Below are 72089 nucleotides of genomic sequence, written 5' to 3' on the forward strand. Positions count from 1 at the left end.
CCTCCATGTCGTGTAATGCACAGCCCATCGCCCTCCATGTCGTATAATGGCCACCGGGTACTCACTGATTAAAAAAAAAAAATAATGCACCTTTGGTCTGCGGCACTTCATCATCTTCTGAAGCCAGCAGCGTACAAGAACTGGAATGCAAGACGTCAATGCCATGCGCCCTCAGTCACGTGCACGTCAATGTCAGCTGCTGGCCTCTGATTGACCAATGGGTCTGTGTGCGGCCATACACTTCAGCTGAATGTGCGTCCGAGGACGCACATCCAGCTGCAGCATTTGCTGGCGTCATGGAGAATGATGGGGCTTACCCTTTACAATTTATCCCTCTACGGAGAGGTCAATCCCAGCCACCCATGGCTGCAAAGTGACATTTAAATGAATTGATGAATTGGGCTGGCGGCAATTCTTTGAAAATGTTGCCGTGCAGCAAAAAATAAAAAAAATGTTATGGGCACAGAGCTTCAGATTCACAGGCTCATTGGGGATTCTAGGAGATTGGACCCACAGCGATCAGTACGTAATGTCAAAACACAGTGATATGCCATCAATTGCTACAATGGTAATAATATACCCTTAAAGGGGCAGTCCAGTGAAGATAAGTGCTCATCTATCCACATGATAGGTGATAATTTGCTGATTGGTGGGTGTCCTATTGCTGAGACCTGGACTGATCAGAAGATTAGGGAATTTTATGTTACAAAATGGCAAGGCAGGTCGGACGCCTAACACCACTCCATTCATTCATTCTCCAAAGGGCTGCTAGAGAAAGCCAAGCATCGTGCATAGGGAGTGAATGGAGCAGCTGGTTGACAACCACTTTAACAAAGGATGAAAATCAAGAAACATGGCATCAGAACATGATGACGCAGACAAAGAAGAACGCCAATTAACCAGATAAGGTCAGAAATGAAGACAAATTGATTTTAAGAGTTATTTATTCTCACAATTAGGTTGATCATATAAAAGCCCTAGAATAAGCCGGGTCACGTTTATTTTAGAAAACAAGATTGCAATTTATAACATATTCCTAACATGATCAGAATTACCGCATCCAATCCACATTTGCGCCATTATATCCATCATGAAGGATTCCCAGCCTTCCAACAGAAAAAAACTGCTCATGTAAAGAAATCATTTCTATCATATCATGTACCATAAATAACTGCAGTCTGAAAAAATATAGACACTGTACAAACACAAAGAAAAAACCTGGAGATCGGAGATATAAAACATATGGCTTAGGAAAATTGCTAGTCTAGAAACACTGAGGACGTCAAATGAATAAAATTAATGTAGTTTCCGTCCAACTACGAAAGGAAGTAAAAACCCAAACCCCTTTTACACCGTCTGCCCCACCGCTATAAATATATACAGATTGGTGGTTACTTTTTGGGGGCTGCGATAGAAGAACCAATCAGACGCCTTCTCTCATTTCTCAGAGGCCATTTGGAATGCAAACCATGCATCATGATTAGTTGCTATGGAGAAGTCCTCCACTTACGCTAGTTTTTACATAACCCACAGGGCAACCCACCGAAAAGCAGAGATATGTCAGGTCGTCACCAAAAAAAAACCTATATCATATTTACTAACTTAAAGAGGTTATTCCATAAGCATTCATTACTTATCCACAGGGTAGATGATAAATGTGCGATTGCTGGGGTCTGGCTGGGGAGACCCTCACTTATCCTGAGAGCAAGGGTCTCAAAGTTACCTGTGTGAATGGAGCAGAAGTGAGAATGTGCGACAATCACTCAGATAGTGAAAGGAGCAGTGGTCGCACATGGTCACTATCATACACGAGACCCCCTTCTCGTGATTGGTGGTCTTCACAGTGGTCACATACTGATCACATATTCCGGGTGGTCATCTGATCACAATTATATGGTTTGCATAATCTGAGAGAAGCGATGGAGACTCTAAGCGGCATGTGACCGCACGTATGCAGCTCACATACTAAAGTTCATGCTTCCATCCATTCGCACTAACAATACTGCGAAATCGTGAGTGTGCACTGCGCACAACCTGCAGTCACACACAGTGACTGCAGACAATTGTCTACAGCCCGGAAAACCCCTTTAATGGAGCATAAAACCCCAGGAAGTCGTGCAATGCGCGGTGTCAGGTTCACCAGTACCGTGTGAGTATCGTCATCCTATATAGTGTTTCTGCCGTCCACATACTCAATGTGTTCAGCTCTGTTTGCTGCGCTTTGGCTTCTTCAAGGGGCTATTATGGACGTATTACATATAATCTGACAGACAACCACTTACAAGACCACCCAAATGGTATCAGGAATTGATAAGTTCTGGAAACTACTAAGAAACAGTCAGAGCTTGGCTGAAACAGCCGCCTAGTCCAGACATGAATGTCAACGATCAGCGTTAGGCCTTATTCAGATGTCCAGTTTTTGTTTTGCATAAAAGAAAAAAAACTGAACATTTTATCAGTGTGCTGGATCCGATTTGTCTCGGTACGTTTTTACCATCATTGTGGCGTCAGTTTTTGTGGAATGGGTGAAAAAAAAATTCCAAACTTCATTAAACAGTAAAAATGGCTGTGCAGTTTACAGACCCATAGACTTGTACGGGTGGTTTTGAACCATCACTCAGGTCAACAATGGTCATGTCAACAGCCCCAAAGAATATAAATAGTGTGTGTTCTATGAATGAAAACCATGGACAGAACACGTATGAGGAAAACGGAGCGAGCGCACAGCGAAGCATTGTGCAATGCGCTTATTTTATTCCGGCCACCAGCAATTCTTACCATTTTTTCCTCTAGAAGTGCTACCAGCAAAAATGTCACCCCCTAATCTCTTGTAAGTAGGTATATGATGTAGTGTAGGTGCAGTCTTCCCAGGACTCTAGCACCGCTCCTCTTTTGGATCACATGAGCCCGAATACTCAGGGACTGTTGAGTTTGGTGGAGCGATTCCACCACTGTAAGTCTATGGAGACTCAGAGTAAGGGGCCATAGACTTGTGGGGGCGACTTCCAGTCCACACATAAACCCACGTGTGATCCCAAGAGTCTGGTTTGAAGTCACGTGAACCAGAAGACATGGCAACACTGGAAACCTGGGAAGACGACGATTGGTAAGTATTTTAATGCACCTACACTATATCACGTACAGATTTAGAGGGTGTAAGGGGATGAAATCTTTGCTCGGAGTGCACCTTAGGCCACGTTCACACATTCAGTATTTGTAAGCCCAAATCAGAAGAGGAACAGTATAATAGAAACACGTCACCACTTCTGTATTTTTCATCCACTCCTGGTTTTGGCTTACAAATACTGATGTAGAATGCTGACCGAATACTGAACATGTGAACGTGGTCTTACAGTGTATAAAGCATTTATTAGTTCCTCGAGCAGCATACATGGCTGAAGCATTCTAGTATATGAAGGGCAGAGGATCCTATTCCTTTACTACAGACACCACTCCCATATACTGTATACCTTACCATCACCAGGGGTAAGCAGGGAAACTGTGCGCCACCCGAAAGTGGTCAAGCCTCACATAGAAGAGGCTACATATAATTTATGTCAGTTTCTACAGCGCTGCATCCAATCAGTGTGCTCAGCGGTGCTGCTCTATTAGATGGCCCAAGCCACTCAGTCGCTTAGCTTAGTGACTGGCTGCAGCGCTGTTTACATGAAGTCAATGCTGCAGACAATAACAGATAACAGATGCCGGGAGCAATGGAGGAAGATCAACACTGGACCTGGGGAGGGCGAGTAAAGCACAGTTTGTAGATTTTATTGTTAAGCAAGTTGCACCTAGGGATGGGTTTCTGAAAATAGAAAACCCCTTAAATATTAAGATGAAGGATTTTCTTTTTACATGTACAGACATGCTGGGTCCCACAGTGCAGAGACGCTTATTGTAGCCGCCCTCCATACTGGCTAATAGTCCTTATTGGGAGGCTCAGGTCTTTTTTTTTTTTTGACCATTTCTCAAAGGGGCATTTATTGGCTTCACAAACCAGACAAATCGCTTTTACAGTTTTAACCGTGGCAAAGGCAATAAAGCTACATGTATGCACTTGGTCATATGTATAGGCCAGGAGAAGCTCCGGTGTATACTTCAGTGCTCTCAGAGGCCGCCATTCACCAGGCAGAGGCCAAAAGTGTGTCCTACGGGACTAAGTCTGGCACGTATGTGTCTGCATACCGTGTATGTGACTGTATAGGAAGACGCAGCAGACGGCATCCAGCCTGACTGTGGCCACTGTCCGTATAGTAAATGCCATCTGTGTGCCAGACCCGACGTATACCAAGCTTCTCGGAGACTGTAGTAGAAGTGAAACAATAAATCACTGAACTAATCTAATCCCGACCCCACACACTGTGAAGTCTATACAGACAACTGTAATGGTGTATACGACCAGCATTGGACTGGCCCACCACAGGACCGGAGGATCCTCTGGTGGGCCCTGGCAGGCACCGCATTGCAGCAGTTCACTTACTGTTTACACAAAATTATATGCTGAAGAGAATGAGGATTTTACAGCAAGTCATTGCACCAGACAAATGATCGTTTTGCTGATTTCTCAGCTAATTACTGGATTTTTTGGATAGTTGGGAACACTAATTCCTATGAATGCCCAGTCCCTGATTATCAGCTTGACAAGATGGGAGCTAAAGATAAGAGCAGACTCTGCTGTTAGTACCACTTATGCATGGTGGGCCCCAAGAATGATTTTCTCTGGTGGGCCCAAACTACTCCAAGCCGACGCTGGATACGACATGTAGCAATAGTGGTCCTCCAACACCTAAACCATTCTGGTACTTTGTGGGAGAACTCTGCAGCCAAGATCTCCTGAGAGGAACAGATCTATAACCTCAGAGCCCTGTATACCTCAGCTATAGCTTCTTGTGCTTACATGAAATATAAGAAGCCAGCAGACGTCATACAGATGAAACATGATGGGGGTCGCAAGAGGTTAACAGCTACACGACTTTATTCTAGAAAAAAAATAAAAACGTTCTGGACTGTCAATGTGATAAAATGGGAATAATTAGTGGCATACTGTACACAGGTAGCGACGGCGATTCTCTAATGTGAACAGGACATTAGTTACACTACTTATATAGCCCTTACACTGCTATAAATAATATAGCATCACTCTCCTACATGTTGTATTCACTGCAGGTTCTAGGGCAGTGTTCCCCAACTCCAGTCCTCAAGGCCCACCAACAGGTCATGTTTTCAGGATTTCCTTAGTATTGCACAGGTGATGGAATTATTGCCTGTGTGTGATGTAATTATCACCTGTGTAATACTAAGGAAATCCTGAAAACATGACCTGTTGGTGGGCCTTGAGGACTGGAGTTGGGGAACCCTGCTCTAGAGTATTTTTTATTTTTTTTTTTTAAAAGAAAAAAAAATCAACCAACCTCTTAAATGGAAGCGGTCAGTAGGTCTGACTCTGCAAAACTTCAGGCAGTGCTTAATAGGTGATGAGGGAGTCATATTGAACATATCTTTTTGGGGACAATATTTTTTTTAAATAAATACATCCATTTTGGGCTAAAAATTATATTTCCAAATCAGATTTTATTAAAATTTCACACCGTTTGCCTTTTCCCGCCTCATGCCTTGCGCTGTCTATTGCTGGCTGCAAAATAAGTTAACTGAGAATCCATCAGTGAGCTCTTTCTGACGGGAGAGTTTGAAATCGCTTTATCTGTTCATGACCACATCAGAGTGGTTGAATTTGCAGGGAAAGAAAGAGCCCAAAAAAGGTGGACAATCCTTTTAAGGCTTCCAAAGAAAACACATGTAAAAAGACAAAAAAAAATAACTAAATCTTAGAGCAAAATGGGCCAACGTAAAAACACAAGACAGGGTAAGAAAAATGAAAAGGTAAAAAATGCACTGTTTGTGCTGCAGTTATTTCTGCAAAACAATGAGGTGTTTTTCTATTACACAGAGCAATGCCAAGTGTCTGCGGGACGTTCACCAGTGAAGTTTCCGGGGGTCACCGCTGTGGGCTCTCCCTTCCCCTGTGCTTTCCAATGACATCTATAGCGGTCTCCTGGATGGGCGCCACAGCCGTCACGCAGCAGCAGAGGAGGAATTCGGGAGCTTTTTCTGCAGACGACCCAGCACACTTGCTCAGCAGACACTTGGCATGCAGCTCGTGACAAATTAAAAAAAATGTCTTGGTCATGTTCCTACAAAGACCTAAACTGGTGTTTCCCTGTAACCTATGAAGCACTTTCAGCAGTTTTGTGGGGTCAAAACCATTGACAGATCCCCTTTAATGATTGGGTTGCTTCCGCTGACCCCATTGTGACTGTGCAGCTTCGGAACTTTTTTTTTTTTTAAACTTTTGACAGTAAAAAGAGCATAGTGACTTCCGCTGGTGTATTATTCCAGAAGGCATCATCCTCAGTTAACAGGGAGGTAGCTGCTTCTCAATAAATTGCTTGATGTCGGTCATTTCCTAACGACAAAAGAACAAAAACAATATATGTATTAGCACAAAATGTTACAACAGGTAAGATAGAGGATTGCTTACATGTAGTAGTGTGTGTAATATATATATATATATATATATATATATATATATATATATATATATATATATATATATATATATATATATATATTTTATATTAAAAAAAAAAATCAATAAGTTACTAAAGATTTGGAAATCCCGACAACATGACATGAGACTATTTTTAAGGCCATGTGCACACATTCAGTATTTGGTCAGTATTTTACATCAGTATTTGTAAGCCAAAACCAGGAGTGGAACAAATACTGATGTAAAATATGGAACATGTGAACGTGGCCTAATGCAACAAATAGGAACGAGGGGCTTTCCGCTACCGCTCAGTCTTGCCTTTGGTAGGTGAACCATTTCGATGACTTTGCGTCTGCACCATCTGCCAGGACCTGTGGACGTGCCCTACTGTAATGAATAGGACAGGTGTGAACTGTGCACACACCTGAGAGGTATATCCAGAGATATCATCAGCACCGTTCACCTCCCGCTGTGGAAGAGAGCAATGACCCCCTCAACGAAGAAGTCAGCACTTCAGCTTCTTTACAAACACCATTTAAAAAAGTATAGACACCTTGGGGGGAACCTTTTACTTAAGTACATGTATTTGTGGCTGAAAAACATTTGTCCAATAGGAACCTATTAAAGTTTTATTAAAAGTGTTGATCCTTAGGCTTCTGCGAATTCTGTGTATTTTAGTTCTGTGGTAGATTAGCTCACTCAGCTGCACATAGAGGTAGACACAGGAACACTGTCTCTTTAAAACTTCCGCTGGTTTATTAAATGAACATCATAAACCACAGCAATGTTAGCAAAACAAACACGACCTTCCCGGCCTTAAAGGAAAAACAAAACAAAGTATAGCACAGTCCTTGTTGCTAAGGGTAACCGCCCGCTTCAGGAACAAACAACCCAAGGTTTAGCTTTCCTTCACATGACAATACAGCTCCTCCCACGCTACAGATGCTCAATCATCCTAGCAGTAAATATGGCTGATTAACCCCTCTCAGCACTTCGTGTGCTGGATCATTTTTCCTAAGTTTATATTACTGAAGCAAACAACCTCAGTACTACACATCTCCCCTCCAGTACTTTGTCACAGTACGTAACCAGCTGCAGAATGCCATTAACAGTACAATCCCTGGAGCAGAGAGAACATGGATAGGTCAGTCACCAGCTGGGTGTCTAGACAGTTACATTCACTTTATTCAGTTTTGTGCAGTCTTGAGAACGCCTGTATTGTGTGAACAGTCTGTATGTAGGCTGTCTGCTCCACACCTCCTTTCACCTATGTATCTATATGCACCAATTAAAGTGAATTTAAAGGCAGACTCCAGGGATTTTTTCCCCTTTATTAGGTATCATGTATGTAAGTGTTATGAAGTTGATTTATAACGTTTGATTTGGTGATAAAGCAGATTACATCTTACAGTAAAGGGGGCCTGATTAAAAACGGGAGATTCTCATTGTACCAATCCAAAATTGGGAGGAATAAGAGTGATTCAGCATCCAGAAATCTTCATTTAAAAGTCCATTTTTATTGTAAATCCATAGGACATACAAAAACACAATATAAAACCATTTTACAAAATACAAGCAGATGCGTTTCAATCAGAAGATCCTTAATCATTGCTCTGTTCTTATAAAAGAGTGTCGGTAGTGTTGTTATCTGAAATTGGAGTTTTTCAAAGTCCTTACTTTTCAATTAATGCCACACGTATCTAGGCAGGAAAATTTTGCTTTTTTTTATTTTTCTTAAAGGCAGGTAGGGGTATTGCAAATTTTGTGATATGCTGAGCACTTGCTCTAGTCAGTTAACTAGAGAGGTAGTAAAGGGGTAGGGAGGGCTTGCAGGATGTGGGTAACAGTGGGTACTACATTCTCACCAAATTATGGCTCTGCTGCTTTAAGTAGCAACAGCCAGAGCTTCTTACCAGCTGTTGTAACTTGAACTACACTACTCTGTAGGGACAGACTGAAGGGTGAGTGGGTAGAGAAGCTCAGACAAACTGTCCTCTGCTCTCCACAGCTCCTTCTCCACTGCTGGGGTTGTCAACTTCTTGGACTGCAGGGTGGCCGGTAAACTAGGCAACGAGATGTACATTACAACATTAAATATCCTTCCGTTCTTGAGAACAGAGACAATTTTTAAGAAGGGGTAATTTGCAAAGTTGCTTGTTTTATAAGCACTTTACAATTTTACCCATTTACAAACTTCAGAAAACTTCTTTAAATAGTTTACTTTTATGGTTATCCCTGCATTACCACTTCTAAAAACTATACATATATAAAAATTAGTAAACTTAACTTAAAAAGGGATTGTTCAGCTGATATTTTAATATTTTTTTAAAAAGGTTAGAATGGCGTTAAATAAATATTATAACCAAAAGAACTGATACTTACTTCACTGGATCACTTTGTTTTTTTTCCCCAAAAAAGACTTGGAATGAGATTCAAAATAATAATAATAATAATAATAATAATAATAATAATAATAATAATAAAATCGGCTAAACAACCCCAAATTATAAATCAATGAAATGTTTTAGTTACATTATTTAGAAAGTGAAGTGCTTATTCACCTGGTTACACGAGCTGTGCGCCAACCCTGGGTAGGTCTTGAAACTGACATTTGCTGGGTTCATTATAGATTTCAGCTTCTCTGAAGTCATAGAACCAAACATAATAGGAACCAGTGGATCACTTTCCCCGTGGCACTGGAGGACAGACACTTCTTTGTTGGCACTAATAGCAGCAGCCTGGAAAGTGAGCAGATGAGAACCAGCATTAGTTACTGCACAAAGGAAAACATGTCAAACTGGTGGGAACTTGAAATAAAGCTATCTGGTACATTGCAAGATAAATAGCTGAAAAAGGAAGTAGCCGGCGGGCATCTATAAGTTCAGACCATCAATTTCCAGAAAGAAGGGGCTGCACTTCTGTTGCATGATCCAGAAACCCTTTGGCACAGATTTTAGATACTTGGAAGTTGCAGAAAAACTAGGAATTAGGGATTCTAAGAGACGTCTGAGTCACCTCTGGGGGTTAGAGTACCCTATATGATTGACAGATGTCAAAGCTAATGATCGATGTGATCACATATGTCTTTTTGACATAACAGATGAAGTTTAGATCAATTTCATGTCTAATCCTTTTGTAGCACAAGGTCCACTTCTCCAATTAAAGCACCACTCCAGCGGGTTTTTTTCAGTGCTGGAGTCATGCTTCTAATGCAAGATCCCTGCCCCAGGTCTTATACTCTCCTTCTGGCGTCTTCACCTTTTTTCGGTGCCATCTTGTGACCGCAACTTCTGACTGGCTGGAAGTCAGAAGTTACGTCACAAGCGCTCAAAGCAAGTCTACGAGAGCCAGAACGAGGCTTTCATAGACTTGCATTGAAAAATGACCTCCGGCTCGCTCCATGAAACACTGCTGGCAAGTCACCTACTGCCAATGACCAACGGGAGCGGTGACAAAGAAGGGGAAGACGGCAGCTGGTAAGTATGAGACTCAGGGTAGGGACCTTAGATTAAAAGCACCACTCCAACGCTGCAATAAAATATTATATAAAAAAAAAAAAAATTATATTAAATATATATATATACAGTACAGACCAAAAGTTTGGACACACCTTCTCATTTAAAGAAATTTCTGTATTTTCAGGACTATGAAAATTGTACATTCACACTGAAGGCATCAAAACTATGAATTACCACATGTGGAATTATATACTTAACCAAAAAGTGTGAAACAACTGAAAATATGTGTCTTATATTCTAGGTTCTTCAAAGTAGCCACCTTTTGCTTTGATGACTGCTTTGCACACTCTTGGCATTCTCTTGATGAGATTCAAGAGGTAGTCACCGGAAATGGTTTTCACTTCACAGGTGTGCCCTGTCAGGTTTAATAAGTGGGATTTCTTGCCTTATAAATGGGGTTGGGACCATCAGTTGTGTTGTGCAGAAGTCAGGTGGATACACAGCTGATAGTCCTACTGAATAGAATAGAATTTGTATTATGGCAAGAAAAAAGCAGCTAAGTAAAGAAAAACGAGTGGCCATCATTACTTTAAGAAATGAAGGTCAGTCAGTCCGAAAAATTGGGAAACTTTGAAAGTGTCCCCAAGTGCAGTTGCAAAAACCATCAAGCGCTACAAAGAAACTGGCTCACATGAGGACCGTCCCAGGAAAGGAAGACCAAGAGTCACCTCTGCTTCTGAGGATAAGTTTATCCGAGTCACCAGCCTCAGAAATCGCAGGTTAACAGCAGCTCAGATTAGAGACCAGGTCAATGCCACACAGAGTTCTAGCAGCAGACACATCTCTACAACAACTGTTAAGAGGAGACTTTGTGCAGCTGGCCTTCATGGTAAAATAGCTGCAAGGAAATCATTGCAAGGACAGGCAACAAGCAGAAGAGACTTGTTTGGGCTAAAGAACACAAGGAATGGACATTAGACCAGTGGAAATCTGTGCTTTGGTCTGATGAGTCCAAATTTGAGATCTTTGGTTCCAACCACCGTGTCTTTGTGAGACGCAGAAAAGGTGAATGGATGGACTCTACATGCCTGGTTCCCACCATGAAGCATGGAGGAGGAGGTGTGATGGTGTGGGGGTGCTTTACTGGTGACACTGTTGGGGATTTATTCAAAATTGAAGGCATACTGAACCAGCATGGCTACCACAGCATCTTGCAGCGCATGCTATTCCATCCGGTTTGCGTTTAGTTGGACCATCATTTATTTTTCAACAGGACAATGACCCCAAACACACCTCCAGGCTGTGTAAGGGCTATATGATCAAGAAGGAGAGTGATGGGGTGCTACGCCAGATGACCTGGCCTCCACAGTCACCAGACCTGAACCCAATCGAGATGGTTTGGGGTGAGCTGGACCGCAGAGTGAAGGCAAAAGGGCCAACAAGTGCTAAGCATCTCTGGGAACTCCTTCAAGATTGTTGGAAGACCATTTCCGGTGACTACCTCTTGAAGCTCATCAAGAGAATGCCAAGAGCAGTCATCAAAGCAAAAGGTGGCTACTTTGAAGAACCTAGAATATAAGACATATTTTCAGTTGTTTCACACTTTTTTGTTAACTATATAATTCCACATGTGTTAATTCATAGTTTTGATGCCTTCAGTGTGAATGTACAATTTTCATAGTCATGAAAATACAGAAAAATCTTTAAATGAGAAGGTGTGTCCAAACTTTTGGTCTGTACTGTATAGATAGATATTCTAAAAAAATAATAACAAAAAAACAACAACAGGAGTGGAGCATGTCCTATTTTGGTCCAATTGACACATTAAAGCCACCCATCTAAGTGAATGAGTCTGCAAAAAAAAGTTCCATCTGTGATCCTATTTTTTTTCTTGAATATGAGATATACAGATAACAGACAGATAATAAAAATGGACCCACAGATCAAACCAGATGAAAATCTGATCCAGCACACTGATGTAAATTGGTCGGTTTTGGGGGGGGGGGGGGGGTTAGAAGGATAATGGACGTGTGGCTTCTAGAAATTGTTGGCATATCTCCAATCACTGAAGTATGATCCTAATATTCAGACGCCTGCTTTATTTACATTTATAGTGTTAGGTTACTGGGCTGTAACCTGCCGCCTGGCATCTACCAACTGCATTTTGTCTTTGGTGTGCTGCCTCATCTTTTGTTTTCCATCTATCTATGTACAGTTGAAACCAGAAGTTTACATACACTAGATAAAAAGACACATATGCATGTTTTTCATGTACATAGATAGATGGAAAACAAAAGATGAGGCATATTATATATATACACACACACACATCTATAGATATCGATATATAGATATAGATAGATATAATATAAGTAAATACAATATTACCTCTCCTCGCTCCCCACTGCTCCGGACTGTGTAGCGAGTCTCAGCAGCTCCACTGCTGGCATAGCGTGGCAACGTCATCGCGCCCGCTGCGTCAGAGGCAGAATGATGGGAGAGGGAGAGTCACATGATGCTCCCTCCTCCATCATTGCTGTCAACTGTATCGGCATGTATGATGTGGAATGTGCGATGCGATGCTGGTGCCGGGCCCCCTTGACTCATGGGCCCCATAACAGCCCCTGGGTGAGTGGGGGCCCCAGGCAGATGCTTCGTCTGCCTGCCCTGGCTACAGCAACCCACCGGCACCCAATGATGCCAGAAATCAACAGCGGCATTTAAGCAATTAAACATCAGTGAATCAGTTATTAGAACTCTGCATTGTGCGGATCCTCTGTTGCTCCTCCAGGAAATATATGAATAATTAAACAATTGGTTATTCCTCCTAAGTGAGTGCAGATTGGACAATTTTTAAAGTTGCACTTGGTGAACAGACAGAAAGAAATGAGCAGTCTCTTATGGTAAATGACCAACAGCTCAGTGTTCGTAATTAAGAAAATGCTCAGCGTTTCAGTACAAGGTTATGTTCACACGTTGTGTTTCTGCAGCGTTTTTTTCTTCACCAAAAACCAGAGTGATGGCAGGAAAAACACTGCATACAATGCACATTTTTTTGTCATGTTTATACTTTTTTAATCCATTGATTTAAATGGCTGAAAAATGCTGCAAAAACACTGAAAGAATTGACATATGATGGGTCTTGACAAAAACGCAGAGAAGCTCAAAATTCACGTGGGAAAAAATCCAACGTGTCCATAAGATTACGAAGATCGGAATACGCTTGTACTGTAAAACGCTGTGTATTTTGCGCACCAAATACACCATGTGTGAACATACACAAGGAATTAACTGTGGTTTGATGAATTGTACACACAATATGGCTGCCGTGAGAATACCTGAGGGAAAGAGGTCCTTAGCGGCAGCCAACAGCTTAGAGCAAGAATCCCCGCAAGCTTCTGGGTGGATGTAAGAGCCGTGTACAGCGACAGCGCTCCTCCCTGCAGGACACACGGACACAGGTTATTATGGACGGCAGCAAACATGATAACGCTACACTAGGAAATCATCATCATCATCATCATCAGAGACATTACAGGAAACACACAAACACCGTGCGCCGGAAGATACAGATCAGCCAAGTATACAACACACTAATGTATAGAAGAAATCTTCAAAAGTCAGAATGGAAAAATGGCCACGTGTTATTAGATCAGGCGCTACAGCAGTCACTGTTATCGGCATTGTTCTGTTTCATTGTGGCAGCCATATATGCAGAACAGGCAATACCACCATAATGGTTGTCACCTTGGAATTGGCTTCTCCGTATATTGTCACTTTCTTACTGACATAAGGATAGCCGATCATCAGCTTCTGAGATGCTAATTCAAAGATGGCAGCACTCAGGGCCTGTGCAAACATTGAAGATTTGTCATGTTTTTTTTTTTTTAGCACAGATTTGTCACAAAACCTGAAAGGTTTCCTGATGCCAACAAAGTGAATGAGAATCCTGAAGTCTCGTGCACATGTTGCTTATTTGTGACTTGCAGATGTTAGGCTGTGCACCCACGATGCAGAAATGCTCCGATTTTTCCTGAGCGTTTTTTCATCTCCCTGGTAGAAAAAACACATGTGGATTTCACATAAGCTTGTCCCTGGCAGAAAAAGCGCATGTCCCACGTTTTTCACATGTGATTTCGCATGCGGGTTGTCAAGTGCTTTTCCAAGCGATTTTAGCATCACTTGGAAAGTGCTTGACAACTTGGTCACACTATATAAATCCATGCAACCGGCATGAATTTATATGGTGTGACCAAGCAATAGTTAAAAAGAATGGTAAAAAATAAACATTACACTTAGCTTCTGATGGCCCCCCCGATCTCCTTCTCCGGTGCGTCCGGTGTGTTGGGCGGCTCGCGATGGTCTAAAAGGACCTTCCATGATGTCATTTAGTCATGTGACAGGTCATGCGACCGCTGACGTCAGCGGTCAAGTGAGCAGGCCACATAACTAAATAACGTCATGGAAGGTCCTTTTAGACCATCGCGAGCCGCCCAACACACCGGAGAAGGAGATCGGGGAGGCCATTAGAAGGTAAGTATAATGTTTATTTTATTTTGTTTTATTTATTTCATTCATTATTTTTTTTTTATACAGGTACTATGGTACCCAGGTCTGGAGGAAAGTCTCCTCTTCTCCAGACCTGGGTACCATCTGCACGTTAAATCACTTAATATCCGCATGTGCACATGTAGTGATGCGAATATTATGCGATTCAATGGCGGCAAAAACGTCACGATTACGTAAAATTAATGGTAGTGCTGCAGATTTTTCCGCAATGATAATCCGCAGGGGAGATTTCCGCAGCATGTGCACAGCACATGCGGATTATCATTGGGGAACATTGCAGACCTTCTACCAAGCGTTGCTTCAGCGTTTCCGCGGCGGAATTGCCACTGCGGAAACGCTTAAAAAACGCATAGTGGGCACACAGCCTTACTCTGCACCAGGTCTATTCTTTCAGCGTTTCTGCAGCAGATTATACATATGGGGGAAAAATTTGTGGGGAACAATTTGCAACAAAAGTGCATATAAAAAGTACAGCAAAAACACACCGATTTTATGTTGTGCTTTTCCTGCCAAAAGATGCTGACATGGTGCAGGAATTCCTGTGCACATACCCATACAGAGTAACCGTCGTATTAATTTTTATTTCAGAAGTCAAGACTATACATGAAAATAAGAAACTTTGCAATATATCTTATTAGAGAAATCTGCTTTTTCCATCTAGACTGATCACTCATCAAAATTCTCAATTCACAGGTAAAATCTGTGTTCAGTGAAGACAGATTTTTACATCAAGGACATAGGAGCTGCTACTGATAAGCTTTTATGATAATGGGATGGGGAGGAGGGAGGCGCTCTCTCTCTAGCTTCTCCTCCTATCTCCGTGATGTAAACATTGGTCTTCGGTGAAGATAGATTTTACCTGAGAATTTTAAGAATGAATGATCAGTCCTGGCGGAGAAAGAAGCAGATTTCTCTGATAAGATATATTACAAAGTTGATAATTTTTGTTTCATAAATGAATAGTACACATGAAAATAAAAACAACGGTTACACTGTAAGTCAATCATGTCACCTGTTTTGTGTGAGTGGAGTTCTTACAGGCTCATGAGCAAACTGCAAGCCGTCCATAACCAGAAAATAGCATGTCAGCATGTTGTGGACAGATCCAACAGGTCCAAGACCAGGGCTCTCGATTTCCATCTAGGATTATACCTTTTTGGGCTCAAGCCACCTACATTGAGATCAGCGCCAAGTACAGTGATTGGCTACAGTGGTCACATGCTGTAATTGCGTGTAAGGGTATGTGCAGACGGTCAGGTGCCGCTGCGGGTTTGACGCTGTGTGTTATGCCGCATTAATCCCGCAGCGTCCAGCTGTTACAGCATAACGGATGGGATTTCTAGAAATCCCATGTCCACTATGTGTCTCCGTGCTCCTGCGGATCACCCGCAGACACGGATATGGGGCGCGTCTTTACAGACTGCAACATGCCAATTTTTCTTGCGGAGTCACAAGTCTCCGCAAGCGAAATTAGATCACTACAATGTATTAAATGTGGTGATTCACCTGCGTGCAGCGCTTTGGACGCAGCATAAAATATACTGCATTCAAAGAGCTGCCAATACTGACCATGTGCACATACCCTAACTGTAACATCACCGCTGCAGCCTGTCACACACCGGGGACAATGGTGGAAAGCGCGAGTTCGATTCGTTTTGGTATTTTTAAGCAAGTCAATGAACTAAAACAAGATATTCATGGAAAACATTTTAACCCCTTAAATGACCAGGCCAAATTTTTAAAATCAGACCAGTGTCACTTTATATAGTAATAACTCTGGAATGCTTCAACATATTCCACTGACTTTGAGACTGTTTTTTCGTGACACATTATACTTTATGATAATGGTAAATGTAGGTTGATATGTTTTGTGTTTATTTATATAAGAATCAGAAATGTAACAAAAATGTCAAAAAATTTGCAATTTTTCATACTTCGAATGATTATCTCTTTAATCCAGCTAGTCATACCACACAAAAACATTCATGAATAACCTTTCCCTCATGTCTACATCAGCACAATTTGTAAAATGCTGTTTTATTTTGTTTGCATTCTAGAAGGTTTAAAAAAGTAGCAGCAATTTTTCAATTTTTACCCCCAAAAAAATTACAAAAACCTTTTTTTTCTTTTTTTTGGGGAACAGGAATGAAAAAACGTATTTTTGCCACCTAAAATGATTCTAACTTCTGAACAGGCCGCTATAGCCGGAAGACTCTAAGGCCGTTATTTGGCTATGAATTGCCATGGCAAACATCAGGACCACACGATCAAGATCTCAGGCTGCCGATGTGGTTATAGAGGGAGCCCCCACCCATCTAGATGCTGCAGTCACAACTGACAGGAGTATTTGAGGGGTTAAACAGCCATGGTCGCTGCCAACACGGATTGTGGCTGATGCAACAAGTTGTCAGCTATAGTGTACAGCTGAAAGGTGCTGGATTGTGACTCGTCAGAGGATGATCGTCTCTTATATCGCAGGTCAGTTTTAAGTCGTATTGGTTGTCATTAAGGGGGGAGAAAAATCTGTCACTAGATGTTTTTTACTGGTGGGAATAACAGAAACAAGCCCCTGTTGAAAGCCTGAGTCCTAGCACTATGGAAGAACAGCTAGACCACAATGCTGTAGGTTACAGGAATCGAGCAGCATCTGGTGCATGAGCATTGAAGCCAACAGTGCCAGCCGCAGATCTGCGCTCGCTCCAGATGCCGGTGGACTCTTGTCAAGTAATTTACATACATTGGCCCCGACTCATCAAAGCCATTATGCCAGAATTATGGTGTGAATCGTTTAAAAAGTCACACGATTTTTGCACAACATGGAGTTGGTCAAAAATGTTGCGACTTTTGCTGTTTTCAGGCTTATTTAGTAGGCAAAGCTAAGACGGGACAGAGGCGCAATGTCACAGCCCATCTAATTCCTGAGGAGCAGTGGCACAACTTACGCCAGAAAGGTTACTCCAGTCCCTGACTGTAGTAAGATTCCTCACAAAGAGCACGTCACTTATCAGATGCTCCTGATTCACTACGAGGGGTGCACCTCTTAATGAAGCGGGAGCATCTGACTTCAACATGCCCCCTCATCAAGACTGGCGTTGTTCAAGTCAGTCTTGATGAATCTGGTCTATTGTATTATAAACATTTTAGAACTAAATGTGTCATCAGAAAAATGACATTGTTTAAATCAGGCTTTATGTTAATTTTATTTTTCAATTTTACATATTACGCTGTGTATAAAAAAGTAGTTAAAAAAAAATCGTGCAATTTTCACACTGGTTGCTAGGTCTAATAAAAGGTTCCTGCTAGGCACATGAACATTAGCAGCAATACAGCCTGAGTAAGATCTAATCTTGGGAAAAATCATTGTGAAGGGAGGGGGAGGAGGTGATGTGTGACATCAATTGCTGTGATTGATGGGTCCTGCGTTTTCTACAGTATATAAAGGCGTTACCTTTGTATACCTGTCTGTGATGATAATGAGACTGCCGAAAAGTCTTCTATACAGAACAGGGAGGGCTAGTATAATGCCTAGTGGCCAGCTGGTACATTTCTGTTTTTTTCTATAGGAATACATTTATCATTAAAACCGGATTTAAACTACAGGTCATTTTCTGATGCTATAGTAGACACTTTTGATGGGCAAGTGTAAAGTGCTAAGATGTTTAACATATGCTGGTGGTTAAGTGTTCAAACACAATATTGACTGGTTCACGTTACACGAGGCTACTAGTAAAGGAAACCATGTCTGATAAAAGCACTAAAATTAGGAAATTCATAAAGTTTCCATTATTTGAAGCAGCACCAAAACTACAGATTTACTTTAACAGAGTTATCCTAAACTTGTGAACATCGTGCACAACTACACTGCTCTTACCTGAGAGAATCCTCCCAAGATGATCCTGTTTGAGGGTATCCCATTTTTCACTTCTTGATCTATTAGCGCTTTAACTGTTGGAAAATAGAAACACTGTTGGTTATAACCGAGAAGATTCTGGTATTGAAGGTGGATGATAATTCAACACTGATCATAGTAAATATCAGAGGCATTGCATCCATTCTACACAGTGCACAAGCCAATGTAAGTGTGCACTGCCAGCAATATCTGCTCACGTTCTCAGCACTGTGCGAGGTCACGTCACGCTGTAAGACTCTGCACAGCTGATTCTCAGAAGTAATCTGTAGGCAGAATGAATATGGAGACGGGAGAACTACATAGGGCGAGTGGTTTGACAAGCATTGCTAAATCTCAAGGCTTGCTCAGCAATAGTCTAACACGCAGGCGGCAGAATGTGGTAACATGTAGGATCAGAATCTGCAAAATGTTCAAAAGTATGAAAAAAATTACATCCGGAATAGAAGACTTCAGAAGGAATACATTTGTAAAGAAATTGCTAAAATAAATATCTAAATAAAAAAAAATAAAAAAAAGAGATGATAATAAAAGGGTTGTGAAAGTAAATGTTACGGTTTTGGTCCTTAGTCTTCTATATATACAGTTATATGAAAAAGTTTGGGCACCCCTATTAATCTTAAGCTTAATGTTTTATAAAAATTGGTGTTTTTGCAACAGCTATTTCAGTTTGATATATGTAATAACTGTTGGACACAGTAATGTTTCTGCCTTGAAATGAGGTTTATTGTACTAACAGAAAATGTGCAATCTGCATTCAAACAAAATTTGACAGGTGCATAAGTATCGGCACCCTTATCATTTTCTTGTTTTAAATACTCCTACCTACTTTTTACTGACTTACTAAAGCACTTTTTTTGGTTTTGTAACCTCATTGAGCTTTGAACTTCATAGCCAGGTGTATGCAATCATGAGAAAAGCTACTTAAAGTGGCCACTTGCAAGTTGTTCTCCTGTTTGAATCTCCTCTGAAGAGTGGCATCATGGGCTCCTCAAAACCACTGACAAATGATCTGAAAACAAAGATTATTCAACATAGTTGTTCAGGGGAAGGATACAAAAAGCTGTCTCAGAGATTTAACCTGTCAGTTTCCACTGTGAGGAACATAGTAAGAACACAGGGAAGAACACAGGGACAGTTCTTGTTAAGGCCAGAAGTGGCAGGCCAAGAAAAACATCAGAAAAGCAGAGGAGAAGAATGGTGAGATCAGTCAAGGACAATCCTCAGACCACCTCCAGAGAGCTGCAGCATCAACTTGCTGCAGATGGTGTCACTGTGCATCGGTCAACTATACAACGCACTTTGCACAAGGAGAAGCTGTATGGGAGAGTGATGCGAAAGAAGCCGTTTCTGCAAGCACGCCACAAACAGAGTCGGCTGAGGTATGCAAAAGCACATTTGGAGAAGCCAATTTCTTTTTGGAAGAAGGTCCTGTGGACTGATGAAACTAAGTGAGTTGTTTGGTCATACAAAAAGGCATTATGCATGGCGGCAAAAAAACACAGCATTCCAAGAAAAACACTTGCTACCCACAGTAAAAATTTGGTGGAGGTTCCATCATGCTTTGGGGCTGTGTGGCCAATGCCGGCACAGGGAATCTTGTTAAAGTTGAGGGACGCATGGATTCCACTCAGTATCAGCAGATTCTTGACAATGTTTAAGAATCAGTGATAAAGTTGAAGTTACGCAGGGGATGGATCTTTCAGCAAGACAATGATCCAAAACACCGCTCCAAATCTACTCAGGCATTCATGCAGAGGAACAATTACAATGTTCTGGAATGGCCATCCCAGTCCCCAGACCTGAATATCATTGAACATCTGTGGGATCATTTGAAGAGGGCTGTCCATGCTCGGTGACCATCAAACTTAACTGAACTGGAATTGTTTTGTAAAGAGGAATGGTCAAAAATACCTTCATCCAGGATCCAGGAAATCATTAAAAGCTACAGGAAGCGACTAGAGGCTGTTATTTTTGCAAAAGGAGGATCTACTAAATATTAATGTCTCTTTTCTGGTGAGGTGCCCATACTTATGCACCTGTCAAATTTTTTTGAATGCAGATTGCACATTTTCTGTTAGTACAATAAACCTCATTTCAAGGCAGAAACATTACTGTGTCCAACAGTTATTACATATATCAAACTGAAATAGCTGTTGCAAAAACACCAATTTTTATAAAACATTAAGCTTAAGATTAATAGGGGTGCCCAAACTTTTTCATATAACTGTACCATATTTTTTGGACTATAAGAAACACTTTTTTCCCTCCAAAATTTTGGAGGAAAGTGGGGGGTGCGTCTTATAGTAAGGCAGTTGTGGCTGTGGTTGGGGGCGGGAGGGGGGCGTCAGCGGCGGAGGAGGGGGGTACAGAAGGCAGGAGCCGCCTTCTGCAGCTAACTCTGTGCCCGCTGTTAAAGAAAATGAATATTCACTGCTCCCCTCTATGCACTGAAGCCCGCACTGAGAGGTGAGGGGACTATGGGCGTGGGGAGCAGTGAAAATTCATTCTCTTTAACAGCAGGCACACATGATCGCCCAGCAGCTTCAGGAAGCCGGCGGCTGCGGCTAACAGTGAGCCCAGCGTGTGAGGGTGCATGTCAGTGATGTCACACGCTGAGATCAGCTGTTGGCAGCAGAACAGGACGCAGCACTGGAGCACAGGAATGGTGAGTAGAATCCTTTGGTTTTTTTTTTTTTATGTGTGCAGCGTGATGGGAGCCATATTATATATATATATATTATATATACACATATATATATATATATATACACACACATATACACACACATATATATATATATATATATATATATATATCAGGATGGGAAAGGGGGGGGGGGGGGAAGCCAGCACACCAGGATGGGGATGAGAGGGCCATGCATACCAGGATTAGGATGGGGATCATATACACACATCAGGATATTAGTATACAATTGGGGGACATTACCCCTATAACAGTGTCAGCAGCAGAGCCCCCATAACAGTGCATCATGACCACATTTTTTTGCTTTTTTTTTTTTAATTTTCCTCCTATAAAACCTAGCTGCGTCTTCTAGTCTGAAAAATATGGTATATATAAAGGTCCTCATCATCAGTAAATATCCGTCACTAATATTTTCTCCTGTCCAGCTAATATATTGCAGGGGTTATTCTCATCTTTTACAATCTACACTGCGCAGTTGTGTAACTCCCACAGACCTCTATTGTATTCCATGGAGAGGGCGAGCATTGTGAAATGGAGACTGAGGGGCACAAGACCCCTTTTCTCTTAATAGAAAAAGGATGTCAGAGATCTGACCCAGATCACACATCCATGGTGAATCATGCGAGCAGGAAATAAACATTCATGATAGGAATAACCCTTTAACTAAACGTTATATCCAGCAATTTCTTAGGTTTTCTTATTAATAATCATCAGAAAATAAAATACCATATTCACTTATTGACTTAGAAGAAGTTACTATTAGGGCATGTTATATGGTTCCTATCTAACGGCACAAGTGTAATATGTCATACCAAGCTCGCTCTGACATTTCCTTATATCCCCATGATGGCAATGTACTGCTCGCTCCACTGACTTACTTCTGGGTTGGAGGTGGGAATAAAGCTGCCCCCACACGAAAGCGATGTCACACACCTCTGTTTATCTCCTGCAACATCATCGGTCAGGGGAAAGCCGAGCAGCGCTAACACATTAGACTGTCAGCTGACTTTAAACTAACATGTATGGGGGCCTTTAGTCTTTCAGTCATTGAGCCAAGATCTCAATCTGCACATGTGCCACCATTATGTTACTGAAGCCTGCCGGGAGGCTAAACTGAGCATGCGCCGACCCTAGCACCATTGTACTGAAGCCTGCAGGGAGGCTAACGTGAGCATGCGCCGACACTGGCACCATTTTACTGAAGCCTGCCAGGAGGCTAACGTGAGCATGCGCCGACACTGGCACCATTTTACTGAAGCCTGCCGGGAGGCTAACGTGAGCATGCGCCGACACTGGCACCATTTTACTGAAGCCTGCCGGGAGGCTAACGTGAGCATGCGCCGACACTGGCACCATGTTATGGAAGCCTGCCGGGAGGCTAACGTGAGCATGCGCCGACACTGGCACCATTCTAGTGAAGCCTGCCGGGAGGCTAAAGTGAGCACGCGCCGACACTGGCACCATTTTACTGAAGCCTGCCGGGAGGCTAACGTGAGCATGCGCTGATCCTAGCACCATCCTACTGAAGCCAGCCGGGAGGCTAAAGTGAGCACGCGCCGACACTGGCACCATTTTACTGAAGCCTGCTGGGAGGCTAAAGTAAGCATGCGCCGACACTGGCACCATTTTACTGAAGCCTGCCGGGAGGCTAACGTGAGCATGCGCTGATCCTAGCACCATCCTACTGAAGCCTGCCGGGAGGCTAACAAGAGCATGCGCCGACACTGGCACCATTTTACTGAAGCCTGCCGGGAGGCTAACGTGAGCATGCGCTGATCCTAGCACCATCCTACTGAAGCCTGCCGGGAGGCTAACAAGAGCATGCGCCGACACTGGCACCATTTTACTGAAGCCTGCAACTAAATGGATCTGCACAAACACCACCTGCAGCTAGGATGGCGCGGGCGCAGAATTTTAAACAGTACGTAGCTCCTTACACCAGAGGCAGCTGAGGGGCCGTGGCAGAGATGAAGACCCTACCCACAGGCCTGCCCCGATGCATGAACAGCATATTGCACCAAAACTTGTTTTGGTGAATAAAGAATAACTAGGCTGCATATTTCTACAGTGAAGGTACCTATTAAAATCAGCAGAACGGCGCCTTTATGCCCATATGTTTAGTTTATCATGCCTTATCGGGATGACAGGTTCTCTTTAGTAGCTAGGTTTTGGCTATTAAGCATGTAGCTTCATCCAATCCAAGTCAATGTTTCTGCTGCTCCATTGTCAGCTAATAAGATGGGCGGCCATCGCTGATGGAGAGAGGGTATCATAATGGCCTCTGTAGGGTGGCCCAGACAAGGTCCTAGGACTCATAGTAAATCCATCTGGCTCACTAGTGTGACAGGGAATTCTAGGTCTTGGACGTGGCTTCATAGATACCTACTGCACCTTATTTATGAGCATTTCAGAGCTGCAGCTTTGCTGTGTACATCGTGCATTGCCTTTTTCCCATATTAATAGCCCATGTGTTGTGTCACCATGGACAATAGCAGATGCCAGCATGCTCCGTTTTCAGTCGGGTCTTCTGTACGGGCAGAAAGTACAATATCCAGTATACCCACTTACTAGTCTCCGCAGCCTGCTTGATGCCGGTGTCATCTTCCTGGGCGTCCGGAGATAATCCAATTATGTCAAACCTAAAAGAACAAAGCATTAAAACACAGGTCATTAAGTAAAAGGCAGCAGGTATCCATTGTATTTAGAGAGAGGGCGCCGTACAACTGCAAATGCAGCATTAATATCCTGTGGAGCAGAGCTTCTCCGAGAGCCTTAAGGACCATTACGTTTCTGTCATGTTGTTTCCAGACAACGCTAAGCCGGCTTTGCCCTGTGGACGCTGAATTTTTAATTATATTGTCATTTAAAAATTAATTAGAAGGAAGCGGAGATGGTTAACGTCCCCTGACGGAGATGCAGCAGGAGACTGCTACTACCTGTAATAGTAAGGAGAAGATCTACGGGCTGCAATTCCAGACAAATACATATATGGCATTAATGCAAGAGCAGTAGATTGTAAAGGAAGGAGGAATATTAACCAGCACGGCCCCCATCGCATGCAGCGGCCACAATAAGGGCACAGGAGCTCATTCTCCAGACTCCACTAATCTGTAGCAGTCGACATTTCCGATCCATCTAATCTATTTACAATGTCCTCATTCAATTTATTATACTGCAAAGTCCAGAGCCGAGGGACGTCACTGACAATGGTGATTGTACTATAAAATAAGGGAACATTTCCTTATCCTCTCTACGTAGGGGGATATACATATCTGGATAGTTATACTTCTTTATAAGGCTTTCCAAGCTCTGCCAAATCTGCAGCAGAGACTGCTGACTTGTGAATCCTCACATCGTGCGCTGTCAGGATTATCTCTTGCCAGGAGTATGGGATATGCATACTTCCAGTCACCATCCAACTAGACGTGCGCAGCCTCACTCAATTCACTTGCATTGAGCGAGGCCACACACGTCTAGTCGGAAGGCGGCCGGGAGTAAGCATATTGCATACTTACAGTTACAAGACTGGCTGCCCTGACACCAGAGAATCCTGACATTGCACGGTGCTTGCGATGTGAGGATTCACAAGTCTGCAGCCACATAGAGAAAACCTGGACAACCCCTTAAAGCTTTATTTGATATTTCCTTCAGCTAACCCCCTTCATGCAGATGTTATTGTATATTGTGATGTAAAAACATTACTTTAAATGTCAGAAATTTTTTCAATCAGGGAGCAATAAATTATATAATTAGGAGGTATGTATGGCATTGTCTGTCAGAGAGCAACTCGACCATATAAACAGCTTTGGGTCCGTATTGTTCTCACAGATTCCCCTTTAAGGCCGTCTCTGTACAGCGCTGTGGAATATGTTGGCGGTATGTGAAGGAATAGAAATGAAGTGCTTGTCAGTGATGGATGAGGGACATGATGGACATTGCGGCTGATCTCACAAGTAGTTATTGTCCCTTTTGGACAATCCTTTTTATTAGCAGGAAGATTAAAACTGAATAAAGCCAAATTACAAGTTCTGGTTCCCTCAGGATAATAATGTGACATGCCTGGTGTTGTATATTCGAGAGTGTTACACACCACAAAGGCCATGATGAAAGGAGACGAGACTCCAGAGTAAGAGCCAATCTAATACAGTGGCATATGGCAACACCTGCTAAGCTAGCCAAAAGAAAGGATCACTAATACTTGGCCTACATTTGGATAGGAAAGCTGAAAAACAAAGCTGCAGTCATCGCGCTGTAAACTACATCCACACAGTCCACCGTCACACCAGAAGATGCTAAATGAACGGAGATGGATCTCAAATAGTGTTGAGGGAGTATGTATCATTAACTTTTTCGGCAAGCACGCTTGGGTGCTCGCCGAGTATTTTGGCGTGCTTGGTGTTTCATTCTCTGTCGCCGTGCCTGCAAGTGTCACGGATGTTAGACAGTCGTGACATATGCAGAGATTTCCTTAATCTTTGCCGACATGTGCTCTTCTACAATTTCGAAATTAGAAAACATCACCCCGTAGATGATTCCAACAGAAATGATAAAAACAAGGATTTTCACAGTATTCAATTACCAGGGTGTAACTGGGAACCTGAGATTGACATGGAGCATCTACATTTAGTGAGCTGAGGCAGACTATAGGCCATCCACAACGTTGGGCTATCAACAGATGACCGTGTATTGTCTCATGTGGGCAGAGTGTGGGCAGAGAGTGAGCAGAGTGTGAGCAGAGAGTGAGCAGAGAGTGAGCAGAGAGTGAGCAGAGAGTGAGCAGAGAGTGAGCAGAGAGTGAGCAGAGAGTGAGCAGAGAGTGAGCAGAGAGTGAGCAGAGAGTGAGCAGAGAGTGAGCAGAGTGTGAGCAGAGTGTGAGCAGAGAGTGAGCAGAGAGTGAGCAGAGAGTGAGCAGAGAGTGAGCAGAGAGTGAGCAGAGTGTGAGCAGAGTGTGAGCAGAGAGTGAGCAGAGAGTGAGCAGAGAGTGAGCAGAGAGTGAGCAGAGAGTGAGCAGAGAGTGAGCAGAGAGTGAGCTAAAACAGCTGGGAACGACATTTACATCCACCACACCTTCTACCTAGATTTACATTTGTGCACATCTAATAAGAAATTAGGAGCAGTCACGGGCTCAGCATGTAATTACTCACCAGGATGGCATCGCCATGTTCATATTCAGTGACACTGGCATGATGGGCCTGAAATTAAAAAAAAAAATAAATCTGTAGTTATACAAGGATTGAAAAACAATGACGTTTCAATGTCTATAGTGTAGGTTATAAGAAATGAACCCTAAAATGCTTTAGGCTACGCCTGAACGCTAGCATTATAGCACAAGCATGTATGTAATTGTGAGATCCTGGCGGATAAGCTGGAGACGAGAGGCCAAGATATATTTCCCAGGGACGCCGCAGCAGAGAATAAAGAGGTAATAGAAATGTCAGGCCTGGCTGCACAACATCACGGCTGCAGGGACGATGTTCTGGTTTAGGAACACACAAAGTTACATCTAGATAATACAATAGTTTATCTTTTGTATTCCAACATATTACACTTACGCGTGTGGACAGATATACTTCACATGAGGAGTTCTGATGGTTGCCATTGCTTCTGCCCAGCCATGCCTGGAGGGAAGAGACGACATTATATACATATATACCGTAGTCTATTAAAGCTCAATAAGGGGCCCTGCACGCCCCCAGTACATTGCGGGCGATATAATGTCATATTCTCACTTTAAGCAGAGATTACTATAATAATCCGGCTCTTACTTAGCTCCCGGCGTGCACGTTCACCCAGCACGCACGTGCCAGCCTGTGTAACTGCATGCCAAGAGCTTCAGACACCCATCTGCTGGCACCCAAATGTGGCAGCAGCCTCACCAGTCCTCCGAGCCAATACGGCTATGCTAACGTAAAGGCAAATTGCAGGTGACAAGTCTACACTCAGACTAATATTACACTTCTGTGTGCACTGAATAGCCTGCTAGAGAAGCCATTCAATTCTCCAACTAAGGCCTCGTTCAGAAATCCAATGGTACAAGTATCAGCAGTGCTTTGGGTCAGAGTTTTATCTGTGGTGTGCGCCACACCAGAAATGCTACCGCCGACATTCCTGACATTTTTAATGAATTTTTGCACAATTCTGCATTGCGCAATATAAACTGCGACTTTTCAAGGCTAAGAGCTTTGATGAATCGGCCTAATAAAAAATAGCGAGAAGCAGCACGTGTGCAGTAATAGGGTGAAGCATTCACAGCGGGGGGCACTCAGATGACATATGGGCATTTAGTAAAACGCACCCACGAATGCAGGGCAGAAATAGAAGTGCCGGGTGCCACTAGGGACGGCACAAACACACATTTAATGAAAGGTATCCCTGGGATTTTGTACAAAATGCAATTTGTAAGTGATAACAAGATCTCTTATGGGAAAGGATAATTGTAAAACCCCATTATAATAAATATTCTGTGCACAAAATATCAAAACCAAGTCTACCTTGTAAAACACAGGGGTAGAAACTTGCAGGGAGGTCTGACAATTCTCCAGCCCCCATACTAACAACCTGGTCTTACCCCAGGGTACAATGGTAAAACCACATTCCTGTGTGACTCCACGAGGAGGAGTCCGCAGACTATATCCGTGTGTAGGACAGGTGGAGAACGTACATTATACATACCCAGTATCTCCTAAGCCGTGCAGGAATATGACCTACGGAAAAGAAAAGCACGGGGTTAACACAGAACCTCTTACATAGTACAATGCAACTAATATGGCCCAAGTCTTGTGCTCTAGCAGTAAATGTGACCACCGCAGTCCACAACTGTCACTTGTATCGCCTCCGGGGTCTTGTGACACGACTGAATGCCCCCTGTGTAGTGCATTAGTAAAATACATATGAAGAGAAAGACAAACACGTCCACTGGAATCAACCACAACATAAAGGCCCATTTTACCTCCAGGACAGAAGGAGATTTCTATGAGGATTAACCCTCCTAAACCGTCTATATGGGCATATAGGTCATAGGAAGCTGAATTAAATGACACCTTGATATCTGTAATCCGATGTCTTATTCCAGAGAAATCCACATTTTTCTTAATATGTGAATGAGCTGTTAACATCTATGGGCCGGACGCTGATCTGCATGAGAATCTGCCTTCAGAGATTATTCTAAATGAAAGGGGGAGTTACCGGTGTGAGGCATAGATCAAGAGAGCAGACTGTCAGTCATTACTCACACTGGTAACTCCCCCTTTCCTTTTAAATAGGCTCTGGAAAGATTTTCAGAGAGATTTATGTCCGGCCCATAGATCTTAACAACTCGTTTATATAAGAAAAACCTGGGGGACAGACAGGGCAATCTGTCACAAAGACCGGGATCGCCGAACGGTGTGCTGCCTCCCTGGCGCTCGAGTCCGGCACATCGCGGATCGGGTTGACAGGTTACTGGGTGGGGCTGGCGAAGACCCAGCGGTCATGGTCCACATTGGCACCAATGACAAAGTGAGTGGTAGATGGAGGGTCCTTAAAAATGATTTCAGGGATCTAGGTAGGAAGCTTAGGGCAAGGACCTCCAAGGTAGTTTTCTCAGAAATACTACCAATCCCGCGAGCCACACAGGAGCGCCAACGGGAGGTTAGGGAGGTGAATAAGTGGCTAAAGAGTTGGTGCAAGGCAGAAGGGTTTGGGTTCATGGAGAACTGGGCCGACTTCGCTGTCGGCTACAGGCTCTACCGTAGGGACGGGCTGCACCTCAATGGGGAGGGTGCAGCGGTGCTGGGGAAGAAGATGGCTAATAGGTTGGAGGAGTTTTTAAACTAGAGACGGGGGGGGGGGGAAACCAAGGAAATAGGTGGGATGTGAGGCAAGCAAGGGGGAAGGGGAGAAGTGAATATAATGAGGGTGGAGAGGGGGGTGGGGATAGTACAGTTAGATCGTTAGAGAAGAATAGGATGCTAAATAACCCCAAAGTTTTATCTTGCATGCTGACCAACGCAAGAAGCCTGACCAATAAGGCGGATGAGCTGCGGGCGCTTATATCGGAGGAGAGGTATGACATCGTAGGTATAACAGAGACTTGGCTAGACGATAGCTACGACTGGGCGGTAAATTTAACAGATTATAGTTTATTTAGAAGGGACCGGAAACAGGGGAAGGGCGGAGGAGTCTGCTTATATGTAAGGTCACGTCTAAAGCCCAGACTAAGGGAAGATATAGGAGAGGGAGAAGAGGGGGTCGAGTCCATGTGGGTAGAGATAGAGGGGGCAAAAAAATAAAAATAAAATATTACTGGGGGTCTGCTATAAGCCACCTAATATAACAGAGGAGAATGAGAAACTGCTATTAGGACAAATAGACAAAGTAGCAAAACATAATGAGGTGATTGTAATGGGGGACTTCAACTACCCGGATATTGACTGGGAAACAGAAACCTGTAGATCGCAGAAAGGAAAAAGGTTCTTGACAAATATTAAGGATAATTAGCTCTCCCAACTAGTGCAGGAACCAACGAGAGGGAAGGCAGTGTTGGACTTAATATTGACTAATAGGCCTGATAGAATAACTGAGGTACAGATAGGGGGGCACCTAGGTAATAGCGATCATAATATTATCAATTTCAAAATGCCCTTCAGTAGGGTTATCAATAAGGGAACAACTAAAACATTAAACTTTAGGAGGGCGAAGTTTGATCAGCTGAAAGAAAACCTTCAACTTATAGACTGGGACAAAGTTCTTAATCAAAGGAATACGAATAGTAAATGGGAAACCTTCAAAAGAATTCTGAATACTCAGTGCGAGAGATCTATACCGTATGGGAATAAAAGGGCCAGAAATAAGAGGAAACCAATATGGTTGAATAAGAACGTAAAAGGGGCGTTAAATAGCAAAAAAGAGGCATTCAAGAGATTAAAACAGGAAAACAGCAAGGAGGCACTAATGTGTTACAAGGAAAAAACGAGAACCTGTAAAAAACAAATAAAAATAGCGAAGGAGGAAACAGAGACGTATTGCTAGGGAAAGTAGATCAAATCCCAAACTTTTCTTTACGTATATAAATAGTAAAAGGATTAAATCGAATAATATTGGAACGATAAAAAGTGATGAAGGCAAAATCATAGAGAAAGATGAGGATAAAGCTAATCTATTAAATAAATTTTTTTCGTCAACTTTCACAAAGGAAAAAGAACAGGCGAAATGAGAAGTGACAAGCTTAATCCTCCACTAAGTATGACAAATCTAACCCAAGCTGGGGTACAGAAACGCCTCAGTAACATTAAAATAAACAAATCACCAGGACCTGATGGCATACACCCACGGGTACTAAGGGAACTAAGTAATGTGATAGACAGACCGTTATATCTTATATTTAAGGACTGAATGTAGTGCCAATATTCAAAAAGGGAGCAAAAAGTAACACCGGAAACTATCGGCCGGTGAGTCTGACGTCCGTTGTGGGCAAAATTTTTGAAGGCTTTATTAATGAGGCAATTACGGAGCATCTTGATGCTAATAATCTATTAACCCCGAACCAACATGGATTCATGAGGAATCGCTCCTGCCAAACAAACCTGATTGACTTCTACGAGGAGGTTAGCTCTCGAGTAGATCAGGGGGAACCAGTGGATGTCGTGTATCTCGACTTCTCAAAAGCGTTCGATAGCGTGCCACATAATAGGTTGGTATACAAAATGAGAATGATGGGGCTGGGGGAAAATGTCTGCAAGTGGGTAGCTAACTGGCTAAAGGATAGAAGGCAGAGGGTGGTTATAAATGGAATATTCTCAGATTGGATAAGCGTCACTAGTGGGGTACCACAGGGGTCTGTACTAGGCCCAATGTTATTTAATATCTTTATTAACGACATAGTCAACGGGATAAATAGTAAAATATCAATATTTGCAGATGACACAAAGTTATGTAAAACAATTAATACAAAAGAGGACAGTGCAGACCTACAGAGGGATTTGGATAAGCTGGGTAGGTGGAGCATTAAATGGCAAATGAGGTTTAACGAGGAGAAATGTAAGGTCATACATATGGGAAGGAAAAATGGAAGTCACCAGTACTCACTGAATGGGAAATCATTGGGGAATTCAGAGATGGAGAAGGACTTGGGCATCTTGATTGATAGCAAACTAAATTGGAGTGCCCAAAGTCAGGCCGCTGCTGTAAGGGCAAACAGGGTAATGGGATGTATCAGAAGAGGTATAGCTGCAAAGGATGAGAACATTGTTCTTCCACTGTACAAAGCACTGGTCAGACCACACTTGGAATACTGTGCTCAGTTATGGGCCCCAATATATAGAAAGGATATAAATGAGCTTGAAAAGGTACAAAGGAGGGCAACAAAATTAATAAGGGGAATGGAGGGACTGCAATACCCAGAGAGGTTGGCAAAACTAGGACTATTCAGCCTGGAAAAGAGAAGGTTGAGGGGGGACATAATAAATGTGTACAAATATGTTAGGGGACAGTATAGAGACCTTGCCCGGGATTTGTTCAAAAGGAGGGATATTACGGTAACAAGAGGGCATTCACTAAGACTGGAAGAGAAAAGGTTTCAGCACCAGCATAGGAAGGGGTTCTTTACGGTAAGAGCAGTGAGAATATGGAATTCACTGAGTGAGGAGACGGTAATGTCAGATTCACTACACCAGTTCAAGCGGGGACTGGATGCTTTTCTAGATACCAGGCAGATTTCAGCATATACTTAAAAATAGAATAAAATAGTAGGTTGATACAGGGATTTATTCTGACTGCTGGTTTCAGAGTCGGGAGGGAATTTTTCCTCAGGTGAAGATTGGCTAAATCATTTGGGGTTTCTGCCCTCCTCTGGATCAACTTTAGCAATTACAGAACTAACAGGTCGAACTTGATGGACGCAAGTCTTTATTCGGCTTTACTAACTATGTAACTATGTATTTCTCTGGAATAAGACATCAGATCACAGATATCAAGGTGTGATTTTATTCAGCTTCCTATAGACTGCTCAAGAGGATTGATCCTACTGTCAGATTTCCTTTAATGTAAAATCTGCAGTCCTATAACCACAGACTCTGGGAGTGAAATAACAGATGGTCCCTGCCAGGAGACGCACCCTAATAACATGACGGGGAAGGAGCTTGAATGTTATACCCCATCACAAAGCATTACAGCAAGATGGCGCAGTAAGGCACAGCCCAGGAGAATGAATGGCTAACGCAAGACATAGGACTTGAGTTACAATCAATTGATGGCTTTGTAGATGATCCTATACAAAGGATTGCCATACGTGATCCATCAGTGTTTAGGGCACGTAGAACATGTACCCATTACAATAGGCACTAATTCGAGTGCTGTCCATTTCTTGGGTAGGAGAAGACTGGCTATTCTTTTTTCTTGTTATTGCATAGGCTGCAACATTGATGGCAACAATGGAAGCAGATCAAAAACGGATGAAAAATCAAGGAAAAAAATAAAATAAAAATAATAATATATATATATATATATATATATATATATATATATATATATATATATATATATATATATATATATATATATATATATATATATATCATATATAAATGCTGCAAGTTTTACACACGGAAAATACACAGTGAAATACAGTAGATTAGCGGACGAGATCTGGAGAAACGTCATCCACGTGTTGGTTTCCACGCGGGAACTGACGAGAGGTGAGAAGTATAAAATCCACAATGTGTTCATTTCTGGTGTGGAGAAAGAAGGAAGATTAGGGAGAAGAAATCCAAAATAAAGTCTCGGTGTTACTAATTACCTGCAGATCTATAGCAGAAACAATCCCCTGCCACTCTCATGACAATAAATCCCTGTATCTTGACCTCCAGCGACGAAACGTCGACATGTGACTTATGTGCACACTATTGCAGAAAGGCAAAATACAGAGACTGGGGAACGAGGCAGCTGTCATCACCGGATTACTAAAGTGAATGGACTTTTTTTTTTTTTTTGCAAAGGGAAAAAAAAAAAACTAATAACATTTGCACAATTTGGGTGTAAATTTACCTTTGCAAATTGACTCTTAGGATCGCTACATCCTATAGGTGGCACTAGAGTTCTAGTCGTCGTCCTCTCTGAAGAGACAATTTGCATATTTCCCAGAGGAGCATTGCGGTTTAAAAGTCTCCTCACCCTGACATGCTTAACAGTCACTCTCAGCAAGGAGGAATGATACAAATTGTGGTAGATACCACCCTACACGTGCCCTCCGTTCTGCAAATGACTTAAAACTAAAATCCTCCATAATCCGAACTACCCACTCCCGTCTCCAAGATTTCTCGCGTGCTGCGCCAATTCTTTGGAATGCACTACCCAGGACAGTTCGATTAATTCCCAATACCCACAGTTTCAAGCGAACCCTAAAAACACATTTCTTTAGACTGGCGTATCGCCTAAACACACTCTGTCCGTCCCAGTTTTCCCCCATATTAAAATCTAATTCAACTTCGGGTTCATACCAACCATGCACATAATAGCCTCTGTCAGGACTGCACACATACTGGCTGACGACCAGTCCATGTATTATTATTTATCCTATTCAGTATATCAAGGCTGCATTATACAATAAATGTACAATTTACCTTTTGTGTCTCCCCCATTTCCTCATAGACTGTAAGCTTGCGAGCAGGGCCCTCACTCCTTTCGATATGAGATATGCTTATTCTGTATTGTCTGTATATGTCCCCCCTAAAATTTGTAAAGTGCTGCGGAATATGTTGGCGCTATAAAAATAAAAACTTATTATTATTATTATTATTATTATTATTATTATATGCTGTTGAAATTTTCTGCACCAAACCTGAAACATGGATGTAACCTACGGGTTTGTGCACACTGCATAATTTTTCAGACAGATTAAGCTTGGAAACCACTTGAAAATATCCTAAAAACAATGAACATGTGCACCGTAATGTAAAAGCGGCTTTCTGTTCATATGTCCAGTCTTTTTGAGCTTTTTTCAACTGCTGCAGAACCTGTGAAGGGGCTAGAAGAATTGAGCTGACCATTCTTTAGGCAACTTCTACTCGGAAACAGCTAAATAATGCGCATACAACTTGAAAACTTAAAAACGCTGGCAGCAAAATTACCGCAAAAGACCTCAGAAAAAGACATAAAAACTTATTCAGAACCTTCTTCAAGAAAAACACTGCCGGTGACTAAATGATGTCTTGGGCACATACCAGAAGAATTTTCCAGGCTTTTTTTCGTTTTTAGAAGAATTTTGGATTGGTATGGATCTGCTAAAAAAACAAAACCTGAAAATCTACTCAGCGTGAACACAGCTAAAGCCCTCCAGTATACAGTCCTGTATCGCAGAGTGGTGAGTACTCCATACTGATCCACATTCTCCCCAAGAAGCAATGCTGCTTTGGAGAGAACAGGGAAATGGGCAGCCTCACATTTTTCCCAAGGCATGGTCTACATTAGAATCTCCAGGGTCTGCTCAGGAACCATGCTTGATGGGATTCGGAGGTATCTCCAACGCCATTTTGTACCTGAAGATCCCGGGATATCTAGGGATAGAACTTCTTTTGAGAACTCATGTTCGGGGTCTGGTCTCTCTGGACATACACTCTCTTTAATTTACATAATTTTCGTCTCCCCCTGACCTCAATTTTTGCTGAACAAGACTTTGGTCTTTACCTCTTGGAGGAGGATTTTTCGACTTTCTCACAAGCCCTCTATCAGTTCTAGATTTCAGGAATGTGGGTACAAGATATTACACAGATGGTACCATTTCGCATTCACAGTCTACAACCATCCATTCCTTCCACCTGCTGGAGGGGTTTGGAGGAGGAGGGTATCATGTTCTGTACCTTCCGGTCTTGTCTTGTGCCTTTTTCAGATTGTATCCAGCCAATCATCTCTAAACTTTCAGTCACCAAACTACTTTTAGTGCATCATTGTGACATCCCTATCCAAAGATATGAGTGCTCCTTAGCCACCTGAATAATGCAGCTCACTCTTGCATTCCTTTCACATTGAGGGGCTCAGATGCTCCCTCATTAGCTCTCTGGCTCTTCAGGGTCATAAGATCATGCGGATGGAGGACCTACCTGATCATCAAAGAACACAACCTCCTCTTTTAGCAAGAGCTGGTACCACTGGTTGGTCTGCCATGAAATTATAGAATACTGCTTGAACCTATCCCTCACACCTGGTTATCTAAAGCGCTGTTCACACAGTAGTCATGTCACTTTTGAAGATATTTTTTTTTCTTTTCTCTCCCCTTTTTTTTCCCCTGTGTTTTCTCTTCTCCCCCATTCACCTTTTTTAACCCATCTATTTTGTTAGCTCAGTGTCAGAGTCCCACACCTACTAGGTGAGTTGCACTCTCTCATGTGTCACCGATTTATTTCTACTTCTCTGGATTCATAGATAAAATAACCTATGGTTTAAAATTCGCGCTAGTGGTAGTGAATGAAGGATTTCGGGAGAATAAATAACTAAAATGTACTTTATTGATACAGGTGTTTAAAAAGATTTTTTCTAAGGCTGAGTTCACACGATGCGTTTTTCATGCGTTTCCGCTGCGTTTTTGCAGTTGCGTAAACGCCGCGGAAACGCATGAAAAACGCATGGTAGAAGGGCAGCAATGTTCCCCAATTAAAATCCGCATGTGATGTGCCCATGATGCGGATTTTTCCGCAGCGTAAACGCTGCGGTCAAAAATCCGCAGCATGTCAATTAATTTTGCGGAAACGCTGCTCTTTTGCCGCCATTGACTTGCATTAGACCGCATGGATTACGCATCACTGTATATGTTGATGCGCTTTTCATGCGGTCTAATGTGCGGATGGTACCCGGGTGTGTAGGAGAGGACTCTCATCCAGACACAGGTACCATTAAAAAAAAAAAGAATAAAATAAAAAATATATATATTCTCACCTTCTGACGGCCCGCGCTGCGTCCTGCCGGCTTCCCGCGCACTTCGCGGTTGAATGAAGGACCTTCGCTGACGTCAGAGTCATGTGACGGGTCACGTGACGCTGACGTCGGAAGGTCCTACAGTCTTCACTGCCGGCAGCCGGGACCGAGCGAAGCCGGACACCGGGGGCCATCAGAGGGTAAAGTATAGATTTATTTTTTGACATCACACACTATATAAATCCATGCCAGCTGCATGGATTTATATATAGTGTGAAGTTGACAAGCACTTTCCAAGTGATGCTAAAATCGCTTGGGAAGCGCTTGTCAACCCACATGCGGAAATGAAAGTGAAGACCGCTTCATTTCCGCATGTCCCTGGCAGGAAACCGCATGTACAATCCGCATGCGTTTTTTCCTGCCAGAGAGATGCAGAAACGCTCAGGAAAAAATCCTGAGCATTTCTGCATCATGTGCACATACCCTAAAAAGCTAAAATAGACAATACAAGAGATTGGTAAAAATGAGTAAATAAATAAATAAATATGGTTCTGAATTAATGGATAGAACGGCTTTCCATAGAGTCTTGAGGTAGTCGATGCTTGGGAGGCAGAAGGGTGGACCTGGTAAAAGAGGAACCGTGTTACGGTATAGTAGTATGGTGTGGTATTACGGTACTTAGAGTATCGATTCTTGGTAGGTTTGGTATTTGTATGGGTTACCTGTTATGATTAGTCTGTATCTCCTTGTGGCAACCCTGAGGGCCTTTTGACGGTGGACTCTAGTGTCAGTAGGAGGCTTCACATACTCTAGATACCTGAGGTGCAGGAAAAGTACATTAGAACTTAGGAGTAATTGACTAGAGGTTACTAGTGGGAGTTGTACTTTACCTGCTGTTGTTGTGGCAATCGGTGGGCAACAAGAACAGAGACGTGCGGATGTGTTTCTTGGACCGTGATCCACAGGGAGCCACCTATAGAGGTGGTTATCTGAAAAGGGGGCTCGAGGTCCTAAGGTCGTAGAAGAAATAGGTTTGATATTGTAGGTACTTGGTTCTCAGGTGGTACGATAAGATTAGGACTTACCCTAAGGTAGATAAGTTCTATTTGGGTTTAATAATCATAGTTGTCCTTATAAGAGATGCAGCAGGTGGGTCTGGTTTGTCCCTGTCCCTGTAGGAGAGGTGCAGCAAGGTGCTTCTGGCGGTACTGACGATGTGGCGTCTATGTTGTACCCTTTGTCCTGTTTGAGAATTTAAGGGAGGGTTAGTGTTAGAGGTATAGTGGAATTAGTCTGCAGTTACTATGCTTATTATTTACCTTATTTCATATATTGCAGACATAAGAGGACAGGTGCATCAGGTGTTCCGGTGGTACGGAAGGTGCAGCAGGAGGCTCTGGATGAATTATGCAGCAATAGTTCTATAGTAGGAGGCTCTGATCCTGGATACCAATTAGGTACAGTAGGAGGCTCTGACTGGGTGATCAGTCGGTCAGGCAGTAGTCAGAAAATGCTGTCACGATGTAGCAGAAGGCTATGGTTGCAAGGTGAGTGTAGGGCAGACCGCGTGGTCTGTGGGTCTGCCAAGGATAGAATAGTGAAAGTTAGGGTATCTGCTCTTGGCAGTTTCGTGTGATAGCAAGCGGTGGGGGCCAAGGCCCGAGATTACTTACAGTCTGCAGTCCCGCGATATGTCAACAGGTGATGGAGCCCGGAGCGAGAGCGGAGTCCCGGCCGGTGACCGCCGCAGCTCGCGTGCTTCCGGGTAGGCAGAGCGGGAGAGAGAGAGAGAGAGAGGGGGGAGAGAGAGGAGGCGCGCTTTCGATTGAAAGTGCGCGAGAGGGGCAGAGTGACGCGCTGTCACGTGGTAAGCGGCGTGCACTCAGTACGGAGGCCTGTAGGTGCCTTCTCAGCTGGGTCAAAGACGTTCCAACGCGTTTCGACAGCTACGGCTGTCTTCATCAGGGATAGTCTGGCCCAGTGGGTGGTGTCCTTTATATACCTGAGGGTGCTGACGTCATGGCAGCTGTCAATCATTAAAGGCAAACAATTCTATTTCACTGTTGAGTCCCCGTGGTCTCAACGTGTTTAATTTAAAGATCCATTCACTTTCTTTTTTTGACATGCTTTTTATAAAGTCACCTTGTCTCCAGTGTTTATGGACTATTTCTATGCCCACCACTTGAATTCCTTGAGTGGATCCTTTGTGTTTTTCTAGAAAGTGCTTGGAGAGAGGGTGGCCTGTGAATTTGTTCTTAATATTCCTTAGGTGTTCATTGATTCTGGTGCCCATGGCTCTCTTGGTTCTACCTACGTACATTTTTTCGCATGGGCATACTAGTCCGTAAATGACCCCCGTGGTGGTACAAGTTATGAAGTCTGTGATGGGATATGACTCCTTGTGGTGGCTAACTATTTGTTGTTTAGATGGTTTCAGGGTTTTACATATTTTACATTTTTTACAAGGGAAAAAGCCTTTTATTTTTTGTTTAAATGGGGTAACTGTTTGTTTATTGGCAATATTGTGTTTTATAGTGGGGGCTATGATTGACCCTAGGTTCCGTGCTTTTTTGAATATGAACCTCGGTCTGTTAGGCATCTGATCACCAATTATTTTATCGTCTTTAAGTGTATACCAATGTTTTTCTACGATTTTCCTAAAAATATGGGTGTTAGCGGAGTAGGGTGTGATAATGGGAATGGTCATGTTGTGATTGGTTTGTCCTGGTTTGTTGGTGTTTGTCTCAGTTAGGAGATTTTGTCTTGGTATTGTGGCTATTTTTTCTTTGGTATTTTTTTAGGAACTCTGCATTGTATCCTTTTTCCAGGAATTTGTTAGTGAGTAATTCTGCTTCATTTTTAAAATCTTGGTGTTTGGAGCAATTTCTGTGGAGGCGCAGATATTGGCTGCGGGGGACATTAAGCAGCCAGTTGGGAAGATGACAGCTATCTAGTGGAATATAGCCATTAGCATCAGTGGGTTTATGGTATTTGCGAGTCCGTATAGAATTGTTTTCCACATAGATATTGAGGTCTAGGAAATTGATTGTAGTGGTGCTAGTGGTTGACGTGAATTCCAAAAAGAATTCGTTTTTGTTAAGTTCTTGTATAAATAGGTCCAGAGATGGTTGGTCTCCTGACCAGATAAACAATATATCATCTATAAATCTCCGCCATAGGACCAGGTTCGCATGAAGGAGGCCTCCCGGGTGGATGGCTAGGGATTCCCACCAGCCAACATAGAGGTTGGCGTAGCTGGGTGCGAACCTGGTTCCCATGGCGGTGCCCCACTGCTGGGAGTAGTAGTCCCCCTGGTAGAGAAAGTAATTGTGTGTTAGGATGAAAAGCATACAATCTATAATGAAGTGGCTTTGTTCTGGGGGCATTTTTTGGTTGAGAAAATGGAAAGAGGCTTCACATCCTTTGGTGTGTTGGATGTTCGTATATAGTGACGTTATGTCCATTGTTCCTAAAATGTAGTGGCTTTCCCATGGGGTGTTATTGAGTATACGAATGGCATGTGTGCTGTCTTTCAGATGTGATGGAAGGGTTGGGACTAAGTCCTGTAGGTGATGGTCCACCAACCTGGAGAGGTTGGATGTCAGGCACTGGATGCCAGAGATGATAGGTCTTCCTGGTGGGTTTATATCATCCTTGTGAATTTTTGGTAGATGGTAAAAGGCAGCTAGTCTTGGGTGTTGGATATTTACATATTCAAATTCATTTTTGTTTAGGTAACCTTCCTGAAGTCCTTTTTTGGTTAGATCTCGTAGTTCTTTTTGGTAGTTGCTTGTTGGGTCGGAGGGGAGTATTTGATAGGTTCTGCGGTCTCCTAGGAGTCTTAGTGATTCCTTGTGGTAGTATTCTTGGTCAGTGGTGGGCATAGAAATAGTCCATAAACACTGGAGACAAGGTGACTTTATAAAAAGCATGTCAAAAAAAGAAAGTGAATGGATCTTTAAATTAAACACGTTGAGACCACGGGGACTCAACAGTGAAATAGAATTGTTTGCCTTTAATGATTGACAGCTGCCATGACGTCAGCACCCTCGGGTATATAAAGGACACCACCCACTGGGCCAGACTATCCCTGATGAAGACAGCCGTAGCTGTCGAAACGCGTTGGAACGTCTTTGACCCAGCTGAGAAGGCACCTACAGGCCTCCGTACTGAGTGCACGCCGCTTACCACGTGACAGCGCGTCACTCTGCCCCTCTCGCGCACTTTCAATCGAAAGCGCGCCTCCTCTCTCTCCCCCCTCTCTCTCTCTCTCTCTCTCTCTCTCTCTCCCGCTCTGCCTACCCGGAAGCACGCGAGCTGCGGCGGTCACCGGCCGGGACTCCGCTCTCGCTCCGGGCTCCATCACCTGTTGACATATCGCGGGACTGCAGATTGTAAGTAATCTCGGGCCTTGGCCCCCACCGCTTGCTATCACACGAAACTGCCAGGAGCAGATACCCTAACTTTCACTATTCTATCCTTGGCAGACCCACAGACCACGCGGTCTGCCCTACACTCACCTTGCAACCATAGCCTTCTGCTACATCGTGACAGCATTTTCTGACTACTGCCTGACCGACTGATCACCCAGTCAGAGCCTCCTACTGTACCTAATTGGTATCCAGGATCAGAGCCTCCTACTATAGAACTATTGCTGCATAATTCATCCAGAGCCTCCTGCTGCACCTTCCGTACCACCGGAACACCTGATGCACCTGTCCTCTTATGTCTGCAATATATGAAATAAGGTAAATAATAAGCATAGTAACTGCAGACTAATTCCACTATACCTCTAACACTAACCCTCCCTTAAATTCTCAAACAGGACAAAGGGTACAACATAGACGCCACATCGTCAGTACCGCCAGAAGCACCTTGCTGCACCTCTCCTACAGGGACAGGGACAAACCAGACCCACCTGCTGCATCTCTTATAAGGACAACTATGATTATTAAACCCAAATAGAACTTATCTACCTTAGGGTAAGTCCTAATCTTATCGTACCACCTGAGAACCAAGTACCTACAATATCAAACCTATTTCTTCTACGACCTTAGGACCTCGAGCCCCCTTTTCAGATAACCATCCCGGACCAGTCCACCTCTATAGGTGGCTCCCTGTGGATCACGGTCCAAGAAACACATCCGCACGTCTCTGTTCTTGTTGCCCACCGATTGCCACAACAACAGCAGGTAAAGTACAACTCCCACTAGTAACCTCTAGTCAATTACTCCTAAGTTCTAATGTACTTTTCCTGCACCTCAGGTATCTAGAGTATGTGAAGCCTCCTACTGACACTAGAGTCCACCGTCAAAAGGCCCTCAGGGTTGCCACAAGGAGATACAGACTAATCATAACAGGTAACCCATACAAATACCAAACCTACCAAGAATCGATACTCTAAGTACCGTAATACCACACCATACTACTATACCGTAACACGGTTCCTCTTTTACCAGGTCCACCCTTCTGCCTCCCAAGCATCGACTACCTCAAGACTCTATGGAAAGCCGTTCTATCCATTAATTCAGAACCATATTTATTTATTTATTTACTCATTTTTACCAATCTCTTGTATTGTCTATTTTAGCTTTTTAGAAAAAATCTTTTTAAACACCTGTATCAATAAAGTACATTTTAGTTATTTATTCTCCCGAAATCCTTCATTCACTACCACTAGCGCGAATTTTAAACCATAGGTTATTTTATCTAGTACATCTACTATGGACACTTAGTGGTTCCCTGTCCAAAAATTCGCTGCCTTTGATAGTGAGTAGCCTAATAGCACCTCCAATACCTACAACTCTTCTCTGGATTCATGTTTGAATATGGTTCTGGATTCCTGTACTGATGATGGTTCTGGTACTGGATTCACGTGCTGTGGGTGGCTATAGTGTTCGATTCATGTACTGATGATATTTCTGGTGCTTGATTTGAGTACTGCGTAGTTTTGATTCTGTATTCATGTACTAATGGTTGTTCTGGTGATGGATTCATGTACTGACTATGGTTATGATCTTGTACACAAGTAAAAATCTGAGAGAACCTTTGGGTGCTTTAGGACCACAATTATATATCATAGGGTGGAGGAAGGGTTAAATTATAATCATTGCAGACTATTGAAAGAGAGGACAATTCATTACTCCTCCGCCATTCATTTACCCCCCCCCTCCACCCAATTCATTCACACAGAAATGACCAGTCATTCCCCATATCACAGTGATGATACGCCATGTATGATGGCACTCGGGGGACGTCAGCGCCGACATCATTAGCGCAGGCAGATTCCATACATGGTGGGAAGAACTACAGCCACCAAAAGACATCCGAATTGGCTGCTGGGAGTTGTAGTCTTCTACATGCTGGCTATACAAAGGTCTGTGAGATTTTATATTATAATATATATATATATATATATATATATACACAGCCGAAGGCTATACACAGACCTTTGTATAGACATAAATGTATACATTCCTACATACACACAACACTTAGGGAATGCGGTGTATAAGACAGATATAAGAAGTTACAGACGTGAGATGACGAAGGAGTGCCGCTCTGGAGCACTGACAGGTGACAGGAGGGGGGATTACACGCAAGAACACAGACCTGATGAGTGACATATAGGAAGGGGGCGGGGGAGAAGCTCACACTTGACTACATGCTCGGACTCACCGCGGCCGTGGCCTTGCGGGCGGCGGGCACTATGGCAGGCAGAGGTGCGGACATGTTATTGCCGCACATACACCGGGTGTGCACAGAGCCGTCCTCGTTGTGCCGGGTGTCTGTGCTCGACTGCGCCGCCCTTATCCTTCACTAACCCGGAGCTCAGCGGCGCGCATGGGGGAGTGTCTCTACAGGCAGCGTCTCCAGGAATAGCCCCGCCTTCTAATCACCAGCCAATGACAGGGCAAAGCTAGCCCTAAACTATAGCGAGTGGGCGGGCAGCAGAGCCGTTACGTCAGTACATGGCTGCCTGCAATTGGACAAAATGACTTTGTAGGCGGGGTTACAGGTGGCCACATTCGACCTTTTAGTTTTGGGAAGTGAGGAGTCGGAATCGTTAGTGACGTCAGCAGACACGAGGGTGCAGCGTGTGTGTGAGGAGAGGAGTAGGCGCGCTGCTCAGTGTCCGCGGCCGGGAACCTGCTGACTGCCGGGAGGCTTCACACTCCTCCAGCAAATTCCTGCAACTACATGTCCTCCAAGACTTATTACACCATTACAGTTCTTCATGGAACCTTTTCTGCAGCGCTGCTGGCTTTTTTCTGACTATTTGTAAAAGAACAAGGTGGAACAGGGGTGTGCAATTAATTTTCCTGAGGGGCCACATGACAGCCTGTGACAGTTGTGGAGGGCCGAACCAATAGGCTAAAATTAACTTTGCTCAATATTAATGTCCACCTATTTAATTGTAATTGCTCTATTAATAATAATTATATTAATGGTATCACTTAATATTGAGCAGAATAAAGTATGCTGACATCCCACTATATACCGTTTGAACCCGAATACAACCCATTCTATATATTGTATGAGCGCCTCATACCCTCTCCATGGCCAGCAACAGACCCCCACAGCCTCCGCATGTCCAGCAACAGACCCCCACAGCCTCCGCATGTGCAGCAACAGCCTCCCCATGTCCAGCAGCAGACCCCGACAGCCTCCCCATGTCCAGCAACAGACCCCCACAGCCTCCCCATGTCCAGCAACAGACCCCCACAGCCTCCGCATGTCCAGCAACAGACCCCCACAGCCTCCGCATGTGCAGCAACAGCCTCCCCATGTCCAGCAGCAGACCCCCACAGCCTCCCCATGTCCAGCAACAGACCCCCACAGCCTCCCCATGTCCAGCAACAGACCCCCACAGCCTCCGCATGTCCAGCAACAGACCCCCACAGCTTCCCCATGTCCAGCAACAGACTCCAACAGCCTCCGCATGTCCAGCAACAGCCTCCCCATGTCCAGCAGCAGACCCCCACAGCCTCCGCATGTGCAGCAACAGCCTCCCCATGTCCAGCAGCAGACCCCCACAGCCTCCCCATGTCCAGCAACAGACCCCCACAGCCTCCGCATGTCCAGCAACAGACCCCCACAGCCTCTGCATGTCCAGCAACAGACCCCCACAGCCTACGCATGTCCAGCAACAGACCCCCACAGCCTACGCATGTCCAGCAACAGACCCCCACAGCTTCCCCATGTCCAGCAACAGACTCCCACAGCCTACGCATGTCCAGCAACAGCCTCCGCATGTCCAGCAACAGACCCCCACAGCTTCCCCATGTCCAGCAACAGACTCCCACAGCCTACGCATGTCCAGCAACAGCCTCCACATGTCCAGCAACAGACCCCCACAGCCTCCGCATGTGCAGCAACAGCCTCCCCATGTCCAGCAGCTGACCCCCACAGCCTCCCCATGTCCAGCCACAGACCCCCATAGCCTCCCCATGTCCAGCAACAGACCCCATAGCCTCACCATGTAAAGCAACAGACGCCCATGGCCTCTCCATGTCCAGCCACAGACCCCCACAGCCTCTGCATGTCCAGCAACAGACCCCCACAGCCTCCGCATGTCCAGCAACAGCCTCCCCATGTCCAGCAACAGACCCCCACAGCCTCCCCATGTCCAGCCACAGACCCCCATAGTCTTCCCTTGTCCAGCCACAGACCCCCATAGTCTCCCCATGTCCAGCCACAGACCCCCATAGCCTCCCCATGTCCAGCCACAGACCCCCATAGCCTCCCCATGTCCAGCCACAGACCCCATAGCCTCCCCATGTCCTGCAACAGACCCCCATAGCCTCTCCATGTCCAGCCACAGACCCCCATAGTCTCCCCATGTCCAGCCACAGACCCCCATAGTCTCCCCATGTCCAGCCACAAACCACCATAGTCTCCCCGTGACCAGCCACAAACCACCAGTCTCCCCATGACCAGTCACAGACCCCCACAGCCTCCGCATGTCCAGCAACAGCCTCCGCATGTCCAGCAACAGACCCCACAGCCTCCGCATGTCCAGCAACAGACCCCCACAGCCTCCGCATGTCCAGCAACAGACCCTCACAGCCTCCCCATGTCCAGCAACAGACCCCCACAGCCTCCGCATGTCCAGCAACAGCCTCCGCATGTGCAGCAACAGCCTCCCCATGTCCAGCAACAGACCCCCCACAGCCTCCGCATGTGCAGCAACAGCCTCCCCATGTCCAGCCACAGACCCCCGCAGCTTCCCCATGTCCAGCAACAGGCCCCCACAGCCTCCCCATGTCCAGCAACAGACCCCCACAGCCTACGCATGTCCAGCAACAGCCTCCGCATGTCCAGCAACAGACCCCCACAGCCTCCGCATGTGCAACAGCCTCCCCATGTCCAGCAACAGACCCCCACAGCCTCCCCATGTCCAGCAGCAGACCCCCACAGCCTCCCCATGTCCAGCCACAGACCCCCATAGCCTCCCCATGTCCAGCAACAGACCCCATAGCCTCACCATGTAAAGCAACAGACGCCCATAGCCTCTCCATGTCCAGCCACAGACCCCCACAGCCTCCGCATGTCCAGCAACAGCCTCCGCATGTCCAGCAACAGACCCCCACAGCCTCCCCATGTCCAGCCACAGACCCCCATAGCCTCTCCATGTCCAGCAACAGACCCCCATAGCCTCCCCATGACCAGTCACAGACCCCCACAGCCTCCGCATGTCCAGCAACAGCCTCCGCATGTCCAGCAACAGACCCCCACAGCCTCCGCATGTCCAGCAACAGACCCCCACGGCCTCCGCATGTCCAGCAACCGCCTCCCCATGTCCAGCAACAGACCCCCACAGCCTCCGCATGTCCAGCAACAGCCTCCCCATGTCCAGCAACAGACCCCCACAGCCTCCGCATGTGCAGCAACAGCCTCCCCATGTCCAGCAACAGACCCCCCACAGCCTCCGCATGTGCAGCAACAGACCCCCCACAGCCTCCCCATGTCCAGCCACAGACCCCCACAGTCTTCCCTTGTCCAGCCACAGATCCCCATAGCCTCCCCATGTCCAGCCAGACCCCATAGCCTCCCCATGTCCAGAAACAGACCCCCATAGTCTCCCCATGTCCAGCCACAGACCCCCATAGTCTCCCCATGTCCAGCCACAGACCCCCATAGTCTCCCCATGTCCAGCCACAGACCCCCATAGTCTCCCCATGTCCAGACACAAACCACCATAGTCTCCCCATGACCAGTCAAATATCCCATACACAAAAAAAAAAACCACCACATATTAACCTCGCTCCCGTTTCCCCGGCCGGCGCTGTGCCTCTGCTCCTGACTATCTCCAGTGCGCTGACGCGATGAAATGACGTCGTGTCAGCGACTACCAATGCAGTCAGCGGCTCAGCGCGGTTTGGATGGAGACCGCAAGCGGGCGGATACGGAGCGGTCCGTGGGCCACTGTTTCATACCTTCGGCTGCCTCCGTCCGCGGGCCGCACTTTGCCCAGGTCTGAGGTGGAAGATCCTGGAATTTGCAGCTGTTAACAGCTTTAGGCCGTGTGCTCACAGAGAGTTTTTGACTGTGTGTATTTTTGCTGCATCAAAACTGCAGCATCTTACAGTTTATGAAAAGTGGATGGGATTCATAGAAATCTCACACTCACTGTGCTTGTTTTTTTTACACAGCTTAAAGGAGTTGTCCGGTCTAAACCTATAAGTCTGCAGTCACTATGTTTGTCGCTCTATGTGACTGCAGACATATGAATCCTGTGTGCTGCGGGGATTCACCGGTTTCTGAGCTGGGACCGGAGGGTATGTATGAGTTATGCATACTCCTGGGCAGTGGGCACGGCCTCGCTTCCATGATGCAGTTTTGATTCTGCAGTCACACATAGTTCCTACTGGTACTCCAACACGATACCTCCCATCCCCTGCATTATTGAGCCTCCTACAGATCCCACTGGTGCTTTAACAACGATCTCTTATTTTGATTTCTTATCTCTCCAGGCCTTTGCCAAGCCAGTATTTCCATTTATCCACTAAGCTTTATCCCCTTTGGATGCAGTATATAGGTTAGTATGTTTGGATATTGAGTGCCCATATTTTACTATTGTGATATATTTCATCTAGGGACATATAGGGATCCCGACCCTTTTACCTATCCCAAGTACCCCGTTTACTACTACTTGCGTCTGGTTGTGTACTCTAAAATGATTATTGATTTATTTATTTGCACATGGTGTAACTATGTATATTTCTATATATGTAATTATAAAACTTTTCTTAAAATTCTATGACACCCTATTAATGTATCTTAATTCTCTCTTTTAGCGATGTTTTTGAAAAAGGCCTATCCAGGTCGAAACGTCATGTATCGCTACTAAGCACCTTTTTTCTACGGTGTGGTGATGTAATATAGTAAAATTATCACTCTTTGCAACCAAGAATTTGAGTGCGGCTATTATCTATATGTCACACATAGTGACACACAGAGTGACTGCAGACTTATCAGTTTTGAGCGGACAACCCCTTTAAACTGACCTTCGGTGCGTGTTTCAAATCCGCAGCATGTCAACTTCTCTTGCGGGTACGATGACTTTTATGTGCGGATTTTCCCCCTAGACTTGTATTAGATGCAGAAAATCCACAGGTAAAAATCCCACATGCGTTTTTAGTGCATTTCTGTGGCGGAAACATATCAAAAACATGTATTATTCCCACATGACTGTATCAATATAGTTTTGTTAAAGCCAAATACCAAGATATATCTAAAACAAAGCAGCTTTATTTAAAGAATGACAAACCAACAAGAGACAAAAACTGCTGTGTCCAAAATGCTGCGTTCTATGATACAAGCCCAGTGGTTGGGATTTATAGAAATCCCATGCCCACTGAGCTTCTATTTGACACTGTGTAAACTCACCGGCGGCATGGATTTACAAGCCGCAGCATGTCAATTATCTGCAGCTGAGACGCTAGTCTCACCCATAACCATTCATTAGATGCGGTAAATCTGCATGGTTCACTGAACACATGCGGATTTACCTGCAAGATTAGAACGCAGCGAAAATACGCTGCTTCCAAAACGCTGCTATTTCCTGATCGTGGGCACATAGCCTGATAGGTGCTGAAATTCTGCAACATCAAAAACTCATCATGTAAACAGAGCCTTATGTTGCCACCACTGTTTTCTTTTTTGGACTATATATATGTTGTAAAACATATCACTCAAAAGGAAACGTGTATATTAGGGTGTCTCTCTCCCACATATCACTGAAATACGTTGTTTGGGGGGGGATGACTCTGATGGGCAATACAGCATAGTAATAAACCACACAATGTTACTGCGATGACCGACCGTAGTGGAGCTGACGTCCCAAAACTTTCTTCCTGCTCTGTGATTGCTGTAGTTATATTGTTGTAAGGGTTCTTTCACACGACAGTATCTCCGGTACGAGTGGTGACAGTTTCCACACGTACCGGAGACACTGACACACGCAAACCCATTCAAATGAATGGGTCTGTGCGCATCTCAGTGTGTTTTCATGGACCATGTGTCCGTATGATCCACACGGAGACAAGTCCATTTTTTTGGAGGCACATGGTCCGCAAAACGTCCAACACGGATGACATCCGTGTGTCATCTGTGTGCCACATACCGGCACCTGGGAATGGCGCTACAGTTAGCGCTGTTCCCAAGTGCCGAGTGTTCAACACTGCCCTCATCATGGTTCCCAACCGGCACTGTGATCAGCACCAGCAGGGACAGTGATGAGGGTAGTAGTAGTCTGCTCCCACTGTGTCCCCACCTGTAAAAATAAGAATAAAATAATAAAATCCATGTACTCACTTCTCCTAGGTGTCCGCTGTAATCCATACGACCACTGCTGCCGAGGAGCCAGGGAGAATGAGCCACTCCGGAGCTGTGCTCAGTGAGTGACAGGACACCACTCCTGAGCGCAGTTCTGGAGCGGCTCATTCTCCCTGGCTCCTCTGCAGCAGCGGTCGCATGGATTACAGCGGGGGACACCTAGGAGAGGTGAGTATAAGGATTTTATTATTTTATTCTTATTTTTACAGGTGGGGACACAGTGGGAGCAGACTACTACTACCCTCATTACTGTCCCTGCTGGTGCTGATCACAGTGCCGGCAGGAACAATGATGAGGGCAATGTTCAGCACTCGGTGCTTGGGGACAGTGCTAACTGTAGCGCTGATTCCCAGGCGCCGGTCCGTGTGATCCTGATGCAGCACATGGTTGCCACACGTGTGACACTCGGACACACGGGACACGGATATCTCTGGCACCGTTTTTTCCGGTACCGGAGATATGCGGACGTGTGAAACCGGCCTAATGCAGGGTCACCAACTTGACTTTTTCTTTTTTCTGGACTCCTTATCAAAAAATCATGGACAATCAATATTTTTTACGGACACATTGGAAAACCAGAATAAATGATTAGGATTATAAGTGATACCTGTCTCCATCCCATAATTCTGATACGAAGGCATTAGTTACATTCACTGTGAACTGTAACATGATGATATTTAAATTCATAATCTGTATAAAATTCTACAGTGTCAAAAAAATCCCAGACTATTTTTACGAACTGTCCTGGAATTTCTGGACGGTCGGTAACCCTGTTTTAATGCGGATTTCAGAGTAGGTTCTGCTTCCGATGCTCTTTTAATAACCTTCCTATTCATTTCAGTGAAAGAACTTGCCTATAGAGCAGCTGGTGATTTATTTATTTTTTGCTTTGTTTTTTTTTTTTTATGTGTGTGAAAAAAGGCAACTTGTAAATTTTTGAGGCGTTTCTACTCCGGGAAAAGAAAAACCTCCACTTTTGACCAGTGAATGAACTGAAGCAGAAAATACACTCTGCAAAAAAAAAAGGATCAAGAACCTACATAAAAACACCTTTGTTTTTTTAACTTTTTTATGTGAATCTTTGAGCTTGAAAAATTCACACCAAATAAGGCCTCATTCAGACATCCGTTTTTATGTATACCGTATGTTTTATCGGTGATTTTTGTTCATAGAACACGTACCCATTATAGTCTATAGTCAGTGAGGACAAACCTTCTGAATACAAGCAGCAAGTTCCTTAGGTCCCACTATGAGTATTCGGTCAGTATTCGGTCAGTATTTTTTCTCAGGAGTGGGAGCCAAAACCAGGCGTGGGTGATAAATGCAGAATTGGTGACTTGTTTCTATTATACCTTTTCTCTGATTTTCCTTCGTGATTGTTTTGGCTCCCACTCCTGAGAAAAAATACTGACCAAATACTAATAACGGGGCCATGGCCTTAGGATGCAGTTTTTCTTCCATTTTCAAATGTGCCCAAAGGTTATATTCACACAGAGTTTTTGAGGTGGATTTTGGGACAGAATCTGCTCCAAAATCCTTATGAGAAAACCGCTTCAAATAGTCTTTAAATGAGCTTCACAGTCATGGCTGAAAATTTTGGCCCCCTTGAAATTATTCCATAAAAGGAAGTATTTCTCCCAAAAAATGATTGCAATTACACATGTTTTGTTATACATGTTTATTTCCTTTGTGTGTATTGGAACAACACAAACAAAACTGAGAAAAAAAGGCAAATTGGACCTAATTTCACACAAAACCCCAAAAATTGGCAGGAGAAAATTATTGGCACCCGGCCTCAATTCAATATTTGGTTGCCCACCCTTTGGAATAAATAACTGCAGTCAATCGCTTCCTATAACCATCAACAAGCTTCTTACACGTCTAGAGTAATTTTGGACCACTCAAACTGCTCCAGGTCTCTCCACAGGTGGGCAATGGGAGTGCACTTTACATGGATAGCTAAAAAAACCCACAGCATCACAAGTCCTGTTCGTTTTGCGGAGCAGACAGTGCTAGCTTTATGATTTTACTGTATGGATCCATCCTGAGAAATTAGACCCAGTTTAGATCATAATCAATAAGACCGGTCTCCTCCCCTAATATATCTATTTTAGTAAATACTTTTAAAGGGAACCTGTTACCAGGATACAGCCAGCACCTTTCAGTCCTGATATACAGCGTTTTAATATGCTGTATATGTAGCACCCTGAGGACTCGTCTGCTACAGGGGTATTACACCTCAAGCCAGAGGTGTGGTATTCCACTCCCGGGTAAGGATGGAGTCTGGAACTGAGCTAGTAGGCTGCATGCACTACATACATCCCATTTCCGGGGGACAGAACGACGGTACTCCCACCAGTATATGTGCAGGTACGACAGCGTCTGTCCCTGGCTGGAGTGGGAGGGGGGTGGAACATCCCAGTAGTGTAGGGGCAGATAGGGGGAGTAGTTTGGGTAAAGATAGGAGCTCATTGGGTGCTGGTCACCTGAGCTCACACATAGAGGGAATATATAAGGTGGGCACCATCTAGTTGCAGGGAGAAGAAGAGTCTAGGAGAGCCTGAGCAGAGCAGAGGAGCTCGGCCAGGAGGGCTGACAGGGAGCCGTGGCTCCGGCTGGGCCCAGCTCCAGAACAGAGCCTGCTGAGAGGGAGAGAGAGGAGTAAGAAGGACCCAGAGAGGAAACAAGAAGAGAACCCCAAGATCCCAGAATAAGGACAGAAGGGTGAAGGGTTGGCGGACAAGGGTACCGGATCCCAAGCTGGCAGAGGCCAAAACAAACCTTAGCCAGGAACCGGAGGTCGTGGTCAGGATCTGCCACGACCCTCACCAAATCCACTAGAAAGGCACACCAAGTATAGGGTCAGGGAGCCCAGAGGAGGTTTGACCACCAAGAGACCCGAGGGAGCCGGCCAAAAGTGGATCCCTGGTGGGAACGGCCAGAGGAAGGGAGAGTCAGAAAGGAGCTCAGGACCACGCTCCGGAATTGCCTGGGGGTTGGCCGAGTCCAGGACCTGGTGGATGCAGCACGGCTCGGGTGGTCACTCAAGGCCAGAGTGACTAAAAGGACACCAGTAAGTAAAAACCCTGAACTGCATCTCCCGACTCTGAGTCTTCTTACTGCACCGTCACAACCCCCACCATCTACACCTGCTGCCCTGAGGCCATACCCCTCCCGTTGGGGGTTATACCATCACTGCTGCACATATACCACCGGCCTCAGTGGACTGCTCTGCAGCGGCGGCTTCAAAGCCGCACTCAACGGGTGGCGTAGTCGACAATCAAGTTAACATCTACTGCCATAGACTGCCACTTAGTTTGACACCCTGGGCACGGACTGGGTCACCGCCACAAGGACTACTACCCCCCATCGAGATCCGGCTCCGGGTATCCCCTACAGCACTGGCCCAGGGGGCGCGTCAACTTTTGGCGTAGTCGGCAGGATAACGTGCCCGCAATCACCGGGTACTGCGTGCCTGAAGAAAAGTTCACACTTACCTCAAAAAGAGTCTCCCGCCGATTCCAGAGGGTCCCCGCCATCGGACGCCGTCACAGATCGTTTCCCGTCGGTTGCCCGCCATCTGCAGCTTTTTCCCGCCATCCACGGAGTTTCCCGCCACTGGGAGACGATTCCCGCCATTTCAGAAGATTTCCCGCCCTGGCAGAGCGGACGCCATTATGGGCGTGTCAGAGGGTGGCGAGAGGCCACCTCCCATCGTGGGCCAGGTCAAGGAATGGCGCCAAAAGCGGAAACTGCAGCCTGGAAGAGTCTGGAGAGGAGTCCGGAGAAGTCGCACCCGGAGATGGAGGGAGAGTCAGGCAGCACCGACCCTGTGGTCAGGAGCCTGCTGCAAGCGACAACCCCACTAGGCCTGGTGGAGATCCTGGCACAGCTCCCCCGAGACCAGGAGTGTGCGCAGACCAAGCTGGAGCGCCTCGCACGGAGGATGGCCCAGGTGCAGCGAGAAACGCTGACGGAGTGGAGCAGAGAGATGGCCCTGCAGGCTGGAACCCGCCAGCGGAACACGCCACCCGAGATAAGGAGATAGACCGCCTCTGAGGATGGTGCAGGAGGAATCAAGGCCGGAGACGACGCCGAGGAAGGAGCTAAAGAAATGGAGGCAGGTAAAGGGGACGTCACTACCCCGAGCCGAGAAGCCGTGAGCCTGCCCCAGCTCCCCGTCGCAGAGCCCGAAATTTCCCCTGCCGTGCCCGTCGTTGCACCGTCACCGCTCCCGACTAGGCCTCAAACAGAAGCCGCGGCCACGCCCCCTGTGACGTCACGCGCCTCAACCCAGAGCGCGGCCAAGCAGGAGACGCCACCGGCCTGGTCGCAAGGCCAAGTGCCCCCGGGCGCCGCAGTGCCAACAGCGCCCTCTACCTCCACTGAGCCACCGGCCTGGTCGCTGGGCCAAGTAACCCCGGGCGCCGCCGTCTTCACGGTGCCCTTTACATTCAGGGTGCCCCAAGCCTGGTCGCAAGGCCTGGTGAACCCGGGCGCCGCCACCACAACAGCGCCCTCAACGTCCACAGCGCCACACCTGGGTGAAGACCTATTTGCCCAGTACACTTGCCCGGATGGGCAGCCCTTTGTGTGGCCACCGGAGTACCACCAGCCCCGACTCCGGAAAGAAAGACCCCTGGATGAGCCCCTGATCCCGGCTCCGGCGCCCGCCAAGATCACCCCACTCTCGCTGGAGGAAGCGCAGTTTGAGTGGGACCCCGCAGGAGGAGACCTCATCGGGTTCACCCAAGAGACCCGGGCGGCCGCAGCCCAGCGTGCAGAGTGCTGCCGGCAGCAGTTAGAGGTCTTTGACAGAGAAAGGAGAGAGAGGCGGGTCCGCGAGGAGCGGCTGCAAATCCGGAGTGCAGAGCAGAAAAGCCGGACCCGACGGAACCCCCGTGCAGCCCACGGTCCCCGTGCCACCGGGACTGTAATTAAATTCCAGTTGCAGCACGGTTGGGGCTTCATCAGAGATCATCACACCCCCGGCGACGTCTTCGTGACCAGAAGAGATGTCGAGTCCCACCTACCGGAGGGACACAGAGGTCGTGACCTATACCTGGGTGACGAGGTCACATTCAGAGGCCAAAACAAACCTTAGCCAGGAACCGGAGGTCGTGGTCAGGATCTGCCATGACCCTCACCAAATCCACTAGAAAGGCACACCAAGTATAGGGTCAGGGAGCCCAGAGGAGGTTTGACCACCAAGAGACCCGAGGGAGCCGGCCAAAAGTGGATCCCTGGTGGGAACGGCCAGAGGAAGGGAGAGTCAGAAAGGAGCTCAGGACCACGCTCCGGAATTGCCTGGGGGTTGGCCGAGTCCAGGACCTGGTGGACGCAGCACGGCTCGGGTGGTCACTCAAGGCCAGAGTGACTAAAAGGACACCAGTAAGTAAAAACCCTGAACTGCATCTCCCGACTCTGAGTCTTCTTACTGCACCGTCACAACCCCCACCATCTACACCTGCTGCCCTGAGGCCATACCCCTCCCGTTGGGGGTTATACCATCACTGCTGCACATATACCACCGGCCTCAGTGGACTGCTCTGCAGCGGCGGCTTCAAAGCCGCACTCAACGGGTGGCGTAGTCGACAATCAAGTTAACATCTACTGCCATAGACTGCCACTTAGTTTGACACCCTGGGCACGGACCGGGTCACCGCCACAAGGACTACTACCCCCCATCGAGATCCGGCTCCAGGTATCCCCTACAGCACTGGCCCAGGGGGCGCGTCATATATATGCCAGCAAGACAAGAAAAAGACCTTTTATAATACTCACCTACCAGGGCGGTTGGGTCCGATGGGCGTCTCTGTCTTGGTGTGTAAGGGAGTGTATTTCTGTGCATGATGCTAATATTTAATACTGAATAAATCTAGATGTTTTAAAATGTCCCATTTTTTCATCATATGTATATAATTTTCATGTCTATCCATCCTGTGATATCCATAATTCTAACAACGTTTCCTTTTTTGGGTTGCAATTTCAATGTTGAGGAGTATAGAAATCCTTCTCCTGACCTGAACTAATAGCATAATATATGCCTATGGGGCTTTAGTTCAGGACAGGAGAACCGTGGTCGTCCTTGGACATTGCATCAGTCACGGGACCATAAAATATTGGTTGCGCAAAAGCAGCCTAAAGTCTCATTTACACTGGTGTATTTTGCTTCACTGTTTACAAGCCAAAACCAGAAGTGAAGCCGAGAGTGAGAGAAAATATAATATAAGGGATTGCATTATAGGAAATACAAGGATTTATTAACACAGACAGAGCTGTAGGCACGCTGCGCTATCTTCTGTAGAAATAGGGTGTGTAATACAGAAGTGATGGAACATGCCACTGTTTTCTTCCTTATAAAACTGTTCGAGAAAGCACACCTAGGAATATACAATGGATCAAAGATTTCTACAACCCATATTTGTATTAGGCCTGTGCATGAACTAGTTTAAGATGGGTTTGATATAGATGTATAACTTGAAATCCCTGAATCCACCATAAGGCCTTGCTTTTCACGTAGATGTTCAATCCGTGGTTTTCACAGAGAGAACATTTACCCTTTATAGTTCATAGGGCTGTTAGGTCTGTGTTTTCTGCGAACGGTCTGTCCACAAAAAAATCATAGAGACATGTCTATTATTGATCGGAGTCATAGATCAAAATCACCTATAGAAGTCTATAAGTCCATGAAAATCACGTACAACACACGGATGGTATCCGTGTGCAGTCCATGACTAAAAGGGTTGTCCACTTTCAGGAAAGTGGATCCCAAACTATGTAATGTACTGTCATAGAAAATATTAAAAATCTCTGAAGTCACTCACCCCTCCTCCCTCCTTTTTCCTCTCACACAGTTTTGCAGAAAGGAAACAAGAGCTTACAATCTATCAACTTATTTTGATAATAGGACCACACAGTTTAACATATGGGAAATGAGTAAGACTGTGATGTATAGATTGGAGACAAAGAGAAGTGAACCATCCTGATTAACATGCAGGCAGCCCCTTTGTGAAGTGAAGGACCCCGGCAGTGCCCAGGTGACTGAATGAGGATGTATATTGTGCATGGACAAAGGCATTGTAAGTTTTGAGAGGATTAAAGCCAAATATCTCACACCCTTTAGAGATAGCTATTGTCACCCAGTATACACATTCCTTTCCTTCAGCTAGATGTGATGTCTACGACAGAAAATACTGAATATCAAAATCTGTATAAATACGATATTGATGAGACATACATTTTTTGAGCCAGGGTGAACCAGGGAACAAGATGCATATTTTCTCATAGCTGTAACCCTTACCTGTAAGCCCCAAATCCATAGAGAACAGATAACTGACAACATCCATGTCATGTTTGTTCTCTAGGTAACAAAAAAATTGCAATAAAAAAGATGGTGTCGATCTTGAACTTCTGCGATCATCCGGAGAGGAGTTGTTGCATAAGTGGGATTTTCATAAAATCCTGGAGGGCAGAGGACATCCCCAACCCAGCCCACATGAGGTCTTCACGTGTTGGGGGGAGGAGTGGATGTAACTCGGGTGCTCATAAAAGATAAAGGCAAATTATGATCTGCTTTCAATGTAGAGAGATAAACACGATGTGTATCAAGAATCCTGTTCACTGAATGGACCCAAGCAAAGCGCTCTCCTTCTGCTAAGTTGACTCATCTCTGTGAGTGGCATAGTAAGTTCTTTTGTTAATCCCTTTTATTTTATGTAACTGTATATGCTGTATTGTTTTGTCCAATATGTAAAACTTTTTGCATATTTTTCATAAACACAGCCTGTTTTTGGATTAAATATAAAATTGAATACTTCTGTTCCTTTTGTTCTGTATACCGTGCCTCGAAGCCATACGCTACCTACCAGGCCTCCAGTCAGCCTGTATAAAAAAACGACCGGTGGTGGGGGCGAGTAGTGCTGGGGTTTTTGTGGAGTTCGCAGTGACTGTATCTGGGGTATATACATATATTCCCTGAGTTGGAATCGGAGGTGTATATACCATATGCTCACTTTAGTTTCCCGATAACCGGCCTATTAGTGGAAACAGCCTGCGGCCTCCTTTGTTAATCGTCGGTCAATTGTGTAATTGTCCAGATGATAGGGGGCAGCAGAGAGCTGTTCGACACAAAGATCACAGCGGGTGGTTCTGCGTGACCTTCCTGGGCTGCGATACCTTGACATGTACAGAAAATTACAAACTCAGCAGGTACTCACCCTCCCTAAGCCCAACACTGGCACCCCGCCACTGCTCTGGCCCCGGTGTTTCGACTACAGCGATGACATCACATAGACAGCGTGAGTAACTGTTGTAGCTAGTCACTGAGCTCAGTGACTGGCTAGCACCAGAGCTGTGGTGGGGAGATGGCATTGGACCCAAGGTGGGAGAGGATGAGTACCTGCTGAGTTTATTCTTTTATATATTTTACACAGTTTTGATAAACTAAGAAACAATTGCTTTTTCACAAGCCGTCCATACATTATCCCTTTCATTAGGGAGACAAAACAGGTGAACTATTTTGAATATGAAGGAGTTATTGTGTCTTAACTAAGATTGAAATAATATCCCTTTTTGAGGTCTGAAATTGTTTGCTAATCAAAAAATGATTATATAATTACAAAGCCTATTTATTAAGAGATTCAAAAGTTATACCTTTTTTTTTTTGGAGACCGAACAGGTGTATGGTTTTGAACGTGAAGAAGTTATGGCTTTTCAACTAGTAAAAGTTTATCCATTTTTTAGGATCCACAACAGTCTTTCTAATCATAAAATGATGAATCAATTGCCAAGCTTTTTTTTATCAACCATCAAAAAAATGATCCCCCTTTTTTAGGGAGACAAAACAGGAGTACTGCTTTCAAAGTGAAGAAGCTATGGCTTATTGTCACCAAGCCCTCACGAAAATACAATTTCCCAGCATCAATAGTACTGTCTCGCACAAAAACAAAGTGGGCAGCTAGGAGATGTATGGCTGGCTTTGCTGAGCAGTGGCGCTCATCAATACGGTCACGCTATCTTTCCACTAGTGCTCCTCTATTATAAAAGCCTCTCCTATATGCAGTTTGTGTATCTGAAGAAGGTCTACGTTATTGACCGAAACATTATATATTGGCTAACTAATTAATATCACCTCAAATTAACTAAGGAGTGCCTAGTTCTTCTTATCTACTATAAGGGGTAGGATCCTACTAGTGCAACACTGACTCGGACTGCTGTGATCTACTCGCAATCTGTATTTTGGCCATCCAAAGCATCAATCTGGCCATGCATACTTGATAACCGATCTCATAATGTGTTTGTGGGGAAAAAAGATTGGCCAAGTTGGAATTCAACATGGTTCCAGAATCAGACAAAAAAGTTTGGTAACAGCCAGTTCATGCTCCGTGACCTTCATTGGTTACTTGGCTTATAAAAGTATTAGAAAAGTGAACTATACTTTGGCAAGAACAACAAATAAGTCTTTTAGATGTTTTCTGTAATCTACACAATATCTCTGTATTGATGATGTAATGATTAATGTATTTTAATTGCAATGTTAATCCATTGTGACTGTGTTTTGGTGACTGTTCCTTATGTAGCACCAGATTCACGTACTGTGTGTCTTTTCAGCACAGAAAATGTACCGGCAAAAATATGGCTGCAAAAAAAATGTATGACTACGTCTACATTTGCTAAGGATAGCTTCAAATTACAGCAGGGAGAGATAATCAAATCAGCCTTAATATTCCTTACACGAATTCACTAGTTTTAAAGGATTTTGAATAATGGATTCCATATTTTATCTGATGATTGTGCCAAGCTTTTCCTCCAGTTCCTCGTATTTTTGCTGTGCCTCACAGGCAGGATTTGGCACCCACCGGTTTAAGGTTTCAGATCTTCATTCAATATGCATGCGTGATGAGCTCTCATTTTTCTTTATTTCTTAAATTAAAAAGATAATCTCTTTCAATGGGATGATATACTAAGGAGAAAAACAGCAGGGGTCTGATATAATGTGACAGACCTGTAAAGAACTCTCAGTAAATATATCAAATGCCAGCAGGGAGAGAGAATCAAATATAATTTAAAATATAACTTTCAATGATATACTTAAAGAAGTTGCCCAGTACTTTATATTAACCCCCCCAATGTATCCCCCCGGGGCCCCTAAGGATTTTTGTAATTAGCTTACGTTGCTGATAATGCGTGTGAGAGGCGCTATCGGTGGCCGCTCACAGGCATCACGTGACCCTGCACTGATGTGACGACAAGTGAGGCGTGACTCAGCGCTGGGGTCCCCGCGGTGGCTGCTGGGTTGTGGGCGGTGTTACCTCCCCGCATCACACCCAGCATCCACCGCGCGCTTTCCCAATGAATGGGGAGAAGCAGAGCGGGCGGTGGATGCCGGGTGTGACGCAGGGGGGGGGTAACCCCGCCCACAGCCTGGCATCCACCGAGGAACGCAGAAGACAGAGACCCCCGGCTGCCGCCAGCACTTGTCGTGACGTCAGCGGATGTCAGCGTTGGCTGCAGCCGGGGGTCACGTGATGCCTGTGAGCAGCCAGTGATAGCGCCGCTCACAGCCAGTATCTGCAACATAAGCTAATTACAAAAATCCTTAGGGGCCCCGGGGGGATATATTGGGGGGGTAATATAAAGTACTGGACAACCCCTTTAAAAGAACCTAGAATAAAATCAACACATACAATGACCATTAATGATTATAACTACAGTATAAAGTGCAAGTGCTCAGTAAACCAGTGCTCGTATAAAAGGTTTGATGTCACCAATGTTTCATGATGAACCAATATCGTCCAGGCAGTATTGCAGGAGCAGGATATAACAGGGGCCATGCCTATAAAACCCCGTCGTGCCCATGTATTGCCCCTTCCCTGACAAGGGCAGGCTCAAGTGTAATACTGCCTTGATAATACCCCAGAAGAAAATGTAGCCATTCCTACGCGTTTGCTCTGACCACTTCTCTATTGGGGGTTCTGACATGACCTGTTAGATCCATCTTTTGAGTTTCCTGCCACTGCAGAATCTCTATTTTTGTTTCTTTACCCCGTCTACCCCTACAGTTCATAGACTCCCCTAATGAATCCTCTATACAGAGGAAGAAACGCATTGAGAGGGCTATATTTTCTTTTAAGGTATTCCCGAAGCAGTATTACACTTGGGTACTGCCCTTGTCAGGGCAGGAGCAATACATGGGGCAGGACAGGATTTGATAGACATGGTCACTTTTATATCCTGCTCCTGCAATCCTGCCTGGACGATAGTAGTTCATCATGAAACATTGGTGAGATCAAACCATTTATACGAGCACTGGTTTTACTGAGCACTTGCACTTTATATTGTTATAATTATTGATGGTCATTGCGTGTGTTGGTTTTATTCTAGGTTCTTTTAAGTATATCATTAAAAATTATTTTATATTATATTTGATTATCTCTACCTGCTGGCATTTGATAAATTTACTTAGCGTTATTTAAAGATTTGTCACATTATATCAGACCCCTCCTGTTTTTCTCCTAAGGATATCTTCCCATTGAAAAAGATTACCTTTTTAATTTAAGAAATAAAGAAAAACGAGAGCTCATCACGCTTGCATGTTGAATGAAAATCTGAAACCATAAACCGGTGGGTCCCGAATCCTGCTGGTGAGGCACAGCAAAACTACGAGGAACTGGAGGAAAAGCTTGGCACAACCATCAGATAAAATAGGGAATCCAATATATAAAATCCATTAAAAAAAGTGAATTCATGTAATAAATATTAAAATTGACGCGTTTCTGGCACAACAAACGCCCTTAATCATAGTATACTATTTTATCTGATGGTCGTGCCGAGCTCTTCCTCCAGTTAATGATATCTTTTTAATTTACCAAAGCATTGCTGATAAAGAGCCATCTGTAGAGTTACGGTTACCTGGCAGGTGTTACTAGATAGACCTGAATGTACTGTAGACAGCTACGTTTATAACTTAGTATATATAATACTTATCTTCACAGATCCAAATAAGAACATTACAGCAATTGTTTGTCCACAGCACCCTCATAATGTAAAATTCATTCATTCATATGGGCAGAGCTACAAGGTGACGTGTCGCATTGCAGCATCCTATCCAATCATGTCCTATGATGGCACAATGCAACCTCTTGTGACTGAGACACAAAGTCGTAAATGTTTCCAAATGTGTTGGATTTTCTGTTGGTGGTTGCAAGTTGCATGCGACTCACTAGCCGTAGACTTCCACAGCTTTAAGGTTTAAAGAAGAAACAAGTCCATCGAATTCAACCTATAACCTAACATGTTGATCTAGAGGAAGGCAAAAACCCCATGAGACAAATGCTAATTGCCCCATATTAGGGGAAAAATTTCTTCCCAACTCCACACACAACAATCAGACTAGTTTCCTGGATCAACGTCCCAAGACAGAATCTAGTACCCATAACCAGTAATATTATATTTTTCAAGTAAGGCATCCAGGCCCTCCTTGTACATTTGTAGGGAATCAACCATTACAACATCATGTGGCAGAGAGCTCCATAATCTCACTCCGCTCACAGTAAAAAATCTGCTTCTCTGATTATGATTAAACCTTCTTTCCTCTAGACGTAGAGGATGCCTGCTTGTCTTCATTGCAGGTTTAGAAGTTGTGGTAGATTGCTTCACTCGGCTGCACATAGAGGTAGACACAGGAACACTGTCTCTTTAAATCTTGCGTTGTAGTTTATTAAGTGAAATGCATAAACCATGGCAATGTTAGCAAAAACAAACACGGCCTTCCCGGCCTAACAGGAAAAACAAAACATAACGTAAGGCACAGTCCTTGTTGCTACGGGTAACCACCCGCTTCAGGAACAAGCAATCCAAGGTTTAGCTTTCCTTCACATGGCAATACAGCTCCAGAGCTTGTGCCTCTAGGCCCACCCCACACCAAATGCTCTAAAAGGCTGGGATTTTATCCTCTGACCTCCTCCCTCTCTACAAGTGTTTAATCACCCCAGCACTAAACATGGCTGATTAACCCCTCAGCACTTTGGGTGCTGGAACATTTTTCCTATGTTTATATTACTGGAACTAACAATCTCAGTGCTACGTGTCTCCCTGTCATGCAAGGTGTGGGAAAGACTAAGTGCAACACGAAGGGAAGAAGGGGAGGAAGCTTAAACACTAGGGAAAGGGGGAGTGGAAACCCTTAGGCAGATCTAATATCACCCAGCTTACCCTACCGTCTCTAAATAGGTTTCACACCTATAGCTGAGCAGGACCCTAAGCCCTGGATGTCCCTAGAGCTTGGCTCTAGATAGGGAGGGGGAGGTGTGAGCACTGGTCAGGCCCCACTACAACTTAAGCCAACAAGGTAGACAAACAAAGGGGATAAACTTAGCTTGAGCAGACACCAGAGGAGTAACGCCAACTGTACTACAAGGGCACCAGAGAAGAAACTAGCCGACTGCTAGTGCTCCAAGCCTGCACGAAGGTACATAGAAGTATCACCGGCGATTCCCTGGAGCAAACTGTTTGACACACCCGTGCCTGGGAGTTAAAATCAGCAGCAGGAGGGAGGTCATCGCTGGGTACTAAAGGATGAAGGATTAAGAAGGCGTCTGTAATGCCAAGCACAGTGACCTTCTACAGCCAGATCCAGAGCAACTGTCTATTACACCTGACACACACGTGACACTCCCCTCCAGTACTTTGCCAGTAACTTTGTCACAGAGTACAAAGATCATTAGAAAGATATTTGTACTGTCCCTTTATATATTGTAATAATATCGCCCCTAAGCCTTTGTTTTTTCAAACTGAATAACACCAAGTTTGATAACCTGTCTTAGTATTGCAGTTCTCCCATTCCCTTAAAGGAGTTGTCCACTACTAGGACAACCCCTTCTTGAACTAAATGTTTGGCCCCATAATGGTAGTTCCCTTTGTACCACTCCACAGGCTTTGTCCTTGTGGCAACTTCACACCAAGTTACCAGAAAATTCAGAGACAAATCGTTTCTAAGGCACCATAAAAGCAACGTTTCGGCCAGCAAGCAGCCTTTTTCAAGCATCTGCCATTTTGTTTATGGTTGCAAAATGTTGCTTTCTGGCTGAAACGTTGCTTTTATGATGCATTTTTGATGAATAAGGGAATAGAATCATCTCTCAGGTGCCTTAGAAACGATTTGTCTCTGAATGTTTGGCTCCGATAAAATAAAAAAACCTATACTCACCTCCCATGCTGGCGCCATTCCAGTGGTGTCGGCACTCGCGGTCCTGGGGTTCTGGTGCAGTGTTGTGACACGTGGTGCCCGGTGCCCAATCAGCGCTGGAGTCACTGTCCCCGCCTTGTAACGAAATTGAACATGAACAGGAAGTCAGAGAACAGCTGCAGCCTGGACTTCCACTTCATGTTCAAAACGTCCAAAGGCGGAGACAGTGACGCCAGCCCTGATTGGGCGCCGGGCACCACGTGTCACAACACTGCACCAGAGCCCCCGGACAGTGGGTGCCGTCACCGCTGGAATGGCGTCGGCACGGGAGATGAGTATAATTTTTTTTATTTTATATGGGCCAAACATTTAGTTCAAGATGGGGTTGTCAGAGTAGTGGACAACCCCTTTAACTATGGTCGCTCTTCACTGCACCCACTCTAGTTCAGCTCTGTCTTTCTTATACAGCAGAGACTAAAATTGAACACAGCATTCTAAGTGTGGCCGCACTAGTGACTTGTATAAAGGCAAAACTGTGTTCTTTTCTTTTAATGCATCCAATTACTTTTATTTGCCTTGCCAGCAGCTGCCTGGCATTGGTCACTATAGTTGAGTTTGCTGCACACACATACACCCAAGTCTTTTTCAGTGATAGTTTTACCCAGTTTTTTACAATTTCGTACATAATTACACATTTTATTTCCTCTGCCCAAGTGCATGAACTTACATTGCTGTACATCAAACTTCAATTGCCATTTCTTAGCCCAAACCTCCAGGTTACATAAATTCCTCTGTAATATTAACCCATATTAACCCTTCACGACATGCGCCATATATGTATGGCGTGTCTCCCGCTTAGGGGTGGGCTTCGGCGCTCAGCTTGCATCTTTCCCGGCACATGACAGCTGATCTGATCAGCTGTCATATACCCCTTACAGCCGCGGGTGGAATCGCGATCCACCTGCAACTGTTAACAAGTTAAATGCCGCTGTCAATCTCCGACAGTATCATTTAACATGGCCGTGACAGAACCGCGTCACAAACCACGCCCATCGGAGCGCCTGTCACATGATCGCGGGCCGCCGATGGGTTGGCATTACAACCCGGGGTCTGCAGGAGACCCCTGTGGTTGTCATAGCCGATCTACTATGAGCGTCGCCAGACAGTCGGCGTTCATAGTGGATGAGCATTTTTGCTACACATAGCAGTGCTGGAGCCCTGCCATGTGTAAGACAGGCGATCAGACAATCGCAGCTTCTAGTTTCCTTGGGAAACTATTGAAGCAAGTGAAAACTAATTTTTTTTTTTAAATAATATAAAAAAATATATATAAAAGTTCAAATCACCCCCTTTTCGCCCCATTCGAAATAAAACAAAAAATAAAAATATCAAAAATATACATATTTGATATCACCATGTTCAGAATCGCCCGATCTATCAATATATAAAAATAAATAATCTGATCAGTAAATGGCGTAACGAGAAAAAAAGATTCAAAAACGTTACGTCAGAATTCAATTTTTTTGATTGCTGCAACATTGCAAAAAAAAATGCAATAACGGGCGATCAAAACATCGTATCTACACCAAAAGGATATCAATAAAAACGTCAGCTCGGCGCTCAAAAAGTAAGCCCTCTCCCGGCCCCAGATTCTGAAAAGAAGAAACACTACGGGTCTCGAAAAATGGGGTCATTTTTTAAAAAAAAATGTTTTTAACAAACTTTGGATTTTTCACCACCTAAATAATAAAGAACTTCTACATGTTTGATATCTGCGAACTCGTAATGACCTGGAGAATCATAATGGCTGGTCAGTTTTGGCATTTAGTGAACACAGTAAAAAAAATTGTGGAATTGCACTTTTTTTTGCATTTTCACCGCACTTTGAATTGTTGTTGTTTTCCAGTACACGTTATGGTAAAACCAATGGAGTCGTTCAAAAATACAACTCGTCCCGCAGAAAACAAGCCCTCACACGGTATTATTGACTGAAAAATAAAAAAGCTATGGCTCTGGGAAGAAGGGGAGCAAAAAACTAAAGCACAAAACAGAAGAGGGCCACGGCGTGAAAGGGTTAAATTATAGTTCTGTGTGTTGATTACCTTGCAGAGTTTAGTATCATTTGCAAATACTAAAATTCTACAGACTTCAATACAAGTCACATGTGCCTGTGACCTGCATGCGACTTATCTGCGATTTGGCCATTTTTTAACAGAGAAATCACAGCTCTAATAGAGTCATACAACAGCAAGTTGAAAAGATGTTTTTGGTTGTTCAACTTAGAGAATTGCTGTTACGTGATTCATGTCGTTGTGTATCCCCAGCTTATCGGTTACTTACATGCAAAACTAAAAATTTATGACAGTATCCAGAGGTTCTTCAAAAAGTGCAACAATTTAATCCATCACCAGCTTACAAAATGTATGATGCTTTGACCAAATATGTGTTCTTTATCAAGTCCAAATAATACTGTGACATACAGGTTGTAGCGTCGGCGTCCCTGCCTCCTGCTAGGCAGGGACGCCGTTCCCCTCATCTCTCCGCTCCGTGCCCGGCGTCTTCCTCCCGCTCTGCTGGCAGCGCACGCTGCTTCCCGGCCTCTGTGCTTAGGGCGCGCGCGCGCTTCCCCTCTCTTAAAGGAGCCACGCGCGCCGTCCTAAGGAGTCCCCGGCCAATGGCCGGAGGACCTCACCATATATAAGGCACCTCCTCCAAAATGGAGGTGCCCGAGCAATGTTGTTGCAAAGCCTTTCAACTCTGCTTCAGCCCTCAGGTCCCGTTACCAGTTACCTGCCAGTCACCTGCCAGAGTCCTGCTTGATACCTGCCTGATATCTGCTTACCTGCTTGCTATCCTGTGGTCCGACAGTCTGCCTACCAGCACCTGCCAGTCTGTCTATGGATCAGTCCGCCTGCAGACCAAGAAGTACCTGCCAGATACTTGCCTGATACCTGCCTGCCTGTCCAGAGACTCTTACTCGCTCACCTGGGAGCGTTCACCTGCTACCTGCCTGCTATCCTACCTGGAGGCTTAGCCGTCACTTGCTGTGACCACCTGCCTGTCCAGAGACTCTTGCCCGCTCACCTGGGAGCGCTCACCTGCTACCAGCCTGCTAGCCTACCTGGAGGCTTAGCCGTCACTTGCTGTGACCACCTGCCTGTCCAGAGACTCTTGCCCGCTCACCTGGGAGCGCTCACCTGCTACCTGCCTGCTAGCCTACCTGGAGGCTCTGCCGTCACTTGCCGTGACCACCTGCCTGTCCAGAGACTCTTGCCCGCTCACCTGGGAGCGCTCACCTGCTACCTGCCTGCTAGCCTATCTAGAGACTCTTTCCCTGCTGTCACTTGCCGTGACCACCTGCCCGTCTAGAGACTCTTTCCCTGCTGTCACTTGCTGTGACCACCTGCCCGTCTAGAGACTCTTACCCTGCTGTCACTTGCCGTGACCATCCGCCTGTCAAGAGACTGTCCCCGTCACTTGCCGTGACCTCCTGCCCTTCTACCCAGAGACTGTCCCTGTCACTTGCCGTGACTACCTGCCCGCCTTCCCTGGGAGCCACCCGCTTCCTTACAAGGACTGCCCCTTTGTATAGTTGCTCAGAGGTTCCACCTCCCAGACCCGTTACACAGGTTATGAATCAAGGATGGGGAACCTCTGGCCTGCGGGCCAATGTAATTTCTCAGGCATATTCTGGGTGGCCGTCGACCCTGTTTTTTTGCCTGAGAGCCCTTTAAGTCTCCCGTAGAGTGCACACACACGCACACAGTGCTCACTACAGAATGGCAGTCTCTGTGTCTCCTATGTGATGTATATAGAGCAGTTACAGTCTCTCAAGTGATGAATATATAGCAGTCTCAGTGTGTCCTATGTGACGTATATACAGCAGTCTCAGTGTCTCCTATGTGATGTTTACAGCAGTCCTGATGTCTCCTATGTGATGTATACACATGTCTCGGTGTCTCCTTTGTGATGTATACAGCAATCTCGGTGTCTCCTATGTTATGTATACAGCAGTCTCGGTGTCTCCTATGTGATGTATACAGCAGTCTCAGTGTATCTTATGATGTATATACAGCAGTCTCAGTGTCTCCTATGTGATGTTTACACATCTGTGTCTCCTATATGTATACAGCAGTCTTAATGTATCCTATGTTATGTTTATACAGCAGTTTCGGTGTCTCCTATGTGATGTATACTGCAGATCACCCAATTCCTGAGTTCCATAAACATTACATTAGCAGTAATAAATTTCCCACTTTTAGGAGGCATGCAGGGAAATATTCATCTGTTTAAAATGACCGGGATAGGGGCGCTGATAAATCTACACAGTAGGTCTGCAGCGAGTGGTAGGGGGTACCATGAGCCCCGTATATAAGTGGAGTAAAGAATTAAATGATGTCCACCTCACTGGTCCACTGAGGCCAAGGAATAACAAGAGAGAAGGGGATAGTGTAATAAAAAAAACCTGTTTATTTAATAAATATTTTAAAACCGCCAAAGGATATGAAATGTGGAGGAAGATTCAGTATATTGTTATCGTAGACTGGAGTACTGAGACTTGTAGAGGTTATAAGGATTCTACAGGATCCGGAGCCCACAGATACCTGTAAACAGTAGAACCTATAAATCAATGGGTTTCAATACCTGTGCAGGATTAGCTGTTTCAGTGGAAGGTCTACCTGTACCTGAGGCCTAGATAAAAGCGACTCCGGTTCTGCTGGATTTGAGGGATGTGTAGTACGTCTTTTACCAGGGTGTATTGATGACTAGACTAAAATCAAAGAATACATTGTTATAGAATAGCGTCTAGTAATTGTAATACGGCTTAAGTTATGAGAGGTTACCTGGTTGAGTAGAATTTGATGATTTCTATCTGTGGTCCAGGTGTCCTCGGGGGCCAAATGTGATGTTTGGGATTCAAGGAGAAATGTCCTGTAGGGACTAAAATAGATGGTTAGGTACTGAAAATGGGAATGCATAAGGGGTCAGTAGGACTGCATTAGTTTATTAGTATAGAGTTACCATTCATTGTATATTGTTGTAAGCAGTGGTAATTAAACCGGTGTTACAGGGCTCATTCCCTTAAAGAGCCATGTGCTTGAAGTCTTAGGAGGCTGTGTTCTTGATTGAGCACTTAAGTGGGTTGTAGTATTTGGCCCAGATGTCCCAAGGACCAACTATGTTGTACGGGGGCAAGAAATATAACCTTGTAGGAACTGAAATAAATTGTAGATATTTATACACTAGATTAATGAATTTACTCAATTATGGAAATATATTAGGATATAATTAAAATGCCAGAATTACCAGCTGTAGTTAGTTATCATGAGTTAACTGGTGATTTAGGGCTTGCTTCCTTGGACAGTTGTTCCCTTTTAGTAGCTGTGCCATTTAATGAAATATGTTCTGATCAGTCTCCGTCTAGGCTGTGAACCTAGATCCTATTTGCACAGGTGTTGTGCATCAGGAGGGAGCCAGCGGGCTTGAGTATCAATTATTTAACTTAGGAGGTAGTCCAATAAAGTAAAGAGTGTTACAGGAAGACTTCTTGCTGAAACAAACGTTGGTGATACAGAGGAGTACCTTTCAATGAGCGGTGTCCTGTAGCTCCAGTGTGGAGTGGTACCTTTCAATGAGCGGTGTCCCGTAGCTCCAGTGTGGAGTGGTACCTTTCAATGAGCGGTGTCCCGTAGCTCCAGTGTGGAGGGGTACCTTTCAATGAGCGGTGTCCCCTAGCTCCAGTGTGGAGGGGTACCTTTCAATGAGCGGTGTCCCCTAGCTCCAGTGTGGAGGGGTACCTTTCAATGAGCGGTGTCCCCTAGCTCCAGTGTGGAGGGGTACCTTTCAATGAGCGGTGTACCCTAGCTCCAGTGTGGAGGGGTACCTTTCAATGAGCGGTGTACCCTAGCTCCAGTGTGGAGAGGTACCTTTCAATGAGCGGTGTCCCGTAGCTCCAGTGTGGAGAGGTACATTTCAATGAGCGGTGTCCCCTAGCTCCAGTGTGGAGAGGTACCTTTCAATGATCGGTGTCCCGTAGCTCCAGTGTGGAGAGGTACCTTTCAATGAGCGGTGTCCCGTAGCTCCAGTGTGGAGAGGTACCTTTCAATGAGCGGTGTCCCGTAGCTCCAGTGTGGAGAGGTACCTTTCAATGAGCGGTGTCCCCTAGCTCCAGTGTGGAGAGGTACCTTTCAATGAGCGGTGTCCCGTAGCTCCAGTGTGGAGAGGTACCTTTCAATGAGCGGTGTCCCGTAGCTCCAGTGTGGAGAGGTACCTTTCAATGAGCGGTGTCCCCTAGCTCCAGTGTGGAGAGGTACCTTTCAATGAGCGGTGTCCCGTAGCTCCAGTGTGGAGAGGTACCTTTCAATGAGCGGTGTCCCCTAGCTCCAGTGTGGAGAGGTACCTTTCAATGAGCGGTGTCCCGTAGCTCCAGTGTGGAGATGGCTTTGTTCTGCGTTTTCTTCAGTAGGAGGAGGTTGGTAGCAGCCACCGTGTAGAGCACTGTTGGAGGTTGCGGTGTCGTCAGGGCGGGAGGAGTCCCGGCCGCAGACTCAGTCACAGCCACACGCTGTCTGGAGGTGCGCTGGAGGTAGAAGGACCTGAACTGTAGGACCTACGTGACGTCAGGTCTTTGCGGTCACGTGACTCGGGTTAGAATGGATAGCAGGAAGGACCGAACAAAATCCTACGCGTTTCGGATACTGCGGTATCCTTCATCAGGGATGGTCTTTGGTTTGCCTGTGATCCTTTATATACCAATCTTAATTAAGCAATAATGATCGGATTTCAATTGAAGGCAAATAGTTCTATCCCGCTATTAAGGCCCCTCGGTTTCAAAGAGTCTAGATTAAAGATCCAATTTGTTTCTGCTCGTGACATTTGTTTAATGTAATTGCCCTGTCTCCAGTGTTTTTTTTTACAATCTGGATACCTGTGATTTCAGTTCCCTTCATTAACCCATTGTGTTTATCCTTAAAATGTTTGGACAGGGGATGTCCTTCAAATTTATTATTGATATTTCTAATGTGCTCTCCAAGTCTCTTGCTGAGGGGATTGTATGGTTCGGCCCACAAAGTTTATTGCATGGACATTTTAGACCATATATGACCCCCTTAGTAGTGCAAGTGATAGGATCTTAATAGGAAATACATTATTTCCATGTGTGACACTGTCCTGTTTTTTAGGATGTAGGCTTTTGCACACCTTGCATGTTCTGGCATTGCAGGCTTTTTCCCATGCAGAAGAGCGGGTAATCAGTGGATTTTTTTATAGTAGGGACCACCTTGCTACCAATATTTCTGACTTTTTTAAAAATGAATCTGGGAACCAGTGGTATTTGTTCTCCTATGGTTTTGTCGTCTTGGAGGATGCTCCAATGTTTCTTGATAATGGTTTTAAGTATATGAGTGTTGGAATTGTACGTAGTAATAATAGGAATTCCTAGTGCGGAGTCACCCAATTCAAAAATTTTTTAATTTTTGGGGTTTTCAGGATTTGCGGAATTTTTGTTCATTAGTAATTGAGAATGTGGTACCTCACTAACTTGTTTTTTTGTAACGCTAAGGCTATGTGCCCACAATGCAGAAATGAAGCATAAAATTTCTGCATCTCCCTGGCAGAAAAAACGCATGCAGATTGTGCATGCGTTTTTCTTGCCAAATACATGCGGATTTGAAGCGTTATTACATGCGTTTCTGCATGCGGGTTGACAAGCACTTTCCAAGCGATTTTAGCATCACTTGAAAAGTGCTTGACAACTAGGTCACACTATATAAATCCATGCAAACAGCATGGATTTATATCGTGTGACCGTAAGAATGTTTAAAAATAAAAAAATAAACCTATACTTACCTTCTGATGGCCCGGCGTGGGTAGCTGCGCGCGTTCCGGGCTGCCAGCTGATCGCGGGACACTGCACTGAAGGGCCTGCGGTCACATGACTGTGACGTCACCGCAGGTCCTTCAGTCCTGCCCACAAGCACAGGGAAGGAGACCGGGGGCCGTCGGAAGGTGACTATAATCTTTTTTTAACAGGTACAATGGTACCCAGGTCTGGATGAGAGTCTTCTCTCCTCCAGAACTGGGTACCATCCGCACATTGAAACGCATATAATCCGTGAGTACAAATGTACTAACACGGATTATGTGCATCTCAATGCAAGTCAATGGCGGCGATTATGCCGCGCTTCCGCAAAATTAATGGACATGCTGCGGATTTTTGAGCGCAGCATAAACGCTGTGGAAAAATCCGCAGCATTGACAGTGCGGCTTGTCATTGGGGACCATGGGGGGTGGATTACCATGCGCTTTTGAAGCGTTTATGCTGCGGAAATTCCGCAGCATAAACGCTTGAAAAACGCATCATGGGCACTCAGCCTAAAGATGTTGATGGTGGAAGCCTTTGGTTAAGAATTTTGTTGTGAGGAGATCGGCCTCAGTATGAAAATCTTGTGGCTCTAAGCAGTTCCTCTGAAGTCTCAAATTGGCTTCTTGGTACGTGTAAAAGCCATCTGGGTAGATGGCAGCTGTCCATATGGATATAGCTATTCGTGTCTGTCGGTTTAAAAAAAATTTGTGTGCGTAGTTGGCCCTGGTGAATAAAAATATTAAGATCTAAATATGGCGGCGGTTTATTGATGATGTTTTATTTGGTCTGGAGACCGCCCTTCTTTGGAAGAATTTTTAACGGATATTAATAAAAATTACTTTTACTTAAATTTCACTTCCTCCATCAGCCAAGAAAATGTTAATTTTTTAGATCTTAATATTTTTATGAACCAGGGCCAACTATGGACACAAACTTTTTTTAAACCGACAGACACGAATAGCTATATCCATATGGATAGCGGCCATCTACCCAGATGACTTTTACACGTACCAAGAAGCCAATATTTGAGACTTCAGAGGAACTGCTCAGAGCCACAAGATTTTAATACTGAGGCCGATCTCCTCTCAACAAAATTCTTAACCAAAGGCTACCACCATCAATACCT

At 44.8% G+C, this 72089-nt stretch overlaps 1 protein-coding gene and 1 long non-coding RNA gene across 2 annotated transcripts; one reads left to right on the plus strand and one right to left on the minus strand.

Moving 5' to 3' along the window:
• Window positions 1-926: 926 nt before the first annotated feature.
• On the minus strand, window positions 927-42972 carry LYPLA1 (lysophospholipase 1). The gene is made up of 9 exons (XM_073679299.1): window positions 42750-42972; window positions 27861-27892; window positions 26741-26806; window positions 26333-26380; window positions 23757-23827; window positions 18446-18519; window positions 13344-13445; window positions 9109-9285; window positions 927-6463 (listed from the first exon to the last, which is right to left on the minus strand). The coding sequence occupies exons 1-9, from the start codon at window positions 42816-42818 to the stop codon at window positions 6413-6415; spliced, it is 690 nt and encodes a 229-aa protein (XP_073535400.1). The 5' UTR covers window positions 42819-42972; the 3' UTR covers window positions 927-6412.
• Window positions 41208-41686, plus strand: LOC141264447 (uncharacterized). The gene is made up of 3 exons (XR_012319948.1): window positions 41208-41263; window positions 41337-41431; window positions 41531-41686. It is a non-coding gene; the product is annotated as an uncharacterized lncRNA (long non-coding RNA).
• Window positions 42973-72089: the final 29117 nt, after the last annotated feature.

The sequence above is a fragment of the Phyllobates terribilis genome, unplaced genomic scaffold (genome assembly GCF_046119375.1).
Source record: "Phyllobates terribilis strain yellow unplaced genomic scaffold, ASM4611937v1 Scaffold_4__5_contigs__length_816908805, whole genome shotgun sequence".
Taxonomy (NCBI): domain Eukaryota; kingdom Metazoa; phylum Chordata; class Amphibia; order Anura; family Dendrobatidae; genus Phyllobates; species Phyllobates terribilis.

Coding starts and splice junctions, on each gene's coding strand:
- LYPLA1 (XM_073679299.1), bottom strand. CDS start 42,818: ATGTGCGGCAATAACATGTCCGCACCTCTGCCTGCCATAGTGCCCGCC. Junction 27,893..42,749: donor CCCGCAAGGCCACGGCCGCG/GTGAGTCCGAGC, acceptor TCTTTTCCGTAG/GTCATATTCCTGCACGGCTT. Junction 13,446..18,445: donor TCTTGGGAGGATTCTCTCAG/GTAAGAGCAGTG, acceptor TGTGTCCTGCAG/GGAGGAGCGCTGTCGCTGTA.